This window comes from Bubalus kerabau, chromosome 1 (assembly GCF_029407905.1).
Source record: "Bubalus kerabau isolate K-KA32 ecotype Philippines breed swamp buffalo chromosome 1, PCC_UOA_SB_1v2, whole genome shotgun sequence".
Classification (NCBI taxonomy): Eukaryota; Metazoa; Chordata; class Mammalia; order Artiodactyla; family Bovidae; genus Bubalus; species Bubalus kerabau.
Genome location: NC_073624.1, coordinates 46,552,800 through 46,624,171, shown reverse-complemented (window position 1 = coordinate 46,624,171; position 71,372 = coordinate 46,552,800). Strand labels below are relative to the sequence as shown.

Here is a 71,372-nt window from a genome sequence, read left to right as displayed (position 1 = left end):
ACCCACTCCAGTACTCTTGCCTGGAAAATTCCATGGACAGAGCAACCTGGAGGGCTACAGTCCACGGGGTTGCAAAAAGTTGACACAACTAAGCGACTTACACACAACAAACACTGCAGCCTGTCACTCAAGAGAAACCAGAGAAAGTTTGCTTTATTTGGTCCCTCATTAACTAGCCCTTGGCCTACTTCCCTGGGCCCAGTGCCATTTGCCATCCCCCACCCTGGGGTGTTGATCCCAAGCAAGGGCTCTTGTGTCCAAGATGCAAAAAACCAAACACTCTCAGTGGATATTTGCAGCAAAGGAAGGGTTTATTTCAGGCCTCCAAGCAAGGGAGTAGGAGACAAATCTCAGATCCACTCCAACTTGGTTTATGAGTTGGGGTGTTTTTAAAGGAGAAGAACAAAAAACTGGGATGAATCATCTTCTTGTGACATTTCTTAATCGTAGCTTTGGGCGTCAGCGTGTCTTCAGGTTACGATTCTCTGGCCAGGTGGTCCATGGCTTGGGGACCTGTTAGCCCATCTTGCCTGGACAAACAACCTGAGTTTGTATGTTAATAATGAAACCAATAAACATCAGTTTTATACCTCAAAGACAACTTCATCAACAACAGCAATTTTATTCATTGACCATCTTCATAATTCAACAGCAGTTTGAATTATCTGACTCTAATTGATTGATTTTCAGTTAGCATAAGATTGAGGTCGGAGGGAATAAGAAAGGGTTTGGAGAGAAAGAGTAAACATGAACTTGAAAAAGGAACTTGGCTTTAGAGGGGACAGTTCCAGGTGATGGGGGTGCTGATAATGGTGAGATAATTCATGTATTAACTCAACCACCCCATGAGACACTATTCTGAGCCCCATTCTATAGATAACAAAACTGAGTCACAATGAGGTTACTTAACTTTCTAAAGTCACTCAGCTGAAAGGTAGCATACTAGGATTTGAACCCAATCCATCTGGTTCCATAACCCCTTCTAAGGATGTCACCCTACAGGGGCCCCACCTCACTAGCATACTGCCATTGATAGAAAATTCTTTATATTGACCTGGCATTTCCTTCTAACCCTATACCTGGAATTTCCTTTTAAAGACACACCAGAATGAATCTATATTTCTTCAAAGCTGGCATGAGTCTCTTTCTGAGTTTTCTCCCCTTCTTATACTGCTGGAGTTGATACTGCCTCTTAGCAGTATGACCTTGAATCAGTTACCCACTCTTTGCCGCAGTTTCCTCATCTGTAAAATGGGAACATTGGAATAGCTATCTTATTGGGTACTTTACACATAGAGCCCCTGGAGCAGTGCTGAACACAGAGTAAGCCCTTGATGTAGATAGACTGTTTTTATTGTTCTGTAGCCTCAACTTTCCCACTTCAAATGGGGATGGTATTTAATCTTGCTCCATACAGTGTGGCTATGTGGAGTCAGCCAGGGATCTTGTGATCCTGACTTCTATCTGTCCCTCTCTTCAGACCCTCCCTTGGATGCACAGTCAGCCTCCTACCTGATCTTCCAGCTTTGGTCTTGTCCTGTTCCCACCCATCTTCCCCTTGGCTTTCTTGATGCTCGAGGTAAAACATAAATCCCATTCAGTCCCACCCCTGCTCAGATCCCTCCCCAGCTCTTCCTGGGCTTCCAGATACAGTGCAGTCTCCTTCTTTTGACTTTTAAAGCCCTCCTTGGTCTGTCCCCTGCTGACCTCTCCATCTCGCCTCTCCTCTCTCTGCCCTCTTGTTCCATTTTCAGCCAAATGACCCAGCTCCCAGGTCTCTGAGCCTCACCTGACTTTGAGCTGCTTCTGCATCCTGCCTGATCCCCCAGGGCCCAGTGCAGGGCCTGGTGCACAGCAGAGGCTCTCAGTCTACAGAGGCGCCCATGGGCTAACACAGAGCGAATGCTCTAAGCCAGTGTGACATTCGTGTCAGTTAATGTCATTATTTTGGGGGGAATCCCATTCAAGATCTGTCACCACAATTGTCTGGTCCACAGCAGTGTCCTGGAGGCTGCCTGATGATCCAGGCATTAACCCTTTAGTCGCTGGATTATGAAGAGGCTCTGGAGGTCCATGGGGAGAGTTGGGGGTGGGGTGGTAGTACACAGGCACCAAACTGGGATAGAAGTGCCAAAGAATGGATGCTTTTGAACTGTGGTGCAGGACAAGACTCTGGAGAGTCTCTTAGACAGCAAGGAGATCCAACCGGTCCATCCTAAAGGAAATCAGTCCTGAATATTCATTGGAAGGACTGATGCTGAAGCTGAAGCTCCAATACTTTGACCACCTGATGCGAAGAACCAAGTCATTGGAAAAGACCCTGATGCTGGGCAAGGTCGAGGGCAGGAGAAGGAGATGACAGAGGATGAGATGGTTGGATGACATCAGTCACTGTCCATGACCCAATGGACATGAGTTTGCGCCAACTCCAGAAGACAGTGAAGGTCAGGGAAGCCTGGTGTGCCATGGGGTCGCAAGGAGTCGGGCACGGCTGAGTGACTGAACAATAAAAGAAGCATGTCAATATTTTGATGATGGCACAGCTGTGCCTGCTTCTCTGGAAAGCTCCTCCCCCGCCCCTCAGGCACCTGCTCCCTCCCCTCTCCCCAGCTCCCCAGCCCTGTTGCTCTGTGGACACCTCCAGCCCCTTACCGTCTGGAGACTTTTATTTTGAAGACTGTATGGCACTAGGGTGACCCATTTTTTTTCTTCCCCAGAGTTTGGCCACAGGGTTTGGAAATCCTTCCTCACCACATGGCACTGTGGACACCCATCTGGCCTGGTTTCTTTAGACTACAAGTCCCTCAGCCCTGAGGTCACACACCCAGGATGGGGGCCAGGGAGCTCCTAGACTGCTCCCTTCCCTCTTCCCCAGCACACACTACACAGACAGCAGGGGGGCATGCAAGCTCGTGATTCACCACCTGAGACCTCCATCCAAATAGGTCTGCAAGCTGGATTAGCCTTTGAGACACAGTTTAGCCACCTCATTTAGGAATGCAGGATGTGAATTGAGATGTCCTTGACTGATGGGAGCCTGTGACCTTGGACCAGGTACTTGGCCTCTCCAGGCCTCTGGGTCCCCTTGGGCCAGGGCAGATGAGTCTCCCAAAGGAAAATCCCCTCCCCTGTATTTGTTGCTTCATGGTCTCCATGGTACTGGGTGCTTATTGGCTGCTCAAATTGGGTCCATTGGAAAACCATCTTTAAATTTGTAAGAGTTAGAAATGTCTGCAGGAGAATCATCAAGAGATGGTTGAGGTCAGCCATTTGTGGACGGGGCATTACCCCTTGAGAACGTGGAGTATGTCACTCTGGTGGTGGTAGTGGTTTCGTTGCTCAGTTGTGTCTGACTCTTGTGACCCCATGGACTGTAGCCCGCCAGGCTCCTCTGTCCATGGGATTTTCCAGGCAAGAATACTGGAGTGGGTTGCCATTTCCTTCTTCAGGGGATGTTCCTGACCCAGGGATCGAACCCATGTCTCCCAGATTCTTCACCACTGAGCCACCAGGGAAGCTGACATGTCAATCTGGGGAGTCTTAGTTGCCTTGTATAAAATGTGGGCTGTTGCAGCCTGCAGTGCCGAGGGAGCCAGGTAAAGCACCAGGCCAATTCATGGCCCCTGCATCTGTGTTCTTCATCAGAGGGAGCTCTGAGCCCCAGGCTGGGTGATGAAGCCACAGGCACTCTGAAACGAGAAGGATGGAACTCCAGTCCCAGCTCAGCTCTGTGACTGGGGGCAGTTCATCCCCCTTTCCAAGCTGGAGTTTCCTCATCCATGAAATGAAAGGTGTACAGCAAAGGAAAGACAAAAAATGTATCGCAAATTTTTATAAAGTGGCTGTTATGCTATGCTTCATTCCTGGAGGAGTTGGGAGCAGGTGACCTCTTAGTTCAGGGGAATACTTTGATTAATTTTTGTGAGTTATTAGAAAGAAGTCCCCTGGGCATAGTCTGTGTAAAAGATGCTTATACACACAAAAAGCAATAAACCACTTTGTACGAAAAAAGGTAGCAGCATTGGATTCTCCTCCCTCCTGAGCACGAGCTGTCATTATACAGAAAAAATATAAACAGTATAATCCCACAAGGACAAAGGGACTAGAAAGGGAGCATCAAGAGTCGAGAGATTGCAACACACTTTAGAAGAGGGATTTGTTTGGAATGATGGTAACGTATTTAGAAGGCAGCAGAAACCAGAGTACACAGAAGGGGTCTCCAGTGAGAGAACCCCAGTAAAGTCCAGGACTTAAGGGGTGCAGGTGGAGGGGATGATGGGGTAAGTTAAAAGCCAGCAGGCAAGGGCTTACCCTTGAGCCTCATGAAAGATGTTTATTCTCTGGAGACCATTAAGGGGAGATTCTTGGGGCACCAAGGCCACCAGCATGACGCAGGACAGGGACAAGACCTGGGATGAAAATGGTATTAATTGGAAATTTGCTTTCCAAATGGTCAGAACATCCTCCTGATCCTACCACCCCCAATCCACCCTTGCCCACTCCTGCATTCCAAGCACAGAAGTTCAGCTGCAAGGCAAGTTACTGGAAAATTTACTAGAGAAGATGACTTATGCATGCTATCTTTGTGAGTATTCTCAACAAGATAGTTGCCTCCTGGCCCAACACCCACATAGACACCTGTCAGTCCACAAGCCATTGCCCACCCTTGCAGAGCTGATCAGAGCCTGATCAGCCTTATCAGCATGTTTGTCTTAAATGCTAGTGAACAACCAAAGAACATCAGACAACTGAAGAAAGCCACCCATGTGAAACAGAGACATCAAACTAAAATGATAAAAGAAATTGAAAGAAACATTGTCCCACTAGATTGCATTCCAGAATGAATCACTGGGGAATCCCTGGCATTTCAATGGTTAGGACTCTGTGCTTTCACAGCCAAGGACCCGTATTTGATCTTTGATTGGAGAATTAAGATCCCACAAGCTGCATGGTGCTGTCAAAAAAAAAAAAAAGAATCATTGTATCAGAATGACTCCAGTCAAGCCACAGGGCAGGAGCAAAATAAATTGCTGAACTTCACCAGTGGTCTAGTGGCTAATTCTCCATGTTTTCAAAGCAGGGGACCAGGGTTCAATCCCTGGTCAGGAAACTAAATCCCATGTGCCACAGTGAAGATCCCATGTACCACGAGTAAGACTGGAAGCAGTCAAATAAATACATAGCTTATTGTTGTGTGCCACTGTGATTTTTGTGGCTGTTACACAGCAAAAGCTGACAGATACAATTCATAAAACCAGAATAGGAAGCTGTGACTACTGAACAATCAGAGCACAGGAGAGAAAACTTGAAATTAAACCAAAGGTAGCCAAAATAAGAATTTCAGTAGTAGTTTTGGAAAATAAGTCACAGAAATATCTCTAGGGTATAATAGGAAGAATTGGAGATGGAACATATGAAAGGGAAAAACAGACTTAGAAAAACAATTCAGGAGGTCTAACATTTGACTTAGAGGAATTAAAGAATGAGAGAGCAGAGACAATTATCAAAGAAATAATTAAAGAAACTTTCCACAAACCAAAGATCGTGAGTCTCCAGATTGAGTTGGTTTATGTGGAACTAGTAAAGTGAACAAGAAATAATCCACATCACAAACATCATCATAAGACCAGTGACAAAGAGAAGGTCCCCAAATCTTCCAAACTTAAAAATAGTTTTAATACATTGAAAGTCGCTTACTCCGTGGAAGGAAAGTTATGACCAACCTAGACAGCATATTCAAAAGCAGAGACATTACTTTGTCAACAAAGGTCCGTCTAGTCAAGGCTATGGTTTTTTCAGTTGTCATGTATGGATGTGAGAGTTGGACTATAAAGAAAGCCGAGTGCCGAAGAATTGATGCTTTTGAACTGTGGTGTTGGAGAAGACTCTTGAGAGTCCCTTGGACTGCAAGGAGATCCAACCAGTCCAACCTAAAGGAGATCAGTCCTGGGTGTTTATTGGAAGGACTGATGTTGGAAGCTGAAACTCCAATACTTTGGCCACCTGATGCGAAGAGCTGACTCAATTGAAAAGATCCTGATGCTGGAAAAGATCGAGGGCAGGAGGAGAAGGGGATGACAGAGGATGAGATGGCTGGATGGCATCACTGACTAGATTGACATGGGTTTGGGTGGATTCTGGGAGTTGGTGATGGACAGGGAGGGCTGGCATGCTGTGGTTCATAGGGTTTCAAAGAGTCAGACATGACTGAGCGACTGACTGAACTGAAGTCGTTGCTGACTATCTATTTTATATATAGTAGTATGTTGATCCAAACCTCCTAATTTATCCCTCCCCTCTGCCTTTCCTTTTGGTAACCATAAGTTTGTTTTCTAAGTCTGGGGTCTGTTTTTGTTTTACAAATAAGTTCATTTGTATCACTTTTTTAGATTCCACATATAAGTGATATCATATGATATTTGTCTTTCTCTGACTTTCTTCAGTTAGTATAATAATCTCTAGGTCCATCAAAAATATAAATATAAGCTTTTTATTTAGAAATATAGAGACACTTAAAGGAAATAATGAAAAGGGTTTAAGTAGTTCATTTGGGGATGAGAAAGACAGGGCAAGGGCTTCGTAATTTTCTTTTTTGTTGTGAAATAAATGTCTACATCTTTTGTTCACATGATGACAGAGGGATGAGAAGTAACAGGTGCAGTCAGAGTCACTGGGTAGGGAGGAGAGTTGGAAAAGAGGGCTCACATATGGGAGAAGATTCCTGCAGGGGGCCATGCGTCCGGCCCAGGACAGAGAGTTGTCGAGGAGCCCCCTACCCCCTCTAGTCAAGCCCATGCCTTCCAACCTTCCCTGGAAGACTGCCACTGTGGTCTGAGGGGAATGAGGGGCAGAACTTGCCCCATATGGGACACAGCATGGCCCAGCGGGGCTGGGGTAGGGATGGAAAGGTGTAGCTGCAGAAGAGTAGAGGAGACGTTTCTCATCCTTGCAGCACCTTTCCTCAGGTGGTACTTAGAGTCAGTAGAAATAGGAGTTGGTCAAGCAGAGAAGCTGTGGACACAACTGGGGACCGACCTACAACATGAACTGGAGTTAGGTGAGGAGGGGAATGAGGCCTGACTTGGGCTGGATGGAGCCTGGCTTGAATGGAAGTGATCCGGGCTCCGTGTCCTGAGAGCCAGAAGGATTGGAAGGCTGAGAGTCAGATATATTTAGGGAAGGCCTCTCTGGAGCCAGTGTGGATGATAAACTGCAGGGCTGAGATGGAGGAAGACCAGTTAGGCAGCTGTTGAAATAACTCAGGCCAGACAGGAGGGAAGTCTGAATTAAGACCAGACTGGGGACTCCCCTGATGGTCCAGTGGTTAAGAATCTGTCTGCCAATGCAGGAGGCACAGGTTCAATCCCTGGTCCAGGAAGATTCCACTGCCGTGGGGCAACGAAGCAGGTGTGCCACAGCTACAGGGCCCGTGCTCTAGAGTCCGGGAGCTGCAAGTACTGAAGCCTGAATGCCCCAGAGTTTGTGCTTCAACAAGAGAAGCTCCACGCACCACAGCTAGAGAGTAGCCTCTGCTCTCTGCAACCAGAGAAAGCCTGCATGCAGCAGTGAAGACCCAGCACTGTCAAACATAATTAAAATTTTAAAACCATAATAAAGTCCAGGCTGTAGGGATGAAGAGGTGGGGGAAGTTGGAGGGAACTTGGGCAGTGAAATACATTCTCAACCAGTAAGATATAGCAGCTAGAGGGGGATGAGAAGGCCACAGTGACTCCCAGGTTTCTGGCTTTGGTGAATTCGGAGATGGAATGTGTGAGGAGGGTCCACTGTGAAGAGAGAGGGAGGTCACCTTTGCGGAGCTGGGGGCACCTAGATGGAATGTCCAGGAGGCATTGGGACACACAGGCCTGAAACTCCGGGGAGAGTTGGGGGAACCACTAGTGTGTACACGGTCCTGGAGGCAGGGAGTAGACGAAACCCACAGCCAGAGAGAGCATGAAGGGTGAGTAGGGGGCTGAAGAAGCAGATGGCAAGGAGCCTGGGATGGAGCCCCCAGACTCATAGGAGGAGATGTCAGAGAGGTGGTGCCAGGGAACAAAGGCAACTTCGTGGGCATCAGAAGAGGCCAAGGCTGGAGAACGGGCGCCACATAAGGCCTGGAGTGGATGCACCAAACTGGTCACCCTGGCAGGAGGTCCCGTCAGGGATGGGCATAGATCACCAAAGAGTAAGAGGATGGAAGGGCGGTTATGGAATTTCTCAAACCTCATGTTGAAAGCTGTCCCGTTCCTGGGTTGCGTTTCTGGGTGGTGGGGTGCTCTGGGAAGCTCTGGCACATTGTGGGCTCGGAGAGAGGAAGTGCTTCCTTTAGCACAGAAGGTGGAGCCTTGAGGTGGAGGAAACACATACCTCAGTCACCAGGGTCCCAGCCTGGCCCAGGGAGAGGGGAATTCTTGGGATGGGAAGCCCAGTCCCAGTGGTCTCCTTGGCCTGCATCTGATTGCCCCCTTCTTCACATCCTCCTTCCCACCAGCTCCTGTTGGTCCTGCTTTGGACATTGGACTTTGGAGACTCATAGATGAGTATGACACAGTCCTTGATCTAAATGTGTTCATGGTACATAATCCTCAGCAGGAAGAGATGGAAGGCTAGAAGGCGCTCTCACAGAGACCCGCAACTCCCAGGAGCTGGGAGAGAGGCTGCCCAGTCTTCAGAGAATGTCTTTGACCAGCTTAGGTGATGCAAAGAGTTACATGAATGAGGAAAAGCCATAGAATCACAGTGGTGGGAGGGAAATGGGGAGAAGGCATGGAGAGATGCCAGGTTGATCTGCAGAAACATAAGGGAAACGTGCTGTGGGCGCTCAGGCTGGAGGGAGAGCCTGGGTGAGGGAGGCTCCCCTTTTGGTGCCCTTAAGAAAGTCAAGTTCGAGGGGAGAGGGAGGGGCGAGATAGAGGTAGGGTATGAAGAGTACAAAATACTGTAAAGAATCTGCTGCCAGTGCTAGAGACTTGAATTCGATCTCTGGGTCAGGACGATCCCCTGGAGAAGGAAATGGCAACCCACTCCAATATTCTTGCCTGGAAAATCCCATGGACAGACGAGCCTGGCAGACAGTCCATGGGGTCGCAAAGGATCGGACATGAATTAGTGACTAAATAACAACAACAATATATTGTACAACACAGGGAATATAGCCCATAACTTATAATAACTATAAATGGAGGATAGCTTTTAAAAATCGTGAATCACTATATGGTACACCTGAAACTTATATAATGTCATAAATCAATTCTACCTCAATAAAAAAAAAACGTGAAAAGAAATGGAATCATTAAAAAGAAGTGTCAATTTCCAACGTGCCAGGCCGTACAAACTACCATCAGAGGAGCCTTTCCTTCCTGGGGCAGAGTTCCATTAGAGGCAGTGACACCATGGTGGCACCAAGAAACAGCCGTAGACCCCCCAGGGAGGAGGGGGCCCTGGGTCAGGGAGGGCACGCACTTGGGCAGCTGCTCAGCCTCATCTCCACCTGAGCTCACCTCAGCTCTCACTCTGTGCACTGTTACCAGGGAGACTCTTGGCTCCTAAGTCTGGTGCAGGGATCTGCAAAGTACGGGCCGAGGGCCACGTCTATGACCTATTTTTGTAAATAAAGTTGTATTGGAAGTCAGCCACACCCATTCAATTATTTATTGTTTATGACTGCTTTCATGCTGTGACAGCAGAATCCAGCAGTTGTGACCTCCCGAGACCGGCGCCCTGCAAAGCTTAAAATATTTACTATCTGGCCCTTCACAAAACACATTTGCCAACACTGCTCTAATGGATATAGTAGGACACAGGCTTTGTGGCAGCAACGAAGGTCAAAATCTCAGTGGCTTGAACACAACAGAGGTTTATTTCTTTCCCATGAACAATCTGAATGTAAGCTGTGCATTCTGGTCTGAGACCCAAATTCCCTCAGCCATTCATTCTCCACTGCAGGCCTCTCCAGCTAGCAGGAAGGGGAGGAGGAAGGTGGAGGACATGTCTTCTTCCTTTGAGGGTACAGCCTGAAAGTTGTGCCCATAGCTTCCCTTCCCATCCCACTGATGAGCTGTTGGTCACATGGTCACATGTAGCTGCAAGATAGATTGGGAAATGGTACCTTTTCCAGAGGGCCATGAGTCCAGTCCAACTTCTTATGGACTTCATTACCAAAGGAAGAAGAGGAAAATGGATTCTAGAGCATTCTCTAGTCAAGAACAGAGTGAGGAGGGAGAGGAATTTGCATTCCCTGGAGGGTCTTGGAGTAAAATTTGTAACATGCCCAACTTGAGCAGGTGTTTGTAATATAAAATGACTCCTTCCCCCATTTTCTTCCTCAAATATTTATTGAACCCTTGATTAGATCAGGCTCCAGCTGGGTGTTTTTTGTTTGTTTGTTTGTTTGTTTTTACAGATAAGGAAGCTGATGTTCAGAGTGGTTAGGTGAGTTGTCTGAGGGCCTGTCCTTCTGCTCCAGGCATGAGACTCCTCCTGCCTGACCATCCTGCTTCCCTGGAGACATTCTAGCTGGGAGCTAGACTTGTGGCCTGTGAGGCTGCCTGAGTATTGGGGGACAAGCAGACAAATTATTTTAACAGTGAGAATTTAATATAGGGGATTGGTTGAATGGATCTCAGAAGACTGAAAAGACAAAAGGAGACACTGAGGTAACCAGATAGTAACTGCTTCCTATAGCCGTGGGAATAGGAGGAAGAGGGTGGGGTTGTCATGACTTAGAAGTCTGGAAGAGGGAGCTGGTGGAGGGAGTGTTGGAGCCCAGCTGGGGCTGGTGTCTTAGAAGCTTGGTGAAGGGTCCTCAGGGAGCTTGGACTCAGAACTTCAGACCTCTGAGGAGGGAGTGGGGAACCTCATCCTGGGAATGTGGAAAGAACTAGAAACTAGAGTCAGTGGTTACTGGGACCAACTATGGCTTCCAGGGCAGCAAGACTGTTGGGTACAGTGAAAACAAATGAAGGAGTACCTTCCTCCTCTCCCTCTAGTAGCCGCTACTGGCAGAAGCTATTGGGAATCAGCTGGCAAAGCAGAAAAGTGGTTTGGAGACCCAACCCCAGCTCCAGAAAGCTGAGCATAGAAGGGTAGATTTGTTTGTTTTGTTTTTTGGCTGTGCCCCATGCAGGATCTTGGTTTCCTGACCAGGGGTCAAACCTGTGCCCCCTGCAGTGGAAGTGTGGAGTCTTAACCTCTGGACCACCAGGGAAGTCCTCAGAAGGGTAAGTTTGGAGCTGAGAAGAGATAATAACTAACCCAGAGGCTATAGCTGCACTTAGACCCCTGGTCTTTACAGATGGAACCCCCATCTCTGAGCCAGCATGGACCTGGAACCTCGAACATCTGCCTCTTAATACACTGGCTGCCAGGAATGCAAAATGGTGCAACCACTTTAAAGTTAAATATGCAGGTATTAAACCACCCAGCATCCCCCTCTTAAATATTTACCAAAGAGAAATGAAAACTCATGTCCACACAAACACTTGTGCTTGAATGTTTGTAGCAACTTTGTTTTAATAACCCCAGACTTGGAAACAGCCCCAGTGTCCATCAACTTGTGAATAGATGCCAAATTATGGTATGTTCCTACTATAGACTACTACTTAGTGATAAGAAGAATAATTACGGATATACACTTCAACACTGATGAATTATACCCCGTGAAAGGAGCCAGGCACAGAAGACCGCATGCTCTGTAATTAAGTCCATTCATATGAAATTTGAGAAATGGCAAAGAGGAATGATAGCACACAGAGCAGCGGTTGCAGGGCCTGGGGTGGGGCGTGATCCTTTGGGGGTTTTTCAGGGATAATGGAAATCTCTTGTATTGTGATGCAGTGGCTACATAATTGTCAAAACTCATTGAATTATACACTCGAACTTGGGGAGTGTTTTGTTTGTTTGTTTGGTTGTGCTGGGTCTTCGCTGCAGCTTGAGGGCTCTCTAGTTGAAACACATAGGTCTAGTTGCTGCTCGGCATGTGTGATCTTAGTTCCCCGACCAGGGATCAAACCTGAGTCCCCTGCATTATAAGGCAGATTCTTAACTACTGGACCACCAGGAAAGTCCCTAAGTTGGTGATTTTTATTATATGTAAATTATACCTCAATAAAGCCAGTTCTTAAAATGCTGTTAGAATGGGGCACATAGTCTATTTACTTCTAATACCACCTCCTGGGAGCCTCTGTTTGAGCAGCAGACAAAGGGATCTTTTTAAAACATTAATCAGATTACATCATTCTTTATTTAAACACTCTCATGGATTCTCTTTCCTGTCTGAATGAAATCCAGAGGCTTACCGGGGTCTACAAGTCCCTCTGCGTTGCTTACTGACACCAACACTAGGGGGGCTGGAGCAGCAGGACAAATGGAAGCCCGGGTATGTGTGTTTAAATTCTTAGGACTGCTAATAAGACAGTTCTGTTCTGCCTTGAAATTCTTTTGACTGCAGAGCGAGCCAACAAACTGCTAATAAGACAGTTCTGTTCTTCTGCCTTGACCTTCATGGGGCTGGAAGGCCAGGTTCACAGAATTCTTAGAGTCCTTGCAGTTCTGTGCCAGAGGTGATGGCATGGAAGGCAGACCCTAAGCCACAGTTTGCCCCACCCCCTTGAGCTTTCCATCCAGGCTCCAGCCGACACTGAAGATACCTGCCAAGCCCCTGGAGACATCTATGTTTGTAATCCCCTAGAGGCTGAAGACAGCATTGGGTATAGAATCAGGGAAACTGGATTCTTAACATATATCTCCTGATTTCTCCCCAACCTGTGCTTTGCTCTGAATCCCTGAGTGTATATGTGGGCATGCATGCATGTGTGGGCATGTCTCCATGTGTGCATGGGTGCACCTATCTGTGTATGTTCACTTGTGTGCAGGTGCATATGGGTGCATGTGTGTGCTTGTGTGTATGCACACATGTATACATGTGTACTTCAGCAGTGGTATGAGTTCCATGAAGGCAACTACTGTGCCAGATTCATCTCCATATCCTTTCCACCTGTATAGAAGAGATGCTAAATGCTTGAGAAGTGAATATATGAATGAATTAGCCAGTCCAGCACATTTATTGACAGTGTGGGTTTGAAATCAGCCAGATTTAAGGTCAAAATCTTACTTCATCTCTCATCCAGTAAGTAACTTTGGTTCAGTCTCCTAATCCCATAGAGCCTTGGTTTCCTTATCTCGAGAGCAGGGGGAAAATAATGACATATTATAGGGGTTGGAATGAGGATTAAGTAACAGTAATCAGAGCCAACATGTATTGAGCTGGACTTTGAGCCAAACACTGTAGTTAGGGCATTGAAAGTGCTAACTCACATACTCTTGCAATTTTGTGGTGGAGGGTTGGTTAAACAGTAAACTCTGAGTATCTTAGCTATTATCATATTTGTGATCAAAGGAGAGGAGATTCCGGATCCTTAAGCCTCATGCGGCTTCTTCTCACGAATCCTGCTCAGATTCTGGATGATGAGGCCGTCTGGAGATTTGGCTGTGGAGTTCAGCAAGCAGCGCTTTGCCAAGCTGCTGCTGCTGCTGCTACTAAGTTGCTTCAGTCGTGTCCGACTCTGTGAGACCCCATAGACGGCAGCCCACCAGGCTCCCCTGTCCCTGGGATTCTCCAGGCAAGAACACTGGAGTGGGTTGCCATTTCCTTCTCCAATGCATGAAAGTGAAAAGTGAAAGTAAAGTCGCTCAGTCGTATCCGACTCTTAGCGACCCCACGGACTGCTGCCCACCAGGCTCCTCCGTCTCACTATTTGACCCTCTTGTTGGACCAGTCCTTTCTCTTGTGACTTATGACGTTTCCTCCTCCAGGTGGCGCTGCAGAGTGGGAACTGGGCTTCTAGGTCGCAGCGTCCCCTGGTGGTCAATTTCCATCAATGAGTTTGATTAGGCACAGAGCGGTTTTCACAAGTCAAGTGCAGTGACAGTGGATGACATATATGGGGGAAAAATAGAATTTGATGTAATAAGTTTTAAGTCAGAGGAGAGTGAACTGTGCAGGGGAGATAGACCAAGAAGGGACCAAGCCATATCATGGAAATCAATGATGTCCATCAATTACTGGCCATCTTCCATGTGCCAGGCTTTATACTGAGTTGGCATTCACCAACTTATTTAACCCATCTACAGAAGGTTTCATGAGAACAATGGCTTTCATTGAAGCTTGGCACAGAGTAGGTGTCTGGGACATAGTAAGTGCTCACTACATTTTGAGAAATGAATAAGGCAATAATCCTATGAAACAGGTATAATCATCTCCATTTAGAAAAATGAACAAGGAAACTGATCGTCAGAGAGGTTACATAACTCAGGCGTGTCAGAGCCAGGGCACCTAAGTTCCAGACCCAGCTCTGCTGCATGCTGAGACATCACAGAGGAGGGCAGGGCCCTTCTGCCTTCAGGGAGCTTGCTGTCTAGTTGGCTTCATCCACACCCTCCTTGTCTTCAAATGCTGCTTCCTGGGGCCTGCCAGGTGGCTATTTATGGCTTAGGGAGGAGGTCAGTGAGGTTCCCCTCATAAATTACAAAGAGAGACACATGTGGGTCAGTTGGGGAATTCAGTACGTGAGGGATCCCCAGGAACCTTGCTCAGTCTAATCTGGGATTTTCCTTCTCTTCCTTAGGAGAGTCATTATTCCAGGCGGTGGACACTTGCTGACTTCCTGTAAGATGAGCTCCAGGGCCATCTCCCAGTCTTGCCCCAGCCCCTGACCATCATCATGCTCCTGTTTCTGCCACTGGAGCTCTTAGCCCTGATAAACAGCTACTCAGAGGTGGGTTTCTTCATTTTATCTTGCAGACCTGCAGCACTTGAATGAGAAAGGTTTGAAAACTGCTATGCATTTTGTGACATTAAGATCTAGTCCTAAAAAAAAAAAAAAAAAAAATCTAGCCCTCATTCAGGACTGGCAGCCCTCAGATATGTTCTGAGAGTATTGAACCTTTCCTTGGAGATGTGGTTATGAATGGGTATTAGTGCATGCATGCATGCATGCTAAGTCGCATCAGTCCTGTCCGACTCTTTGCAACCCTAGGGACTGTAGCCTGCAGGCTCCTTTGTCCATGGAATTCTTCAGGCAAGAATACTGGAGTGGATTTCCATTTCCTCCTCCAGGGGATCTTCCTGACCCTAAGATGGAACCTTCCGAATTGCAAGCAGATTCTTTACTGCTGAGCCTCTGGAGAAGCCTATTGAATGGATATTAGTAAACCTTCATAATGCAGCAATGCCCCTTCTCTGGGTGGCCCCTGGTTTATTTTTTTTTAATATACAGCTTCAGTGTCTTCCATTTTCTTTCTTATTTATTTATTTATGACTGTGCTGGGTCTTCATTGCTGTGCGAGGGCTTTGTCTAGTTGCAGCGAGGAGGGGCTGCTCTTCTTGTGGTGTTTGGGCTTCTCGTTGTGGAGGCTTCTTGTTGCAGAGCACGGGCTCTAGTGGGTGGGGCTTTAGTAGCTGCGGCTCTAGAACTCAGGCTTCGTAGTTGCCGCACCCAGGCTTAGTTGCCTCACACCATGTGGGATCTTCCCGGACCAGGGATTGAACCCGTGTCCCCTGCATTGGCAGTTGGATTCCTAACCACTGGACCACCAGAAAAGACCCTAGCATTTGTTTTTGAGTCCTTGAGCCTCTATTTTTCAGCATTCTCTTTGGCACCTTACTGTCAGAATGTCACTTTATTGTCATTGCTTCCTACTGACACTCGCAGTTTTCTTCCTCCTGACCTCTTGGCTTCAAACCTCTGAGCTGTTAGGTTTGGGTGTACATTCAAAGTAACCTGGTGGGAAGGGAGGGCCTGCAAACTTGTTTCTGTGAATAAAACATGTGAGCGTTACTGCCTGGACCGGAAGCTACCAATTTGAACAGTTGAATAGCTTGTGTGTGAGTTTTTCCCACAGGCTGTGGAGAGGGGAGGTTATCACAAGTCAATTCTCAAGATGCAAGAAGTCACTTAAGGCATTTCTTTGTACCTACTCAGAAAGACTCAATACAACTGTGCTGCTTGGAATGTGTGAAGGGTTTGGCTTCTCTTCCTGGCAATTCCTCTGCCTCATTCTCTCACCACAGCAGCAGCGGCGGCGGCGGCGGCGGCAGCAGCAGCAGCAGCGGGAGACCAGTGGCGGGGGTGAGGGACACAGGAATCACAGCAGGACCGGGGCCACTGCTGACAGAGTGTCTGGCCTCAAATTACACTGTATCAGAGCTTGGGCATAAAATTAGCAGCAGTGTTCTGTGTATGAGGAGCCAGAGAAAATAGCCAGATTCAGCAGAATTATGGGCAGAAGAAAGGGAGAGAAGGAGTTGGGGAGGGGAAAAGCTGGCCCACGGCAGGCCTTCAGCCCTTCCCTGGACAATCCTGGACCGCTGCCCCGAGGCAGAGGCAGCTGCCCAGTGGCTGAGTCAGGTCCCCAGGAGGCTTTTTGGAGTGGAGGGAGCTGGGGATGGGAAAGGAAGATCTTGAGAAACCCAGAAAGGTGAAACTGAGGGTTTATCCTACCCTACACACACACACACACACACACACACACACATACACAAAACAGAACACACAACACACACACATACACACTGAAAACTTGGCACAAGATGTAGATATTCCCATATTTAGGCACTTTTCATGCATTTTTTCTCATTAAGTTTTACTACAACCCTATTTGGTAAGCCTGTTTCACAGATAAAAGGATGCCCAAGTTCATGTGCTATGGATATATTCATGTTTATGCTCAGTTCATGCCCACTCAGATTCCAGCATTTCAATATAGCCTCTCTGCAGCTGCTGTGGAGAAGAGGATGGAGGTTCCTTAAATGACTAAAAATGGAGTTACCATGTGATCCAGCAACCCCACTCCTGGGCGTATATCTGGAAAAGATGAAAACTCTAACTCGAAAAAATACAATCATCCCAATATTCATAGCAACAGTATTTACAATAGCCAGACATGAAAGCAACCTAAATGTCCACTGACAAATGAATGGATAAAGATGTGAGAGAGAGATATATATATATATATATATATATATATATATATATATATATCTCCGCCCCCGCCCCCACACACACATACACAATGGAATATTGCATGCGTGCTCAGTTGCTCAGTTGTGTGTGACTCTTTGCAACACTATGGACTGTAGTCCCCCAGGCTCCTCTGTCCATGAGATTCTCCAAGCAAGAATATTTCCTCCTCCAGAGGATCTTCCTGACCCAGAGATCAAACCTATGCCTTCTGCATCTCCTTCATTGGCAGGCGGATTCTTTACCACTGAGCCACCTCGGGGAACACAATGGAATATTATTGCTCAGTGATAAAAATAATGAAATAATGCCATTTTCAGCAACATGGATGGACCTAGAGATTATTATACTAAGTGAAGTAAGTTAGAGAAAGACAAGTATCATGTGATATGGCTTATGTTTGGAATCTAAAATAATGATACAATGACCTTATTTACAAAACAGAAATAGACTCACAGACACAGAAAACAAATTTATGGTTACCAAAGGGGGAAAGGGGTGTAAATTAGAAGAGTGGGATTAACAGATACAAGCGCATGTGTGCCAAGTCACTTCAGTCATGTCTGACTCTTTGAGACCCTGTGGACTGTATTCTGCCAGGCTCCTCTGTCTGTGGGATTCTCCAGGCAAGAATACTAGAGTGGGTTTCCTTGCCCTCCTCCAGGGGATCTTCTTGACTCAGGGATCAAACCCAAGTGTCTTATGTCTCCTGTATTGGCAGGTGGATTCTTTACCACTAGTACCACCTGGGAAGCCCAGCAGATATACTCTACTGTATATAAATCAGATCAAGAACAAGGACCTACTGTATAACACAGGAAACTGTATTCAGTACCTTGTAATAATCTATAGTGGAAAAAGCCTGAAAAAGAATACATATATATGGATATTTACATATATATATATATAAAATATATCTGGATCACTTTCTATACCAGAAACAAGCACAATATTGTAAATAAATTATGCTTCAGTAATAAATAAATATATCCTCTCAAACTTACAATGTCACTACTGTACACATTGCATATTCTTAATATATATAATATAAATACCCTCACACTTGTCTACACAGACTCATATATGTTTATAAACATGTTTGTATATATGTTTTCAACTAAGTGCATATGGTGATACAATCGCATGCCAGTGCTAGGTCATACTTCCTTGCTAAAATCGTTGTCACTTCTGTTTTTCCTGATCAGCTGCAAGCCAGCGTCCTCCCGGTCCCCAGCCACAGCTAGGTGCTTGCACCTCTTGGAACTCACAGGCACCTGCCACACGTAACCCTGTCCTGTTTCTGCTCGTTTAGTTTCATCCTCCGGATGGGGAACCCTGAGTCACCATGACTGGGACAGAGTCATTGCCTGTATTATTTCTAGTTCTTTGGGTGTGAATTCTTTGGTATGCTGAGTCCATAAGCTATTTTTCATAGTGGAGAGGTTCTTTCCACAATTTGCATTTTTGGTCTATAAGTCTACAGGGAAGTTTTGTTATTGCCTTGCAAGCTCATGGCATCCAAAGTATTTTGATGTTAATACTTCAGCTTGGGATGTCTATACTGCGTGGGTAGCTTAGACCTGGGTCTGACACCAGTGCATATTTTAGGTTTGAGGCTCTGATCTTGTATATGTATCTCTCATTTTGCCCATGTCCTGGGAGAGCATCTCAACTCCTGCAGTGATCCCAGGCTGATAGCGGAGATGTTCTATTCTTTTAATCAGTTCTGACACCCAGCTTCAAACTGGGAGTGCAGATTTGATTTCCTGCCAGCAGAGCAGGACTTAGAGCCTGAACCTAGTCTGAGACTGGTGGTTAGTCCCTGATGGCTCAGACAGTAAAGAATCTGCCTGCAATGCAGAAGAACTGGGTTTGATGCCTGGGTCAGGAAAAACTCCTGGAGAAGTGAATGGCAACCCACTCCAGTATTTTTGCTTAGAGAATTTCATGGCCAGAGGAGCCTGGCAGGCTACAGTCCATGGGGTCACAAAGAGTCGGACACGACTGAGTGACTAACACTTTTCACACTTTCAGTCCCCGATTAGGCATTAAGATCTTAGCCCTATGAGCCCATTTCTACCCCTGGTTTTCCCACTGGGTGTGGGGTGCCTCTCACTGGTATAGGTTCCCTTCTCTTAGAATCTGAAAATTACATTTTCTTGCTTTTGAGCTGGACTTGATATGTTAAAATACTTAAAAATATACTATCTCGCAGCTTTTATATGCCTGGAGTAGGATGGGAAATTTTGACTTGTGTTCACCCTGTCATGTTTATCTCTGTATTCCAAATGCCCTGTTTGATAAATAGTTGGTTGGGTACATCCCTCCATTTTTCTCCTTTCTTGTCTTCTGTTCTGTCCTCCAATGTTGTTCCTGCTTCCCAAGGAGTCCATAAAGAATTTTGGTTTCTGAAGAGCCCTTGACCCTGGCCAGGCTGCAGGAAGGGAGACAGATCCTCATTGGGTCAGGGCTGTAGTGCTGGGCCCAGAGCATATTGCCTCCTGGGGATTTGGGCTCTGCCCTGAACTCTATGTGGGGCAGAAGGTCCCTTGAGTTGGCTGGATGGAGTGGGGACGAGGTTCACAGGAAGGGCTTGAGGCTGCCAGCTGCCCTTCATTTGTGAGCCAGACAGCCCTTGGGATCCTAAGAATGACTCTTATCCCCAGTCTCTGTGTCTGGGAAACAACAAAAGAACTACACTGGGAGAGCCTGATTCCAGGCTCCACTGGGCTGGCTCTGTCCCTACAGAGCCTCGTCCCAGCCCTGCGGGTCCTAATTCAGCTTGGGTTTGGGACAGAGGGCCAGAAGGGCCCATTCTGTGATGCCAGAAGGCATGTCTTCCCCATCATCCATACCCTCTTCCTGCTGCTTTCTACTTTGCATCTGTGATGCATGAGTGAGTGTGAATGTGTGTGTGTGTGTGTGTGTGTGTGTGTGTGTGTGACAAGTGGGTGTGGCTCTCTTGGGAGAGCTCCCTTCAGAATTCTATAGCCATACAGGTTAGAGGGGCCACAAAATCATGTTCATTCCCTGAATATTGGGTGAGCACTTGCAACGTGCTAGGAAGACAGTTGTCAGACATATAAAAATACAAACAAATATGGACTTACAATAGTTCTCAATGCTCTAAAGCAAATGTACAGGGATCTGGGAGAGAATAACAGAGAGAGGGTGACATATTTAGAGTTCAGGTTCCTGGAAGATCTCCCGGAAGAGGTGACTTCCAAGATGAGCCCTAAAGGAGACAGGGAAGAGCATTCCAGCAGAAACAGCCTGAATGAAGGCTAAGAGGGGAAGACATCTTGGAACATTCTAGAAATGGACTAGAGGCCAGTGTGGGAAGGAAACAGCCCGGGAGAGGGGGCTGGGGAAGCCAGTAGGGTGTTCAGAACTTTGGAGGCAGACAGGACTAGAAGTTTGGACTTTCTCCTAGTGCAGGGTGAAGCAGTTAAAGTTTAAGCAGGGAAGAGTATGCTCAGATTTGTAATGTGATGCTCACTCTGGTTGGCAGCCCTGTAGGGAGAAATGGCTGTGCCAGGCCCAAGTAGGCTTGGGGATCTAAGCGTGAGAGAAGTGCAGCCCAGAATTCCAGGAAAGGGGGAATAGAGAAGGATAAACCAACCCTCACATTCTAATATGACACAAGTGCCTGTGAGCACTAACTTTGTTGGGGGTACCAGGAAGGCTTCCTGGAGGAGGTGGCATCTGAGAGAGGACTTTGAGAAGGAAGGTGAGGTGGAGGCCTGCACTCCCAGCCTAGGGAATAGGTTGGGTAAAGTCTCGACAGTGAGGGGGTGCAGACTGGGTGTGATGAGTCAGTGGATGTGAAGTGACTCCCCAAGGATGTAAGCCCACTCTGGTGGCTGAGTCAGCACTGAGGCCCAGTCTCTGATGGAGAGCAGGTCTCTGATACCCAGTCAAGATCTGGCACCAAGAACTGACATTGAGGAAGTCCCCAAATGCCCCTGCCAAATCAGTGTACCCCAAATACCCAGAGTCAGAGAGTGTGTACTTCCCCAGCTGTGGTACATTTGCATGGTGGGGAAGAGGAAGTATGGGCCACAGCCAGCCCCAGAGGGCCTGGAGGAGGAGCCTCTTCTAGAGCCGAGAGAAGCTTAGCTGGGGGCCTCCCCAGAGGCAGCTCCTGGGGACTTCTGGGACCACAGCCAAGACGAGGCTAGGTGGAGGGAAGTGAGAGGTGACCTTGGTCTGGGCCCAGTCGTGAAAACCTCCGCCACCCCTGCCCTGGACTGACAGCCATGGCCAGGGCACAGCAGCTTCGGGCTGAGAGGTGAGTGCATGGACGCTGCCCGCCCGGGGCTTCCTCACTGTTCCCGGCAGGCCTTGCAGGGCAGAGGCCCACCCTCCTGCAGCCGCTTATCAATGTCAAAAGTTGAGAGGTTGGAGTTGAGTCAGACCCCAAATACTCAGAAATACAGACTCTGAGAACTTTTTAAAGGAAACTCCTAGTAGTGGCTCACTTCCCTCAGGCACGGGTGAAGACACTGAGGCTCAGAGAGGGGAGTGACTTTCCCAGGGTCACGGAGGAGTGGGTGGTGGAGTCTGGACGGGAACTCAGGTGTCTGGGGCCCAGGGGATCTCACTACTCCACAGTGTTGAGTAATGGCTTTTCATCTTCTGTTCAGATGGAAGCACAGAATCTGGCTGTTTTCCAGGGCTTGGCTCAAATGTCAACTCCTTCAAGAAACCTTCCTTAACAGCCCCCTCCAAACACTTGCCCTGTTTCCTTCTTCTGTGTAGTCCTTACTTCTCTGGCATAATAGTCTGTACGCACTCATCTGTTTTCTTTGTCACTGGCTCCGCAATTAGAAGGAAGTCCCATAGGGTATTTATCTCTTTTGATCATTGCTATATCCCAGGTCCATCTAGTCAAAGCTATGGTCTTTTCAGTAGTCATGTGCAGATGTAAGACATGGACCGTAAAAAGTGCTGAGTGCCAAAGAATTGATGCTTTTTCATTGTGGTGCTGAGAAGACTCTTGGGGGTCCCTTGGACAGCAAGGAGATCAAAACAGTCAATCCTAGAGGAAATCAACCCTGAATATTCACTGGAAGGACTGATGCTGAAGCTGAATCCACTACCTTGGCCATCTGATGTGAAGGGCCGACTGATTGGAAAAGCCCCTGATGCTGGGAAAGATTAAGGGCAGGAGAAGAAAGGAGTGGCAGAGGATGAGATGGTTCGATAGCATCACCGACTCAATGGACATGAACTTGAGCAAACTCTGGGAGATAACGGAGGACAGGGAAGTCTGGTGTGCTGCAGTCCATGGGGTCGCAAAGAGTCGACATGACTTAGCAAGTGAACAGCAAATGTCCCAGGATTTGAACAATGCCAGTACTAAGTACTTAGCAAATGCGGCTGAGTGAGTGAGTAAATGAACGAATAACAGATGGATGGATGAATCTTTGAGCTGGAAAATGTCTTTAGATCATTCGGGACCAACACTGTCATTGTATGGATGAGAAAACTGAGCCCCAAGGAGAATAAAATATTCACTCAGGGTCACATGGAGTGAGTGGCAAGGCTGGGGCTCCGAGCATAGCCTTGCCAGGGCCTCACCTCGTTTCTCAGGAGACATTCTCTGAGTTTCCTCGGTAGGTCAGCCTGTGCTCTGAGCTGTGGGGGGACCTGAGCACATAGGGCTTGGTTCCTGCCTTTCTGGATCAGAGCCGCAGATGACATCAGAAAGAGTGTGGTAAAAGCATGGAAGTGGCTCAGAGGGTCACCGGGGATGGGTCAGGCTGGTCTGGCTGAAGTGGGCAGCAGAGGGCCCCTGGGGGACTCTGCGGCTAGAAGTGGGAGCCGGGATGGAATTCCTGAATGTCAAATGTCAGAAGGAAGGTGTGTGTGTGTATGTGTTGCAGGAGGGATATCAAATGCAAATGCTTGGAGGGTGATTCAGGAATGCCCTTCCAGGGATTTTCCTAGCAGTTCAGTGGTTAAGACTCTGCACTTCCACTGCAGGAGGTATGGGTTAGATCTCTGCTCAGAGATCTAAGATCCCACATGCCGCGCAGTGCGGCCAAAAAAAGAAAAAGAATGGTCTTCAAGAGCCACAGAGGGTGGTGCTGGGGGCTGGGGTGAGGTTCAGGAAGGCAGGAGCCAAGCCCTATGTCCTCAGGTCCCCCCACAGATTCCAGCTCCTCCAGCCCCCAAGTCCTCAGTGGAGGCTGGGCCTGGCATGTAAACCTGAACCTTCCGGAAATAGCTGCTGTTTGAGGTTGGCGCACCTCCTGTTTCTCAGGGCACATGGGTCAGAGAGATGATGCCCAGAGCCGACTCCTCCCTCCTAGTCCTGGTCCCCTGGAAGCCGTGCTTGCCCCTCTATGGAGGAAAGGTGCCCTTCCCCCCTCTTTCATGGGGCTGTGGAGCCGCGCCTGGGGTCTCTGTCTCCCTGTACCTGGATGCCTATTTAAAAGTGAGGTCTGGATGCCTGAGGCCGAAGTGGAGGATGTAATGGGAGGGCAGCAGATTTCCGGTAGCAGGACTTTCTAAGGCGTGAGGCATCTGAAGGTGGAAAGGGCTGCTGTGGGGGCATTGAGTGCACTTTCCACAAGCGTGTTTTGAGCGCCTACTGTGTGTAGGAGGCAGGAACCCTGAACTAGCTGCTGCCCCAGGGTCTTTCCACCTGTCACCCAGCTCCTCCTGTTCAGGCCTCCCAAATGGACTTTTCATGAACAATATCAATCTATGGGCTCTGAGTGGACTTCAGTTCAGAGAGGTTCTGGCTGAGGTCACCAGGGGGCAACTCTTCTAGGGGGACTTGCTGCCCATTTTTTTGCACCCCTGCTTTTGCCTGGTGCAACAACTCCTTGGTTCAGCTCCCCGGCCCCGCCTCGCAGGCAGCCAGGCTGTTCCCACGTGGCCCACAGTGGCTGCTTTTGTTGTTGTTTAGTTGCTAAGTCGTGTCCGACTCTTTGCAACCCCAAGGACTATAGTCCATCAGGCTCCTCTGTCCATGGGATGTCAAGCAAGAATGCTGGAGTAGGTTGCCATTTCCTCCTCCAGGGGATCTTCCCAACCCAGGGATCTAACCCACGTCTCCCTTGTCTCCTTCAAGTCTTCTACACTGCAGGTGAATTCTTTACTGTTGAGCCACAGTGTCAGCCCACAGTGGACTTGCTGTAAAACAGACACAGAGAGTGGGCTTGCACCTCCCTGAGCACCTACTATGTGCCAGTGCTGTTCTGGGCACTGGGGATACAGCAGTGAGCAGGGTCCCCGCTCCTGTGGGGCTTCTCCAGCTACGCTTGTTACAGATGTGACCTCCAAACCCTCCCGGGATATGAATACCTCCTTGGGCCCCATCTTGGAGTGGTGGAGGGGTCAGAGGTCAGAGCGGGAATTCAGGTCTTCATCTTTCACCTGTGCCCTCCCCTCTGTGACACACAGGTCTCCCAACATAACCCTTCTTTGCCCCACCACCCCAAGGCGGGGCACAAGCACCCTTCATGAGTAGGCTCTGCTGCTCTCCCTGGCCTCATCCCTTGTAACTTACCCCTTCTTGCATAGTTGAGGCCTCTGCACCCACTCTTTCTCTTGCCTGTTGTCCTGGGTCGACTCCTCTTTACCTGGTGCCATTTCTTCTGGAAGGCCCTCCCTGATCATCCTCAGTCTGAGCACACCTTGCCCTCCCTGCAGGTACAGCATCCTCGCTTCTCCCTCTGATAACTTCACCCCCATCTGAGAAGTGCCGGCTTGGCGAGCTTTCTTGCCTGCTGCACTACTGATTCTTCGAGGGACTAATGGCTGGGCTCCTGCTGTAGCTTGAAACGTTGTGGACTTTTCCTTCACAGCTTCTATGATTACTGAAATTATATAATTATTTATCCAACTCCTCCAATCAACCATGAAACCCAGGAAGGCAGAGGCCACATCCTAGAGTTCTTAGGACAATATCTGAGTTACAGTAGCTGCTAACAATATTATTACTGTTGTTATTATTTTAGATGGGAGAGTGATGCTGCGAGGGCCTGGGATTTATCTGAGTTTAACACAGCCAGCTGTTGGGAGCTTCAAACCAGGGCCAGTGTAGCAGTGACTGGGAAAAAATTCTGGAGCCAAATCCCAGTTTTTTTACTTATTGGGACAAGTTTGTTAACCTCTGTGCCTCAGTCTGGAAAAAGGTGACACTGTCTTAGAAGGGCCCCTGGTGCTCCGTGCACTTAGGACATCGTCAGCTGTAGTTACCATTGCCTGTTTCCCTGCAAAGGGCCGTTGCTGCCTCTCCCGTTCCTTCCTGCCCCACCGGCCTCCTACTGAAGGTGAAATAGTCAGGAAATTCACCGTCTCAGGGGAGAAAGTGGAGGAGGAAGTTTCTCCCAAGGATGTTTGCTACCACAGGACCCTGTGTGGAAAGTGAGTGGGGAGGCTGCTAGCTTGGGAGTGGTAGGGATTTCCTGTGCCTGCCCACCGCCAGCCTGAGTCACCTCCTGGGCCAGCCTCCAGAGTCCTGAGTTAGATCCCTGCAGTCCAGGTCACTTGGGGCCCAGCGGGGTTCCAGCTGGCTCTGAGGTTCAGGCAGCCCTGCCCCCCTCTCCCACTCTGTTTCCCAACTGCTGCAACAGGAACACGATTGCTGATGGCTTCTAATTTCTTCATCTGTCTACAAGCAGCTGGACTGGGTGACCCTAGCTGCTCCTCCTCCCCCGCCTTGGTGTTCCGTTTTCTCTTCCTCCATCCGTCCCTCTCAATCCCCTCCTCTGCTCACAGATTGCTCTTCCCTGGGGGTTTTAACCACTAGTCACAGGGCAGAAGGTTCTTACCACTCCCAATCCAGCTGGGACCCCCTTCAACTCCACTCCCTGCAGGACTCCAGAGCCACACACCAACTTTTGCAGGACCATGACCTGGGTGCCCCAGGGGCCTCTCAGATTAGCACATCCCAAAATGTGTCCATCAACCCTGCTCCCCTTCCACCCATCCTGGTCACAATACGGGTAATATGTGGGCGTCACTCTTGACACTGCCCTTTCTTTCACCTCTATATCCAAACAGTCCCCAAACCCTGCTGGTTGTAACTCTGGAATGACTCATAAATTAGCAGTGTATCTGTTGAAAATGCAGAAGGCTGCAGAGAACAGAGGAACTGATAGTGGCTGAAACAAACAGAGGTTTATGCTTTCACATAATGAGAAGTTCAGAGGTAGGCCACAACTGGTTCTGCCGCTCAGTGACTTCAGGACCAGAGTCCCAGAGATTCCTGTGATCATTCCCATGTTTTTGCCTCGTGAATGCAATGTGGCTGCTGCAAGTCCAGATGTCACATCTGCTTTCCAGGCAGGCAGTTGGGGAAAGAGGAGGAGACCCTGCTAGCTTTGTCCATCTCTCTGGATCTTGAAGCAAACCCTCTCCCAGAGGCTCCTACAGCAGATTTCCTCTTAGGTCTCTTTGGTCACATAGGTCACATGGCTGCTCCTAGCTGCAAGTGGGTCTGGGAAACAGCAATGGGATTTTTATGTTTGGCTCAGGCCAAGTGATCTATCACCTTGGGGCTAGGCTTTGTCATCGTGAAAAGAACTGGAGCTTGATTAGTTAGGAAGAAGCAGAGGGCACAAAAATGGCACAGTGTCTGTTATCAGGTATCCCTCCTGTCTGTCTTCTCTTCTTATCCCCACTGTCTGGCTCAGGCCCACCTCATCTCTCAGCTGGACTATTTCAGGGCCTCCCAGTGGCGCTCTGTCCCCCAGTCTCTGCCCTCCTTTTTCTCTCCACACAACTGCCCGAGTTGGCCTCCTAAAGCCAGAGCCCTGTTGTGTTTTCGCTCTCTTCTGAAGCTGTCCATGGCTCCCCCTTGCTTATAAAATTCCTTAGCTCAGCTCTGGAGACCCTCCTCAGCCTGGCCTCATCTGCCTATTCAGACTCTGATCACACCGGACTCCAACCACAATAGACTTGGTCCTCAGAGCCTTAGCACCTGCATTCACTCTGCCAGGAAGGAGGGCAGGCATTCCCCTGCTCTGGTCCTACCCGGTGGACTCCTATTCATCCTTCTAGACCTGGCTCAAATGTCAGCTCCTCTGTGAGGATTTTCCCTGGGTGTAATCAGCCATACTCTCAGGGAAGCAGGTGACCCAGGGCCTAGAACAGGGTGTAATAGGCAGGGGTGCTTGATGCTCTGCTCCTGAATGAATAATGCAGCCCCACAGAGATTTGCTAGATTCTAGTATGGTTGTTGACATGTGGCTCCGACTCCAGACGCCTGGTCTGTGTCACAGCCTGGCATGTGAAGGGTGTTGAACAGAGAGTGCTGGGTACATGGGTTCACTTGGCTCAGGGCCTTGCACCTTGCAGCCCCTCAACACTTCAGGATGATAACCAGCATTTCTTCTCCTCCCACCACCCTCAGCGACTTCGACCAGCTTCCTGACGACATTGCCATCTCAGCCAACATCGCTGACATTGAGGAGAAGAGAGGCTTCACCAGCCACTTTGTAAGAGAGACCCCTGCACCCTCACCCTCTGACCTCTGAGCCTCCAATGCTTTCCTCTCCTAAGTTCTATCCTGGTGGGTCTCACCAGGGCAATTCTACCCTCCAGGGGACACTTGGCAGTAAATATCTGGAGACAGTTTTAGTGACCACAACCTGGGGTGGGGCATCCACTGCATGGCATCCAGGGATTCTGGTTCATGTCATGTGGTGCCCATGACAGGGAAATACCTCACCCCCAAAGTGATACTGAGGTCGAGAAATTATTATCTAACCCTAGGGCCTCTGGACCTCCACCATCCTCTACCTCTGGCCTGTGAGGCCACCCCTCCCCCCGCCCCCGGTCTGCAAAGCCCCAATCCCTGGCTTGCTAGCTCAGCCTGTGGTTTTTGTCCTTAGGTTTTTGTCATCGAGGTAAAGACGAAAGGGGGGTCCAAGTACCTCATCTACCGCCGCTACCGCCAGTTCTACGCCTTACAGAGCAAGCTGGAGGAGCGCTTCGGGCGGGAGAGCAAGACCAGCCCCTTAACCTGTATCCTCCCCACGCTCCCAGGTAGGCAGCGACTGGCTGCCCCAGGTCGGAGCCCACCAGCTCATCTCTCCTCCCAGCTCTCTGGGTGCTGTTCGGTGCTTCTGTTTTAGCATAAACCGTTCTATTTTAGTGAAAACTGTTTATTTAATCCATGCCTCCCTCCTGCCAGTCACAGGCTGCCGCCTCTGGCTCTCTGGCCTCGGAACCCTTAACCTCTGAGCCCTTGACCTCCTGTGCTCTATGACCTGCACAGCTGCCCCGCTTTAGCCATCCACCACCAGGTTTGAGCGCATCAGCCCCGGCCTCTCCTCCTGGACACAGGGATCCCTGTGTTCCCCATGTTAAACACAGACTCATCTTCCAGCCCCTCAAGGGGAACTGCCCTGTAACTCCTCAGTCCCCCGTGGGTGCTCCTCCTTCCCTGCTCTGCTGGGACACCGTGGGGGCACACCCACTGCTGCTTTTGGATGGCCTCTACCCCCTGCCTCCTGGCCTTCCACCCCTACCCGATCCTAGCACGCACCTTGGAACAGTGCAAACTTCTCGGCTTCTCAAGGCCAGCCTTCGTGAGCCCAGCAGGAGAGAACCCTGCCGGAGTGGGGTGTAGGGTTCATGGGGTGGTCTTGGCTGTGCCTGCCCCACCCCACAGGCTGCAAAATACTCCCTGACCTTCCCTTCTTCAAGCTTCAAACCCCATCTCCAGCTGGGCTTCTTCTCTGCCTCAGCCAGTGCCTGAGGTTCCCAGCCAGCAGCCAGCCCCAGGGAGGAAACTCACCGGTTCCCTCACCCACCCTTTCCCCATCTCTGGGTGGCAGGGAGGAGGGGCCCCTCCTGCTCTCAGCTGATCTCTCCTCCCTGACAGCTTGTCCCTTGCGACCCCTGTAGATTCACCTTCTCCTTCATCTACTGACTGTCTGCCAAGCTTCACCACGGGTGGGCTTGGTCCTCTTTCATCTTTAAGCAAAAATGTATCCTAAGTGAGCATTCTAGCCAGAAGCCTCTGTTAGCCCCAAGGGCCCTCAAAGATCTCTCCTTCCTTCCACAATAAATCTTGACTTGCTGTCTGACCTTCTCATCTTCCATCCTCTGCTCAACTCACCAGCCGGGTTTCAGCTCTTCCTGCTCTATGAGTTCCTCTGGGGACAGTGGCCCATGACCTGATCCATGGGTACAACTCAGGCCTCATCTTCCTCATCCCACTTCTTCCTCTGGGATGCTCTCTCCAAATTTCTGTGATGCCAGCCTCTCCCAATTCCCTTCCTGTCTCCCGTGGCTCCTCCATCTCCTTACAGAGTCACCTCCTCTGGTGCTCCTGGGAAGGTGGGCACCCATCGTCCTCACTTTTGTCTTCTCACTCCCCTCCCTTCCTCCTCTCTGCCGCCCCACACAGGTAATTTGACCTGCATGCCTATGACTTTAGTTGCCCTTTCAGTTCAGTTCAGTTCAGTTGCTCAGTCATGTCCGACTCTTTATGACCCCATGAATTGTGGCACGCCAGGCCTCCCTGTCCATCACCAACTCCCAGGGTTCACTTAAACTCATGTCCATTGAGTCGGTAATGCCATCCAGCCATCTCATCCTCTGTCGTCCCCTTCTCCTCCTGCCCCCAATCCCTCCCAGCATCAGAGTCTTTTCCAATGAGTCAACTCTTCACATGAGGTGGCCAAAGTACTGGAGTTTCAGCTTTAGCATCATTCCTTCCAAAGAAATCCCAGGGCTGATCTCCTTCAGAATGGACTGGTTGGATCTCCTTGCAGTCCAAGGGACTCTCAAGAGTCTTCTCCAACACCACAGTTCAAAAGCATCAATTCTTCGGCATTCAGCCTTCTGCACAGTCCAACTCTCACATCCATATATGACCACTGAAAAAACCATAGCCTTGACTAGATAGACCTTTGTTGGCAAAGTAATGTCTCTGCTTTTGAACATGCTGTCTAGGTTGGTCATAACTTTCCTTCCAAGGAGTAAGCGTCTTTTAATTTAGTTGCCCTTTACTTGCTACTAATCCCCCAGTTTCTCACTACCCCAGGCCTCAGATGCTGCCCTCCTGCCACTCCCAGACACCAGTGTGCCTCAGGGGCAGTGGCCAGCAGGAGCCAGACCTATCTCACATTTGCCTTCTGGGGGGCTCTCTGAGTGGGTGATTCAGAGCCCCCTGAAGTTCCCAGAGAGGACATTTGTCTTTGATCAGCATCATCAGTTTCCCTTTCCCCACAAACACTCTGTCTTGCTTTCGAGGAAGGATTCACCGATCCACTCCTCAAATATTTACTAGTTTGGCCCTTGTTCTACACCATGGCTCTTTAACCTGGGTGGCATATTGGAAGTACCTTGAGGTTAAAAGATTGTTGATGCCCATGTTCCACCCCCAGAGATTCTGATTTAAATTCTTCTGGGGTGAGTCCTGAGCAATGAGATTTTACACACTCCTTGGGCAACATGAATGCACAGCCAGACTTGAGGACCACAGTTCTAGGTGATGAGACTGTAGCTGTGAGCAATGCAAAGATCCTGTTTTCTTGGAGCTAAGAATCGTGTGTGTGTGTGTGTGTGTGTGTCTGTGTGCGTGCGTAGGAAAAGGCAATAGATAAACAGTTAAAACAAGAAAAGTATCAGCTGATGATCGTATAACAGAGAATGCACATTGGATGGCGGCCCCCAGAGCACTGTGGGCCAATGAGCGGGAGGAGCGCTGAGCTAGTGGGAAGGGTTCCTGCCTCCAGTGGGCAGCTCCTGGCCCAGAGACAATGCTCTTGGGCCAGATTCCCAGGACAGCTCTTTGCGTTTTCTCAGCCAAAGTCTACATGGGTGTGAAACAGGAGATCGCCGAGATGCGAATACCTGCCCTCAACGCCTACATGAAGGTAAGGCGGGGCTAGGCCACGTGGCTCCTGGGAGGGGACAGCGTGCTGAGCACAGGGAGGGGCCCAGGTGGAACCCTGAGAGTGGCTTTGGGAACTGGGGCTGGCTCTCCTGCTCTGATGGCCCTCATCTTCAATCCTTAAAGACCAGGTCTGGGGAGAGAAACAGGACATATTCTCAGGGTTCCAGGGGATGGGGCAGGAGCAGTGGAGAAGATTCAGGAAGACACACCTTGAACTGACTAATGGCTGTTCTGAGCCTCCTGGTAGAGAGGAGAATAGGATCCAATGCCTGCCCCGAGGTCCCCACTGTCTCATGGGAATACAGACAGATGAAGAACGGCCTGTATAACAGGGACATGGCAAACCAGGCCCCCAGCTTTCTCATATAACACTTACATATGAACAGGACACAGGCTGGATTTAAGTGGTATCCATGGGCCTTGGACAGATGCCCGTATGTATTCCCCAACCTGTATACTGTCTGCGTCCTCAGGAGATGGGAGCACAGAGGAAGGAGCATCTTACAGACAGACACAAGGCTGGTTAGGAAAGCCTTACACCAATTAAAGCCGTGCAAGAAATGGATAGCGTTCCTAGGGTAGTGGGCACCCCATCACTAGAGGTATACAAGACATGGCTTGATGGCAACCTTAGGAAACTGGAGAAGGCAACCCTCTTCAGAGCCAAGAGGCATCCTCAGAGACAGTGAGACCACCCTTTCCTCTCTACTCTTACTGGAAAAGAGCGCCGAGCTAGGAGTCTCTTTGGTCTGGGCTCTGTCATTCTCTGTGTGATTTAGGGTTAATTGCTCATCCTATCTAGGTCTCAGTTTTCTTGCCTATGAAATGAGAATGTGCCCCCAACTTTCTGATTTCACAGGAGGGGACTGATGTTGAGAAAAGGACAGAAAAGTGCTTTGTAAACTGTGAACCTGCCTCCAGAATGTGAGACAGCATGACTCCTAATGGAGTGAGGGGGCAGGAGGAGTGCGGAGGGGGAAGCAGAAGGGAGCAGGAGGCTGGCTTGCCCTCCCCAGCGGCTGCAGGACTCCTGGGCTCTGGGTGGAGAACAGGTAGGGTAGGAAGGCACCTGGGCTCCAGCACTGGTGGCGTCTCCCCTCCAGGGGGCGCTGTGACAGCTGCTCCTTTAGGGTGGCTGGCTCCTCTAGTCTCCTCCAGCAGGGCTGGAAGGAGCCAGAGCAAGGAGGCGTGTGGAGCTGGAGCTCTTTGTTCTTCACCTGGTCTTGGCAACCAGCAGCCTGGAGAATCTCATCTCTACCTGTCTGTCCGAGTGGGTTTCTTGAAACCAAAAGGTCAATCAGTGTATTGGTAACCCCACCCTGGGCTTGGAACATTCAGAGATGGGGAGCTCATTACCACTCTGCCTGACCCAGGCTGCTCATCCATTGTTGGACAGCTGTTAGAAAAGCCCGGCTTCCTGTGACTTCTACTCACTGGTTTCACCTCTGTCCTCATTAAGAATAGGGTTCATGTGATAACGACAATTGCCTGGAACCAGGTGGTGTACAACTAGGAGGCTCTTGATATATCCATGCATTTGTTGGAAAAATGGCTTATTTAATTCTCTCAATAACCTGTGAGTTCAGTACTCTTATCCCTATTTTAAAGTGAGGAAATGCAGGCACAGAAAGGTAGAGTCGCTCCCTTGGTGTCACAGAACATTTAGTAAGTAGGATGGGGTTTGAACACACATCTCTGTGACTCCAGGATTTTGCTCTATCCACTGTACTGTGTTGGAATAAAAGTAATAGCAACAATGATAACATTCAGCTTGGATGGGGTCCTTGCTAGATGCCTGTTCTAAGTGTTTTGCACAAATTCACTTATCTAGTCCTTCCACAATCCTACAAGGGAGGTACCCTCACCCTCATTGTATTAATGAATACACAGAGGCATCCTTGCCAAGGTCACCTAGATGAGTGGCAGATTCTGTCCCAGGCACAGCCTGGCTCTATCTGTGCCCTTGAGCTCATCTCTGGGCTGCTGTCTCCCATCCTCCCCATAGAGCAACTGTGCCTTTTCTGGGCTCTGAGTTTGCAGTCCCTCTGGTGTGGAGTTCCCGGCCTCCCTCCATCCTGCCGTCCCCATGGGGTTTTCTGGGGGGGCTCTGGGTGCCTCTGGAGCTGTAGCACCCAAAGCCAACTACAGTGCTCCTGGGGACCTGTGCAGTGGGCAGCTTGGAGGGATGACCCTGCCAGGTTCTGGGTGCTCTGCATCTTCGCAGCTTGAGGGTCATTGCATCATGGGTGTTGCAACCAGCATCAGATAATCAATCTCAACCCTACCACTTCCTAGCTCTGCCCACTGACCTGGGCACTTTCCCACTCTGATCATATAATATGACATACAGTATCAGGAAGCGTCATTTAGGTGGTAATGTCACCAAGTGTTGTTAATGTGGTTTATCTGGGAGGTGCTTCCCCCACCATTGTCTCATTCTGACCTAAGGGATGAGCTTTGGTGGCAGATGGCTCTGGGTGACCAGCTCTGTCGCTCACTAGGCTGTGCGGCCCTGGGCAGGCCCCTTCACCTCTCTGACCCTCACTCCCAGGTTATTGTGAGAGGGAGCGAGGTCACACGGTGTGTTGCTCAGTGCAGCGCCTGAATAGTCACCACCATATCATGTCATGTGCTGTGTCTGGAGGGCTGTGGGTCTTTTCCAAACGAGCTCTTCTCAAGTTAGGTGGTCCCTCCTGACCTTGAACCCGGGGGGTAGATCTTGTGACATGTTTCATTTACCCTGTTGAAATTTCAAAATATATCTTGTTTCTTTATCAGGCAAAGAATGCATTAATGGCCGGGGAATAGTGTGTGTGGGGGGAATGGGGATGGAGCTACGGGGCTGGGATGCCAAGACTGCTGACCCCCGACCTGTCCTGCCTTCTCGGCAAACGCAGCACCTCCTCAGCCTGCCCATCTGGGTGCTGATGGACGAGGACGTTCGCATCTTCTTCTACCAGTCGTCCTACGACGCCGAGCAGGTGCCTCAGGCGCTCCGGCGGCTCCGCCCGCGCACCCGGCGAGTGTAAGTGATGGGGCCCCGTGCTCACAACGGCCCTGGGCTACTTGCTGCTGACCGGGTAGGCTGTCCTGGAGGCCCCTGCCGCGAAGGCACTCTTTCCCCTGAAAGAAGGCAAGGTATATAAACTGGTTCTCTTGTCTGAGTCCTCCAGGGTGGTTTGGGTTGTTAGGTAAGCTTGGAAAATCAAGCGTAGGGCCTGGACGGACAGAAAGTGGGTGTGTTTTGATGTATGACACGACTGGCCAGAGGACAGGGGCTGTGACGAGAAAAGCTTGTTGCCATGGCAACCATTGGCGATGGCCCGAGGGCTTTGGGTGCTTGGGGCTGGGAGAGTGGGGAAGGGAGGAGGAATGATTCTGTCTGCAAACATTCTTCCCATCATCGCCTGGGACGCCTTGTTCCTGATTAGTTTTAGTTCCATGGGGCCGGCTGTGGCTCCTGGTGTATCACACTGGCCACCAGGGGGCGCTGCTGCTCACTCCCTTATTCTAAAGGGCCCACAGCTCCCTCTGGCCCCTTCTAAGCAGGGGGTAAAAAAATCGCTGAAAATTCAAGCCGATGAAATAGAGCTGCTGCTGCTGCTAAGAATCGCAGGACAAGGCTCCTGAGCCCCGCCTGCCCATCCAGCTCCTCCCTCCATTCCGGCCAGTGTCTCCTAGTGTCCTCTCCAAGTCGTGCATGGCCATTTCCCACAGGCACCCAGGCAGGTGTGGCCTGAATTCCAGCTGTGCCCCACAGCAACCCTGGGTCCTGGAGTGGAGCTCAGCACTTTCTGAAGCCCATTTCCTCAGCCGGAAGATTAGGGGTTGAGTGTGGGGAGTAACGGGAAAGAGTTGGCAAGCTATGGCCCTAAGCAAATGTTTATCTGAGCCTCTGCTTTCTGGTCCACAGAGGTGGGGGGGGGGAGGGGTGCAGTCCCTCCTCCAGGGCGATAAGGGCTGTGGGCAGCGTGCTGGCACAGAGGAGCAATTGTAGCTGCATCTTTAACTTCTCTGCTGAGGCCCTCCTCTGGGCACAGAAGCAGAAGGGATGACAAGCCCCTCTTCTCTCTCCACAGAAAAAGCGAGTCCCCACAAGCTGCTGGCATTGACCGCATGGCAGCTCCACGAGCAGAGGTACCCTCCCACCTCACCACTGGGCAGCAGCCTGGCTCCACCTCCAGCCCCTGAGCCCATCCTGCTGGTGCCCACTGTGTGCCTAGGGCGGGGGTTGGGTACAGGGCCGGGGAGGGGAGGGGAGTGGAGGGGAGGGGAGTGGAGGGGAGGGCCCACAGCCTCAGCCTCAGACATGTCAGAACCCCGAGCCAGACCAGGGGAGGACCTGTGATGAGCACACAGAGGCAGAGGGTACCAGCCAGCCAGCATTCATTCAGCAAGCTCAGCCCCGCCTTGGGTACCAAAGCTTCAGAGGTGACTTAGACCAGGCCCTGTCCTCAAGGGGTTCACAGCTCCCCAGGGACACACTCTTAAACATGGGCATTTCAAAACCAATGTGGTCAATGCTCTGGGGACTATGGGGGCACAGGAGTCCCCAGTGAGGCCTGGGGGATGGGGAAGTTACCAAGTCCGGGGAGTTTGAACCCTTCCCTGTTGCTCATGCCCCCAGGCTTGGAAAGAGCAGCTGCTCTGGAGTCAGGGAGACCTAGGTTCTAAACCTGGCTTCTCCCTAACAAATAGAGTGGAGCATCAGAAAGTCACTCATCCTCCCTGAGCCTCAGGTTTCTCATCTGTTAAATGCGACACTGGAGTATGTAAAGCACTGTAGTAGGAACTTGGTGAATGTTTCTTCCCTCCTTCCTTACCATTTCCTTCTCCCAGGCCCTGTTTGATTTCACTGGGAACAGCAAACATGAGCTGAATTTCAAAGTTGGAGATGTGATCTTCCTTCTCAGTCGGATCAATAAAGACTGGCTGGAGGTAAGTTTGGAGGTGAGCATGGAGGTGAGACTGAAAATGAGGAGGAAGTGAGGTTGCAGGTAAGTTGGAGGTGAAGTCGTTTTGATTCTATGAGGGATCAGAGAAAGAGGAGGGATCTGAGAAGGCCCCAGGGAAAAAGTGCTGTCCAAAGGTGTAGATCGGGGAAGCCTGAGGAAATGTTGTGTATGTGACTAGAGCAGAAGATTCTGGCACCTACACTTGCCTCTGACCCCATCAGTGGTCACATTAGAAAGTCAGTTAACCCTCTGAGTTTCATTCCTTGTTCTGTAACAGGGTCTCTCAGCCTGTTCACTCTGACATGTGGGAGCAGGCAGTTTTCTGTTGGGGGATGCCCTGTGCACTGTGGGGTGTTTAATGGTGACCTTGGCGTCCATCTGCTAGATGCCAGTAGCACCCCTCCAGCTGCAGCAATCAAGAGCGTCCCCAGACCTCTGGCCCCAGAAGGCAGAATCACGCCCAGTGGAGACATGCTGTCTATAATCGGGTAAAGTTACTCACCACTCAGGGAGTGAGTGAAAGTGAGGAGGGAGACTGACTTGAACTCCAGCGTCTGACGTCACATCCTAGCTGTTTTTAGCTAGCTTTGTGACTTTGGGAAACTTACTCAACCCCGTGGTTTCCTCTCCCGTAAATGGAGATAACCCTGGCTGTTTCTTCATAGGTTTCTGGGAAGGGTTGAATGAGACGCAGCTGTTCAGGGCTCGGCCCATATAGGGCCTGGGTATGTGGCATCTTGGCCATGCTTTGTCCCTGCCAGCAGCAAGCATGGCCCTTACACAGGCTCAGAGCACAACTGGAGATGGAGGGGGTATCACTGAGTGGGAAGTCCTGGCCTCGTGCAGCCTTTTGGATTAAGTCCTCTTGTTATGAAAGATACCCTTTTCTTGGGGCTCCTGAAGCGGTGTGTGAAGGAGCTTATGGAACAGGTCCCAAGGCAGGGCCAGCCGCCAGGGGTCCGGAAACCATTGAGGGAAGGGGAGGGTCCCTGGCACCCAGGGGCTGGAGAGGAGTATGGGCCAACTGTTCATCTCACAACTTGGTTTGATTTTTACCCCAGTCCCTCAGCTCTGTCTCGGGTACTCACGAGCTCTGACAGCTGAAGGGTATTGCTGGGTCATTCTCCAGAACAGGAAATGTTTGTTGACTTCTTGTTTTCTACAAGGTTTTGTGGGTCAGTATGCTAAATGACTTCTGGCTTCAGATGGACGGGAGGGTTAGGGAAAGAGCAAGAGTACTACCTCAGCCTCAGTTTATATGTCTGTAAAAGAGGCTGGAACAGTATGTCTTCCATGGGGTTATGAAGATTAAGAGAACAGGTGACAAAGCACAGCAATGGCTAGGTCTTGGCTGGAGTTAATAAAGAGGCCTGGCTGGAGGGAGAGTTCTGGTTGTTTGGTCTAGAGCAGGCGGTGTCCATGGTTGGATGAATGAATGAATGGGCTGCGCCTCTAACCCTCTCCCTCCCCTATCCCGTTTTCCTCCTGGACACCTACCATCATATGACTGCCTGTAAAGTTCACCTGTTTACCTGTGCCTTGTCTGGAGCACAGTGGAAGCTCCAGGGGGGAGAGCAGGGATTTCCATCCCTTCTGAGTGCCCAGAGCCTACCCCTTAGCTGGCACTCAAGAATTAGTCAAATGAATGACTGAGTGAGTGAATAAATGAATGAGATGAAAGCAGGTTTCCAGATAAATTCAGGTCTTGACTTGTTCAAAAATGGATGTCTTGGGGTGAACAGCTTGGTGACCTTGTCCACTTTTTCTCTTTCTTCTGCATAAGGGGGCCCAGACCTTGTCAGCCTTTCCCCATCATTATAAAGGGGCAGGACCCCGAGACATGGCCCTGCTGCCTCTCCCAGCACCCACAGGGCAGTGTCTTCTTTCTTCCCTCAGGGCACTGTCCGGGGAACCACAGGCATCTTCCCAGTGTCCTTTGTGAAAATCCTCAAGGACTTCCCAGAGGAGGAAGACCCCACCAACTGGCTACGCTGCTACTACTATGAGGACACCATCAGCACCATCAAGTTGGTGGCCCGCTGGGAGGGAGGGATCTGTCCAGCCTCCCTGGCCCTCCCCAACCCCACCCCACCTCTGGGCTCCAAGACTAAAACCTGATCACATGTCCCCCGACCAAACACACATACCTGAAAGCCTGCAGTGGCTCCCACCATCCTCCAGATAAGTCATACCCCGTCACAAGACTTCAAGGTCCAGTGTGACCTGGCCAGCTTCATTTCCTTGTCCCCTTCCTGGCTGGCTGCCTCCTTACTCCTGCCCACTCTCTCCTTAGGGACATTGCAGTGGAGGAGGACCTCAGCAGCACCCCACTGTTCAAGGACTTGCTGGAGCTCATGAGGTGAGGGGCTAGGGTGGGAGTTTCGAGGTCTGTCAGACACCCTGCAGGAGAGAACAGAGGGAGGAACACAGCACATTCAAGGGCTGGGTGTTTTGTATCTATTTCATCTTTTTGTTTTGCTCACCACATTAGAGATGGGGGGAGGGTGGCTGCAGAGAGGTAAAGGGGCTTGAGGTTTGTGGGCCTGGATTTGCTGAAGTTTTTCTAAGTCAAAACCTTGGACTTGAACCCTTCTCCATCAGGGAACCACCACCTCCCAAGACCCAGTTATGAACAGTTGCTTTACAGAATGGAAATGGCATTGTTATAATCCTGACTTTTGAATTACTTTTACAAGTAATATCTATTCATTATTTTTTAAAAAGAATGTCAGAAGTCATGGAAAAGTATAAAGAACTGAAATCACCTCATATTTTACTCCTCTCATTATCTGATGTGCATTCATATTTCTTCAGCTCACACCCCACCCACACCCCACTCCCCATAATTTTATTATTTAGTTGGCTACAGAGCATTGTTCTGTGGCTGCACCATAACTAAAGCAGCCATCCCCTTTTGTTGGCATTTAAGTTATCTTCCACTTTTTTACTATAATACTGTGAATAGTGCTGCGATTCGCCTATTTGATGTCTTGCCTGATTATTTCCTTAGGATGATTTTCTAGAAGTGAGGTTTGGGGATCAAGGTGTTTGCAAGTCAGATAGAGCTTCTGACCCATTCTGTCAGATTTACCTGTGGAAAGTTTGAATGGCTATTCACCCGTCTACCTGTACCCAGATCAGACACTTCCAGTCCTTCATGAGTTCTTTGTGGCCACACACAGGGCTGTCTCAGGGGCTTTATCCTCCTCTACTCTGTGCTCAATAAAACCCACTTCTCTTCCCCATGACAGTTCTTAAGTCTTCAGCACATTATAAGACATTTCAAGCTGTTCCACAAATTTATTGTGAAAGTCCCATTTTCCCCTGGAGGTCTCAGTTTCCCCATCTGTACAATGGGAGATTAGACCACTCAGATGATAGAACCAGTGTCCAGCTCTGACCTCTTCCAATTCTTAGATCCCGGCCCTAAATCTCCCTCCATCCCCTCTCCCTGCTCCCACACCTAGGCCTAAAGGCTGCTGGACCTTTCCCGAATTCTGATCTCTCCCACCCAGGCGGGAGTTCCAGAGAGAGGACATTGCCCTCAACTACCAGGATGCTGAGGGGGACCTGGTTCGGCTGCTGTCAGATGAGGACGTGAGGCTCATGGTGAAGCGGGCCCGAGGTCTCCCCTCCCAGAAGCGTCTCTTCCCCTGGAAGCTGCACGTCACACAGGAGGACAACTACAAGGTCTACAACACGGTCCCCTGAGTCAGTGGTGTCCCTGGGGCAGTGAGGGGACTCCTGGCAAAGAGCCCTCTGAGGGCATTAGGACCAAGAAGGGCTGGGTGTGTGGGACAGACTTCCTGGTTCTGAGTTGGACAGACCTGCTGACCTTGGCTTGTACATTTGGTCTCTAAATTAAATAAACCATTTCATCTCAAAGGGGCAGGCTGAGGAAGAGAATGTCTTTGGAGGAAAGAGAGGAGAGGAAGTAAAAACCCATTCATGAGTATCACTGAGGGATCATTTATATACAGAAGAGGGCCCTGGCTTTGTGCCTCTAATTCAGCCACCTGTTTCCTCGCCTTGTTCCCTTGTGTGGGGAAACCCAGTGACACTCCTGTCCCTTCTGGTCACTCCCTTTTAACCCCTTTCCAAGGAGTAACCACTTGCCTCATGGAAGTCATCTTTGCCTGGGTACCGTCTGGGTCAGGCCAACACCAAGTCCTCTGTGTGACCAAGGTCAAGGGCTTCCTCTGCCCTCTTATTCCTGCTGCTCTGCAGAAGGGCAGAGACCTGAGTTGTGGTGTTGGTGGTCTTCATTGTAAGTAAGCGGTGAAGGGAGGGCGGACTCTGGCCCCTCTGGGGAGGAAGAGGAAGCAGAATGGAAGGATCTCCCTCTGTGAGCTGAAGCCTTTTCTCTCCTAAGCAGCCAAAATATCAATAGGTATCACCTTCAGTAAGACTGCAGGAGGAGCTTGGCAGACCCCTCTTCTCAGTAAAACAAACATTTAACTGATCAAAAAGTACTAAAAACCAACCATTGAAAGTTGAGAGGCCCTACTGCTGCAGCACAATGAGACCCTAGATAGCACACTTTTTGAAGAATCATGAGCCTAATAAGAAGCAGTGGGTTCTCCAATGACCCTCCCATACTACTACCCACCCCTGCTGAAAAAAAAAAAAATCCCATGATAAGACCTGGGGTCAGAACCCACAGCCTCTGGGAGGTTGTTCTGGAATGCAGAAGCAGTGCTACTGTTAGAAAGCTTAGGCCCAGGGAGGCCGTGGCATAAAGAGCTTGGACCAGGGTCTCTTGTGCTAGATCAAGGCCTAAGGGGAAAAGGATGAGGTGATTCCGAGAGAGTGGTATCCCTGCCTCTAAGCAGAAGAAAGTCCCCTCTGGAGTGAAGTGTTCCCAGTTAGGCTGACTGGAGCCACTTGAATTAAAATGCAATAAAATCTCCTAGTCAAAGATCACTGAATCTCTGTGAGTGACAATAGGCAGTGAGAATAAATGGTAGCTTTAGACCCCCAGGGTCTGCAGATTATTGAAGTGCATGGCTAAAGTGTTCAAAGAAATAAAGGATGAAATCATAAAAATGAATGACCTAAAGTGAATGACCAGGCAGATTTGCAAAAGAAAAATGGTGTATGCATAGGTGTATGTGTATGTACATCTGTTGAGGCAGAAAAGACAGTGGATGAGTTAAATAGTATCAAAACATTACACACAGGTGATGAGAAAATTAGTGAATTGCAAGATAAAACCAGAAATTACCCAGAATATAACACAGAGACAAGTAGTTGGAGAGTATAAAGATGGAATTAAGAGATGTAACCAGTAGAATGAGATTTTTTAAAAAATTAGAATCTCAGTATGAGAAAATACAGAGAATGGCAAAGAGGTGATGTTTAAATAGATGGCAGATATAGTATTTCAAAACTGATGAAAAACTTAAATCTATGGATACAAGAAACATGTATGGATAAGCAGGATGAATAAAAAATGGTCATAACTGGCTGCTGCTGCTGCTGCTGCTAAGGCTACAATAGATCAAAACTACAGAACATGGAAGCCAAAGAGAATATGTTAAAAGCAGTTAGAGAAAGTGGCAATTACTATCAAATGACAATTAGAATGAGAAGCAGCCTTTTCAATTGCACCAATGGAAGACAAAACCATTATAATTGTATCTTCAGATTTTTAGAGAAAATAACTTTCAATCTAGAACTTTATGGTCAGTAAAGTCATCTTTCAGTAATGAAGGTGAGAGGACTTCCCTGGTCGTCCAGTGGTTAAGAATCAGCCGGCAAATGCAGGAGACATGGGTTCAATCCTGGTCTGGGAACTAAGATCCTACATGAAACAGGGATAACTAAGCCTGTGAGCCACAACTACTGAAGTCCAGGTGCTCTGGAGACTATACTTCACAACAAGAAAAGCCACCACTTGCCACAATGAGAGAAAAGTCCACACAGCAATGAAGTGCTCATGTGCTGAAACAAAGACCCACTGCAGCCAAAAATAAATAAAAATAATGAAAGTGTGTGTGTTAGTTGCTCAGTCGTGTCTGACTCTTTGTGACCCTATGAACTATAGCCTGCCAAGCTTCTCTGTCCATGGAATTCTCCAGGCAAGAATACTGGAGTGGATTGCCATTCTCTCCTCCAGGGGATCTTTCTGACCTAGGAATCGAACCCAGATCTCCTGCATGGCAGGCAGGTTTTTTACTGTCTGAGTCACCAGGGAGGCAATGAATGTGAAATGAAATCAAGTATGGATACAAGTGGAAAATCTGTCATCAAGATACCTGAACTATGCTGTATATTAGAAATTAGCCCAACATTGTAAATCAATTTACTTCAACAAAGAAAAAAGATACCTGAACTAAAAGTATCTTTAAAATATACACTTCAAGAATAAGTAAAATGGCCCTTGAGGGATAGTCTGAGATGCAAGATCAAATGATAAACAAAAAGGTGAACATAATTTTTGGACTTGTATTGACTTAGCTAAACTGCAACTGTATTTCCTAGAATTTTCTTCACTGTGTGAATCCAGGTTAGCATGAGCCAAAAGAGACATTTTGCAAGAGACATTTAGAAAGCGATTGTGAAGCAGCAGCCAACCTCTTTTTAGTTTAGATAAGAAGTGTCCACTATTGTGCAAACCAGACAGCATGAGTAACGAGAGGAATATCATCTGACTGATTAGCAACCACTTTGCGCCCATGGTGCATACTCAGCGCAGGCATTCTGGACGAGAAAAAAAAACACACACAACAAACCAGACTGGTGAGATGTTATCATCCTTCCTGGAAAACTGTTATGCACACCCGCTTCCTGAATTTCTAATGAAAAGCAGTGTTTCAGTTTTAATTTCTCCCTAGTGGGATTTATGCATTACAATCCACAAACAAAGACTTTTTGAGCAAGGGTAAACACACATTTTTTTTCCTGACTGTGCTTGCTGCAATCACAAAGCCTAAGACTCTGACACTCTTGAAAGAGTTCAGTCTTAAGAATGTCATTTACAGAACTTCCAACGTTTAAGATGATGCTGATAAATCAGCATTGACAAACGCTGATGCAGACTCTGTCTATGTTGATGTCAGTTCTTCCCCCTGATCCACAGGGATCCATGGGTTTAATGCAATTAGAAAATACACTCCAATAATATTTTTGTTGTTTAGAGTTTCACAAACCTATTCTAGAATTGATATGAGAAGAGTAAAGGACTTGGAATAGTCAGTACTCCTGAAGAGAATAAAGTGATGAGGCATGCCCTCTGGATAGCAAAACTTATTTTAAAGCAACGGAAAAGAAAATGGTGTGGTATTTGGGCAGGAATTGACAGTCTGGCAATGGAGCAGAACAGAGAGCTCAGGAACATCATGCATAAATGGTATTTGATATATGATAGAAGTAACTTTGCAGATCTGTGGGCTTCCCAGGTGGCTCAGTGGTAAAGAATCTGCTTGCCAATGCAGGAGATGCAGGTTCAATCCCTGGGTCTGGAAGATCCCCTGGAGAAGGAAATGGTAACCCACTCCAGTATTCTTGCCTGGGAAATCCCATGGACAGAGGAGCCTGGAGGGCTACAGACCATGGGGTTGCAAAGAGTCTGGCATGGCTTAGCGACTAAACAGCAACAAAGTTTTGGGAGATGTGGTCTTCCCCGATAGCTCAGTTGATAAAGAATCCACCTGCAACGCAGGAGACCCCGGTTTGATTCCTGGGTCGGGAAGATCCCCTGGAGAAGGGAAAGGCTACCCACTCTAGTATTCTTGGGCTTCCCTTGTGGCTCACCTGGTAAAGAATCTGCCTGCAATGCAGGAGACCTGGCTTCGATCCCTGGGTTGGGAAGATCCCCTGGAGAAGGGAAAGGCTACCCACTCTAGTATTCAGGCCTAGAGAATTTCATGGACTGTATAGTCCATAGGGTCACAAAGAGTCAGACACAACTGAGCGACTTTCACTTTCACTTTCACATGGGAAAGGAGGAAGAAAATCAAAGAACGGTACCTCGGCAAATTGTTCAACCATATGGAACTCAAAACGAATGAGACTGAATCCCTAAGTCAAACAATTCCCAAAGGCAGTTTTAGATGTATTAGGTTGTAGGAAGGAAAAACAATACTTAGAGAAAATACACCTAATATTCCCTACCTAATCTTGGAGTGGGAAAGAAATTCTTAAACAAGACAAAAATAAATATTAATACATTTGACTACGTTAAACATACAAAGTTCTGTTTACCAAAAGATGTAAGAGAACAAATAAGCCAAAAGCTAAAAGAATATGTTTGCAAGATATATAACTGACAAAAGATTAGAATATATAAAGAATTCCCACATATAGAAAAGAAAAATACAAACAATTCTATTTAAAATGAACAACAAACACAAATATATTTTCCACCAGGGAGGAGCAAATAAATGGCCAATGAATAATGAAAAGATGCTCAGTAATAATAAGAGGGATGTAAATTAATTCACCCTCTTTGGAAAACCATTTTCCATTGTTATGTAAAGTTGAACATTCATGTAGTTTATGATCCAACAGCGAACTCTTGCACAGGACCGGGATACAGCAGCTCTCTTTGCAATAACCCCCAACAATGTTATCCAGCTGAGCTCTCATCCAGAGAACTGTAGATTCATTCATTGATTCGAACACAGTGGTGAAACACACATGGCAACATGAAAGAGTTTCAGAAACATAACCAAATGGAAAAAATTAAGTCTCAGAAGATAGGCTCCTATTTTTATTTTTTTTTATTTATTTTATTTATTTTTTGGAGGTTTATTATTTATTCTTATTTATTTTTTAATAAATTTATTTATTTTAATTGGAGGTTAATTACTTTACAATATTATATTGGTTTTGCCATACATCAACATGAATCTGCCACAGGTATACACGTGTTCCCCATCCTGAACCCTGCTCCCTCCTCCCTCCCTGTACCATCCCTCTGGGTCGTCTCAGTGCACCAGCCCCAGAATGGCATTGAAACATGTATAATATCATATATGAAACGAATTGCCAATCCAGGTTCGATGCATGCTGCAGGATGTGCTTGGGGCTGGTGTGCTGAGGCTTCTATTATTATGAAGCTCAACAACTATGAAGAAAAAAATAGCAAACACAAAATTTTGGATAGGAGTTGCTTCCAGGAGGAAAGGAGGGAATACATAGGGGAGAAAGACAGTTACGTAAAAATGATGGGTAATGTGTTGCAGGACTCAGGTGTAAGTGGTGGGTTCACAACTGTTTGTTATACTTTGTAGCTTATATACATGTTACACATATTCTTTTCTAAATATCACTAAGACATTAAAGGTATCCTAGAGATTAAAATTTTAGGATCAGATCAGATCAGTCACTCAGTCGTGTCCGACTCTTTGTGACTCCATGAATCGCAGCACGCCAGGCCTCCTTGTCCACCACCAACTCCTGGAGTTCACTCAGACTCATGTCCATCGAGTCAGTGATGCTATCCAGCCATCTCATCCTCTGTTGTCCCCTTCTCCTCCTGCCCCCAATCCCTCCCAGCATCAGAGTCTTTCCCAATGAGTCAACTCTTCGCATGAGGTGGCCAAAGTATTGGAGTTTCAGCTTTAGCATCATTCCTTCCAAAGAAATCCCAGGGCTGATCTCCTTCAGAATGGACTGGTTGGATCTCCTTGCAGTCCAAGGGACTCTCAAGAGTCTTCTCCAACACCACAGTTCAAAAGCATCAATTCTTCGGCATTCAGCCTTCTGCACAGTCCAACTCTCACATCCATTATTGACCACAGGAAAAACCATAGCCTTAACTAGACAGACCTTTGTTGGCAAAGTAATGTCTCTGCTTTTGAATATGCTATCTAGGTTGGTCATAACTTTCCTTCCAAGGAGTAGGAGTCTTTTAATTTCATGGCTGCAATCACCATCTGCAGTGATTTTGGAGCCCAGAAAAATAAAGTCTGACACTGTGTCCACTGTTTACCTATCTATTTGCCATGAAGTGATGGGACCGGATGCCATGATCTTCGTTTTCTGAATGTTGAGCTTTAAGCCAACTTTTTCACTCTCCACTTTCACTTTCATCAAGAGGCTTTTGAGTTCCTCTTCACTTTCTGCCATAAGGGTGGTGTCATCTGCATATCGAGGTTATTGATATTTCTCCCAGCAATCTTGATTCCAGCTTGTGTTTCTTCCAGTCCAGCGTTTCTCATGATCTACTCTGCATATAAGTTAAATAGACAGGGTGACAATATACAGCCTTGATGTACTCCTTTTCCTATTTGGAACCAGTCTGTTGTTCCATGTCCAGTTCAAACTGTTGCTTCCTGACCTGCATACAAATTTCTCAAGAGGCAGGTCAGGTGGTCTGGTATTCCCATCTCTTTCAGAATTTTCCACAGTTTATTGTGATCCACACAAAGGCTTTGGAATAGTCAATAAAGCAGAAATAGATGTTTTTCTGGAACTCTCTTGCTTTTTCCATGATCCAGTGGATGTTGGCAATTTGATCTCTGGTTCCTCTGCCTTTTCTAAAACCAGCTCTAACATCAGGAATTTCACGGTTCACATATTGCTGAAGCCTGGCTTGGAGAATTTTGAGCATTACTTTATTAGCATGTGAGATGAGTGCAATTGTGTGGTAGTTTGAGCATTCTTTGGCATTGCCTTTCTTTGGGATTGGAATGAAAACTGACCTTTTCCAGTCCTGTGGCCACTGCTGAGTTTTCCAAATTTGCTGACATATTGAGTGCAGCACTTTCACAGCATCATCTTTTAGGATTTGGAATAGCTCAACTGGAATTCCATCACCTCCACTAGCTTTGTTCATAGTGATGCTTTCTAAGGCCCACTTGACCACATTCCAGGATGGCTGGCTCTAGGTCAGTGATCACACCATCATGAATATCTGGGTCATGAAGATCTTTTTTATACAGTTCTTCTGTGTATTCTTGCCACCTCTTCTTACTATCTTCTGCTTCTGTTAGGTCCATACCATTTCTGTCCTTTATCGAGCCCATCTTTGCATGAAATGTTCCTTTGGTATCTCTGATTTTCTTGAAGAGATCCCTAGTCTTTCCCATTTTGTTGTTTTCCTCTATTTCTTTGCATGGATCGCTGAAGAAGGCTTTCTTATCTCTTCTTGCTATTCTTTGGAACTTTGCATTCAGATGTTTATATCTTTCCTTTTCTCCTTTGCTTTTCACTTCTCTTCTTTTCACAGCTATTTGTAAGGCCTCCCCAGACAGTCATTTTGCTTTTTTGCATTTCTTTTCCATGGGGATGGTCTTGATCCCTGTCTCCTGTACAATGTCACAAACCTCCGACCATAGTTCATCAGGCACTCTATCTATCAGATCTAGGCCCTTAAATCTATTTCTCACTTCCACTGTATAATCATAAGGGATTTGATTTAGGTCATATCTGAATGGTCTAGTGGTTTTCCCTACTTTCTTCAATTTAGGTCTGAATTTGGTAATAAAGAGTTCATGGTCTGAGCCACAGTCAGCTCCTGGCCTTGTTTTTGCTGACTGTATAGAGCTTTTCCATGTTTGGCTGCAAAGAATATAATCCATCTGATTTCAGTGTTGACCATCTGGTGATGTCCATGTATAGAGTCTTCTCTTGTGTTGTTGGAAGAGGGTGTTTGTTATGACCAGTGCATTTTCTTGGCAAAACTCTATTAGTCTTTGCCCTGCTTCATTTGTATTCCAAGGCCAAATTTGCCTGTTACTCCAGGTGTTTCTTGACTTCTTACTTTTGCATTCCAGTCACCTATAATGAAAAGGCCATCTTTTTTGAGTGTTAGTTCTAAAAGGTCTTGTAGGTCTTCATAGAACTGTTCAACTTCAGCTTCTTCAGCATTACTGATTGGGGCATAGACTTGGATTACTGTGATATTGAATGGTTTGCCTTGGAAAAGAACAGAGATCATTCTGTCGTTTTTGACATTGCATCCAAATACTGCATTTCAGACTCTTTTGTTGACCATGATGGCCACTCCATTTCTTCTGAGAGATTCCTGCCCACAGTAGTAGATATAATGGTCATCTGAGTTAAATTCACCCATTCCAGTCCATTTCAGTTCGCTGATTCCTAGAATGTCTACATTCACTCTTGCCATCTCTTGTTTGACCACTTCCAATTTGCCTTGATTCATGGACCTGGCATTCCAGGTTCCTATGCAATATTGCTCTTTACAGCATCGGACCTTGCTTCTATCACTAGTCACATCCACAGCTGGGTATTGTTTTTGCTTTGGCTCCATCCCTTCATTCTTTCTGGAGTTATTTCTCCACTGATCTCCAGTAGCATATTGGGCACCTACAGACCTGGGGAGTTCCTCTTTCAGTATCCTATCATTTTGCCTTTTCATACTGTTCATGGGGTTCTCAAGGCAAGAATACTGAAGTGGTTTGCCATTCCCTTCTCCAGCGGACCACATTCTGTCAGATCTCTCCACCATGACCCGCCCGTCTTGGGTTGCCCCACAGGCATGGCTTAGTTTCATTGAGTTAGACAAGGCTGTGGTTCTAGTGTGATTAGATCGACTAGTTTTCTGTGAGTATGGTTTCAGTGTGTTTGCCCTCTGATGCCCTCTTGCAACACCTACCGTCTTACTCGGGTTTCTCTTACCTTGGGCGTGGGGTATCTCTTCACGGCTGCTCCAGCAAAGTTCGCAGCCATTGCTCCTTACCTTGGACGAGGGGTATCTCCTCACCGCTGCCCTTCCTGACCTTCAACATGGGATAGCTCCTCTAGGCCCTCCTGCGCCTGCGCAGCCACAGCTCCTTGGACGTGGGGTTGGTCCTCCAGGCCACCGCCCCTGGCCTTGGGCGTGGGTTGCTCCTCCCGGCCGCCGCCCTTTGCCGCCCCTGGCCTTGGGCTTAGGGGTGTGGGGTATCTCTTCCCGGTCACCGCCCCTGACCTCGGAGGCTGGGTATCTCCTCTAGGCCGCGCCGCCCCCGCTCCCCCCCCCACCCCCACCCGCAACCCGACCTCAGATGCAGGGTAGCTCCTCTCTGCCGTTCCTGCACCGTCGCAGTCTGGCACTCTTGGCCGCCGCCCCTGACCTCGGACATGGGGTAACGCCTCTTGGCCGTCGCCCTTCGGGCATGGGGTCCTCCCGGCTTCTGCCCCTGACCTCGGACGTGGGGTGGCTCCTCTCGGCCGCCTGTGCTTTAGCGCGCCCGTCGCAGCCGCCGAGATTGGGATTAACGTATACACACTAATATATATAAAATAGATAACCAGAAAGGACCTACTGTATAACATGGGGAACTATACTCAATATTTTGTAATAACATCTAAGGGAAAAGAATTTGAAAAAGAATATATATATATGGACTTTCCTGGTGGCTCAGATGATAAAGAATCCTCCTGCAATGTGGGAGATCTGGGTTTGATCCATCGGTTGGGAAGATCCCCTGGAGAAGGAAATGGCAACCCACTCCAGTATTCTTGCCTGGAGAATCCCATGGACAGAGGAGCCTGGTGGGCTGCAGCCCATGGGGTCACAGAGAGTTAGACATGACTGAGTGACTAAGAACAACACAGCACAGCATAGAAAGCAGAGCCTCAGTAGATACCTCACTCAAAAGCGTTTCTCACCAATTCCCCAAATTAGACATCTTTACACATTTTGAAGTTCTTCAAAAGTTTAAGATCTATACAATACCAGGTGTCATATTCTTCTGTGTGAATATGAGTTCTTCTAAGTCAAGAAGCTGGCCTGACTTTTTAAAACATTATGATGCTTTTACTAACGTTCATTGTAATTTTTCCTGATTATAGAGATGATATTTAGTCCCTCTGGACTTTCCTGGTATCTGAGTTGTAAAGAATCCATCTGCCAATGCAGGAGACACAAGTTCGATCCCTGGGTCAGGAAGATCCCCTAGTGAAGCAAATGGCAACCCACTCCAGTATTCTTACCTGGGAAATCCCATGGACAGAGGAGCCTGGTTGGCTATGGTCCATGGGGTCACGAAAGAGTCAGACACGACTTAGTGACTAAACAACAACAACAATATATTCCTCTTAGAAAATACAGAAAAACATGACAGGGACACTAAAAATCACCTGTAACCTCACACTCTACATGTCTTCGTTCCTGTCATTTGAAAATATTTCCTCCTAGTCCTTTGACCTTTGACAGATGATTACTTTAAGATCTAGTAAGATTTTCCCCCACCTTACCTATATGACAGAATCACTTTGCTGTACAACTGAAACTCACACAACATTTTAAATCAGCTTCAATTTATAAAAAGTTTAAGAGTTAGTTTCCATGGGAGGTTCATGCTCTCCAGTTTTCACAACTTCAGGTTCATTTTGTGTGAACTAATTATTCTATGATGTTATGAGAGCATTGGCTCCCTCCCTTGGGTCACTTTGGACATGCATGGACATGAAGTGACACTGATCAAGTCTTTCTGTCCTGGCTCCAGAAGGGGCATGGCAGGATTGAGAGCTGACATTTCCCATCTCTCTGATAAATGGAGGATGCCGCTTTTCTGGGAGGGAGTGACTTCTATTCTTTGCAGTGCTCAAGGCTGAGATCCGTGAACGTGACCTGAATATGTTTCCTTGACTCTTCTGGCTGATGGATGTGATAGAAGAGGGGTTTTCCTGAAAGATAGGGCCAGATGAGGTTGTGGATTGACGAGCCTGGCTTTGGCAAAGAGAGGCCAGGGCAGGGATCCAGGTAAACACTGTTGTGGTGAGACTTGGAGCCCTCTTCCCAGGCTGTGAACTTTGGGACTTTCCTCCTTTGAAATTCTGGCTCATGGTCCATTTCCCCAGAAGCTGGTGCAGTAAACCCTCACAATAGCCTTGGTTTGGAGACTTATTTTTAGGGGCACTGAGGGATGGACGAAAGGAAGGAAGAGTGGAGCCAACTTTTGGAAGGCGTGGGGAGGAAAGGGAAAAGCAGTTGCCAGCTGGAGGGAGGCTGGAATAGCATGAAAACAGGCTAGGCATCAGGCTGCATGGGTGAAAACATGGGTCCTGTCTTCATCACTTCTTAGTTGGGTAACTTGGGTTAGAGATTCAGTTTCCGCATGTGTAAAATGGGTTTGTGATAGTAGCACCTTCCTTTGTCACAGAGTTTGTGAAAATAAGGATGTCTAACTTGTAAATTCCTTGGCATATAACACTCACCTCCAAAACACTGACTTAACAAAGAGAAGACCACCTGGAAAGAAGTCTAAGCTTTAACAGAAACTCTGAGCATTTGAGCTGGGGCCCCTGGTCCCACGGGGAACTGGGGCGCAGTGCAGGCTGGCTGGAGTCTGGAGGGAATTGTAGACACTTTGGTCATACTTTCCTACCCTACCCCACCCACCCCCATCTGGTCCTGTAAATACAAAACCGTCCAGGGACTGTGCTGGTGACGTGGTTATTATTGTTAAGTGGACTTTAATAAGCCACGTCCTTTTCTTCTCATGCCTGTCGAGAATTCATCAGGAGATTTCCTATAAGGCTGATTTGATTTTTTCATCCTTTTGATATAAACAGCATTTGGACCCATTGGGATGTTTGGTGATTTTGGACCGGGGCTTGCATCCTTCCTGTTCAGAAACTGGGACCTTTGAGAAGCAGTTCTTGTGGATGCTAAAGTCTTATAACGTCAGAAACCTGAGCAACTGGAATCCTGGAACCCCCAATGTCTGAGTCACAGAATCTCTGAAGATCAGGGTGTGTGTTTGGGAGAGTGAGCAGGGCAGAGACCTCCCAAAAAACAAACTAACGTGGGACAGATGAGACCAAAGTTGTACGAAAAGGACAAAGTGTTTCTGCCACCTGAAGTCGAAAGACTCCTGGTGATGGCCCAACAGTGGTGCTATCTGTCCCCTTGTCCCAGGGAAAGAAAGTGAAAATGTTACTCACTCAATCTTGTCTGACTCTTTGTGACCTTATGGACGGTAGCCCACTAGGCTCCTCTGTCCATGAAATTCTCCAGGCAAGAATACTAGAGTGGGTTGCCATTCTCTTTTCCAGGGGATCTTCCCTATCCAGTGATCAAACACAGGTCTCTTGCATTGATGGCAGTTTCTTTACCACCTGAGCCACTAGGGAAGCCCTGGTCCCAGGGAAAGTGGAGGTCATCTGGTAGGAGCCATTGCTGCCAGCCTTCTGCAAAGGGGTGGCTGGAGCAGGAAGCCAGATGCCTGCCCGCCCCAGCCCTCCCCACGCCCCCCCCCCCCGACCCTTCCTCTGAATATCTTGTCAAGGCTGTTGGCACCCAATAAGTGGCTCAGACCTGCATTGGCAGGCAGGTCCTTTACCACTATTCCTACCTGGGAAGCCCCAGATACATACTTTCGTTGTTGTTGTTCAGTTGCTAAGTTGTGTCTGACTCTGACTGCATGGACTGCAGCATGCCAAGCTTCCCTGTCCTTCACTATCTCCCAGAGTTTGCTCAAACTCATATCCATTGAGTTGGTGATGCTATCCAACCATCTCATCCTCTGTCGTCCCCTTCTCCTCTTGCCTTTAATAGTTCCAAGCATCAGGGTCTTTTCTAATGAGTCGGCTCTTTGCATCAGGTGGCCAAAGTATTAGAGCTTCAGCTTCAGTATCAGTCCTACTAATGAATATTTAAGATTGATATCCTTTAGGCTTGACTGGTTTGATCTCCTTGCAGTCCAAGGGACTCTCAAGAATCTTCTCCAACACCACAATTTGAAAGCATCAATTCTTCGGTGCTCAGACTTTTTTATAGTCCAACTCTCACATCCATCCATGATTACTGGAAAAACCATAGCTTTGACTAGACAGAACTTTGTTGGCAAAGTAATGTTTCTGCTTTTTAATACTCTGTCTAGATTTGTCATAGCTTGTCTTCCAAGGAGCAAGCATCTTTTCATTTCATGGCTGAAGTCACCATCTGCAGTAATTTTGGAAAGTGAAGTCGCTCAGTCGTGTCCGACTCTTTGCAACCCCATGGACAGGAGACTACCAGACTCCTTCGTCCATGGGATTTTCCAGGCAAGAATACTGGAGTGGGTTGAGCCCTCCAAAATAAAGTCTGTCACTGTTTCCATTGTTTCCCCATCTATTTCCCATGAAGTGATGAGACCGGATCCCATGATCTTAGTTTTGTGAATGCTGAGTTTTAAGCCAACTTTTTCACTCGCCTCTTTCACGTTCATCAAGAGGCTCTTTAGTTCCTCTTCACACTACTATACATAAAATAGATAAATAATAAAGTCCTACTGTATGGCCCAGGGGACTATATTCAATACCCTGTATTAAACCACAATGGAGACCTTGCAGAGGCTGCCACCCTGGAGCCTCTGGTGCTGTCAGCCATGGCCAGCCGCACTGTATTCTTCCACATCACCGTTGACTGAGCCCTTGGGCTGCATCTCCTTTGAGATAAGGGACATGGAAACCAAGAAGCAACAGCTCATCTGGTAAAGCTGTTAACAGATTGGAGCTGTTTGCAGACAAAGTTCCAAAGACGGCAGAAAACTTCTGTGCTCTGAGCACTGGGGAGAATAATTCCAGGATTTGCATGCCAGGGTAGTGACTTCACATGCCATAAAGGCACTGGTGGCAAGTCCATGTATGGTGTGAAGTCTGATGATGAGAATTTCATCCTGAAGCATGAGTCCTGACATCTTGTCCGTGGCAAATGCTGGTCCCAACACAAATGGTTCTCAGTTTTTTATCTGCAGTGCCAAGACTGAGTAGTTGGAAGGCAAGCATGTGATCTTTGGCAAGGTGAAAGAGGCCACGAGTATTGTGGAAGCCATGACATGCTCTGGGTGCAGGAATGGCATGACCAGCAAGAAGGTCACCATAGCTGACTGTGGACAGATTTAATAAATAAATTTGATTTTTGTTTGTTTATTTATTTATTTTTAGCTGCGCTGGGTCTTTATTGCTGCCAGGGCTTTTCTCTAGTTGTAGTGTGCCAGCTTCTCACTGTGGTGGCTTTTCTTGTTGTGGAGCACAGGCTCTAGGTGAGCGGGCTTCAGTAGCTGTGGCATGTGGGCTCAGTAGTTGCGGTTCCTGGGCTCTAGAGCACAGACTCAGTAGTTGCGGCCCATGGGCTCAGTTGCTCCACGGCACGTGGGATCTTCCCGGTCCAGGGATCAGACCTGTGTCTCTTGCATTGGCAGGCAGATTCTTTACCACTGAGCCACCAGAGAAGCCTTTGATTTGTGTTTTATCTTAACCACCAGTCTGTTCTTTTGTAGCTCAGGAGACCACTCCTACACTCCCATCTGCTCAAAATACCCTATAATCTTTGTGCTCTCACTGCAGTTCTTTGGGTTCCACATTTTCCTAATCTCCCTCCAAGTGTAGCTGGATGGCAAAGTTAAGTTTATGGTTATGAAATAAAAACTAAACAAAAACCCATAAAGGAACAGAATATGAATAAATATGTAAGTATATGCATGCTTGCACAGTTGTGTCCATCTCTTTGTGACCCCATGGACTGTAGCCCACTAGGCTCCTCTACCCATGGGATTTCCTAGGCAAGAATACTGGAGTGGGTTGCCATATCCTACTCCAGGGGATCTTCTTGACCCAGGGATCGAATTGGTGTCTCTTGCATCTCCTGCATTGGCAGGAGGATTCTTTACCACTGCGTCACCTGAGAAGCCCATGTGTGTGTACACACATTTATATATACAACTGATTCGTTTTGCTGTACACCAGAAACTAACACGACCTTGTAAATCAACTATACTTAATTTTAAAAATGATGTACTAAGATATGCATTCAAAACAGCATAGACAAATCACAATTAATTAGGGAAAATTCTAGAATGTGACCTATAGAAAGGAAGGGAAAAAAAGAGAAGCAAAAAATAAGATAAAACAAAAACATACAGGATAATGAAGCAGAAGCGTATACTGAACACATACTTTGCCGGGGCAGGCTCTAAGCTCATTCCATGGATCATCCCACTGAACCTTCATAGCATCCCCAGTTTGGAAGTGGGGAAACAGAGGTGTGGAGAGACTGAGTAACTTGTCTGAAGTCCTGCTGACAGTAGGATTTGAACCTAGGCAGTTCTGTCTCCGCCTTTTCAATACTTCTTATCTTACCATGAGATAAGAAGTATTTGCCTTTATTTTTGAAATCCAATTATTTGAATGCTTCAGTTCCTTCCAACATTTTTCCTTAATTTTTGAGATGACATATTTTCTCCTGTGGAACTCAAGGACTGCACCATTCCTGGGTTTCTCGACATCGAGATGTGTTAGACAGAGGTTTGCTCTAATTCTTCTATTCTTGAATTGCGGATGTTTGCCATGTTTGGAACAAGTTTGACAATTTATTTTTACTTCTGGTCTAGTGTCAGAATCTCCTTGGTTAAGCAGATGAGGCTACTGGCTTCCAATCCACACCAACCATCACCCTTGTCCATGTGCCCTTCCAAGGGCTCCTCATGTCCTTCCTGATGGTATAGCTGTCTTTAAGTATTCTAGCAGTTTCAGTGACCAGCAAGCTTTTACTTCTCTTTTCTTGCCCTGTTCATAAACAATACATGTTGAAAAATTAGAAATTACAGCTAAGCAAAGAAGTAACCAAAAATCGCCCATAGTCCTAGCCAGAGAAAAAAATTTTGACATTTTTTAGCATAGGCTCTTCCAGTCTTTTCCTTTTACATTTTTATATTTAAATTTCCTTTTATAGTTGCATAAATATAATTTGGGGACAAAAATTAGATCAAATATTATTTTTCAACCAGCATTTTTACTTAACAATACATTGAGAACATCTTTTCATGGTTGTGTATGTTCCATAACTTATGTAACTGACATTCTCATTTAATGTTTAGATGGTTTCCTTTTCTCTTTTATTTTCTTTCTCTTTTTTGCTATAAAAAGCACTTCAAAGAACTTCCTGGGATTTCTCTAGTGATTTGGTGGTTAAAACTCCATGCTTTTCATGCAGAGGGCTCAAGTTTGATCCCTGATTGGGGAACTAAGATCTCATATGCCACATGGCATGGACAAAAATAAAAACAAAAAAACTTCCTGGTACAAGCCCATGGACTTTTCTTTAAGTATCTCTTTCAAATAAATTCCCAGAAGTGAAATATCTGGGTGAAAGGATATACATAGCTTTACTTAAAGCTACTGATACTTAACAAGTAGCCCCACTGAAAGTTTGCAATACTCTCACCAATAGCGTGCAAGAATTTGAGTTCCTCTTCTTTTACTAACTTTTGACAACACTGAATACTAGTATTTTTTTTCAGTCTATTATTCTTACTGAGAAAATGGTATGACATTGTATTTTCTTGGTTAAACTTTTTTTTCACATTTATGGGGCATTTACATTTCTTCCTTTATGAATCGTTACTTGGTATGTTCATGTTTTTCTAAAGTATTTGTAATACTGCTCTCTCTATAGAGATCAGCTCTGTGTCTGGCATGTTTAGAACAATTTTTCCCTCAGCCTGCCACTTTCTTGATGTCTTAGAAGGTCGCTTACCACATCTTAGTCCTGTGCAATTACAGTTTAGCTCTGGGAGGTGTGATCTGCTTTTTAAATTCTGGAAGAATGTCACTCAGTGGCTCTCAGAAAAAAAACAAAGGCATAGATAACTAACAAAGACCTACTGTATTGTACAGGGAACTCTGCTCAGCAATCTGTAATAACCTAAATGGGAAAAGAATTTGAAAAAGAATAAATACACGTATGTGTATAACTGAATCACTTTGCTGTACACTTGAAACTAACACAATATTGCTAATGAACTCTGTTGTTGTTGTTTAGTCACTCAGTATTGTAGACCTCTTTTGCAACCCAATGGACTGTAGCCCACCAGGCTTCTCTGTTCATGGGATTCTCCAGGCAAGAACACTGGAGTGGGTTGCCATTTCCTTTGCCAGGGGATTTTCCTGACCCAGAGATCAAGATACCCATGTCTCCTGCATTGGCAGGTGGATTTTTTTTTTTTTTTTTTTTAACCCCTGAGCCACCTGGGAAGCCTACTCCAATATGAAATAAATATTTAAAAAATAAATAAAGCAAAACAAGGGATTCCCTGATCAGCTTAGTCATAGGAATCCAGCGGGGTATTTTTTCTGGGTGTTGGGGGGTGGTTATGGAAGATTGTTCTAAATTGTATCTCCTTCAAATGCATAATAAATATATAGGACAAAAATTGCCATTATAAGTACACATGTATTGGTGTGAATTATGAAGTTTATCATTTTATTGGATAACCCAGCCCCTTCCAAACCAACCACCCCATTTCCTTATTTTTATCCCATATCTATAATTCACCTGTACTGATTATTAAGCTATTGTCTCTTAGGTCCTTCTGTTCTCCGCTTTGTTGCCATGTGAGTCCTGAGACTTCCCAGCCACATTTCTGCTCTTTCAGTTGGTTCCCTCTTAGTGTCTGTTGGTGGGAACGCAAGAGAGATGCTGTGAGGCTGGAGGGGGCAGAAAGGACTTGCTCCTTCCTGCCTCCTCGCTATTCTAATGAGCCTCGCTTTGGGAACTCCACCTCACCCCACCAGTGGCAATTCTTTCCTATCTATTTGCCATTTTTTCCAGCCCTGGCAATACCAGTTTCTCTGGGCAATTCTGCCCCCCACCTCCCTAGACACTAGCACGTGCTGAACAATGTTGTCTCTTCGAAGGTCTGAACTTGGCCTTAATGGGGTCCCTTCTCCCAATTTCTAAGTTTTTATTATGCCAGACTCTCCCCTTTGTTCTCCCAGACCTCAGGCTGGTAACTACATCCTACAGTTGCTACCTCCATGACATCTTAAATTCTCTGTCTCTCTTTTTAAACTTTCAGTTACCAACTTCATATTAAACAATTATTTATGTCAAATTCTCTGTTAAATAAATCATGTAATTAAAAAAAATTCTTTTATTGAAGTAGAGTTGATTTGCAACATTGTGTTAATTTCTGCTGTATATATAGCAAAGTCAAATCATGTAATTTCTGTCTCTGGATTGGACCTTGACTTATACACTGAGTTAATTCTGTTTATTGCATTGTCACTGTTTGAGACTTAGAAAGTCTGTATTACATACTTGTTTCTACCATCAATATATAAAGTAACCGGTATATAAAGAATATAGTATATAATCAAGTAAACAATTTCTTGGCTTGTTCCTCTCATTCTGCTATCATCCTCTTGGGTTACAAAGTTCTACCTGCTAGACTGCTTTTATTTCCAGGATATACTAATATTAATACTAATACTAATACTAGCAATTTTAGGGGGCCGCATGATACAGCATGTGATACCACTAAGATCCCATGGTATAAGGATCTTAGTTCCCTGACCAGGGATTGAACCCATGCCCCTTGCATTGGAAGCATAGAGTCTTAACCACGAGACTACCAGTGAAGCCCCAATATTAGCATTTATTATGAGTTTATTATGTGGCATATAGTTTATTTGTCTTTTCTCATTTAGTCTTCAAAACAACTTCATAAAGTAGATGCTAGTCTTATTCTCACTTTATAAGCAAAGACACTGATACACAGAGAGGTTAGATGTGCCTGAGGACTCAGCTCTAGGTGGCAGTGACAGAAATCAACCCCAGGTAGATTAACTCCAGAATCCGGATGCTTCACCTGTTGGCTGTGGGATTGTAGAAGGAAACAAAGACTCTGAACCACAGCCCTGCCACTCAAGGGGCCGAGGTGCTGGATGGATCGATCTTGGAAATGATGTGAAGGGAAGAAGACAGCAAGCCAGGTCCTCGAGCCATCAGTGATTGACAGGGGCTGCCAGGAGCCAGCACGGGAGTCCCCACCCATGACAAGGTCATGTGGGAGGGTTCTGGTGGGCAAGGCAAGCCAGAACTCGAGGGGGTGCCCCTCTGGGCCTGCCTGAGCATCTACCCCCAAACCAGAATCTGTTTTACTATTTCATGACTTTCACCAACTCTTCTGACATTAATGGGGAGCTATCCCCGACCACCTTTCTCTGTAAGAAAATCAACTTAAAACTCTAGTTAATAAGTCTCCTGGGCATAATAGGAATGTTTCAGTTCAAACCCCTCTGATGACTTTCTAGCTTGCCTGACAGGTTTGTTCATATTCACAGCCTCCCAACCACAAGAGGCATGAGAATCTTAAGATATTCTAACAATGCAGAGCTTCTCAGAGAATAGAACTAGTAGAGGATTTCTTTGTTGAGCTAATGCTTGCTGCCAAGTTTCCATATCCCTTACCTACTGTGTCCCTGGGAGTGTGTTGATTAATATAGTTGGTGTATAGAAATGTAAGTAGTAGCTTTAATGTTTGTAACCTTGGACCCTTGAGTTAATTCTTTTCTTGTTATAGTCCACCACACTTTTGCCCTATAGGAATGCAACTTTATCTCATGCTTTCAGAAGGTGGCGCCTGACTTTAGAATAATCACCTTTAGAGAAAAATAAGTTTTCTGAAGAAAGGGTCATAAAATGTTAACAGGCCTCCTGGCCAGAAGATGATGTAAATCACCTAAAATGTTTGCATATGATAAGTTTGCAGAAAGAAAGCCTGGCTTCGATAAGGATCAAGGACTGCTGACCTTGCAGGACTCTACCCCTTCCCCCATTATCCTCTATGCACAACTTAAGGTATAAAAACTACTTTGGAAAATAAAGTGCGGGCCTTGCTCACCAAAGCTTGGTCTCCCCATGTCGTTCTTTCTCTTTCCTTTTCCTTTTCAGGCTGATTTCCCTGGAGCGCAGGGGCTCTCTGCGTTCACTTTCCTGCCTGGGCTTCTAAGACCCACTCGAGAAGGTGCCTAAGGTGGGGCACCTTCCGCAATTTGAGAAGGCACCTGCGGCCTACGTGAACAGAGCAAGTCCCGTGCTGGGGCTTTATTGGCTTTCTGCATAAACCAAGGAATATCAGCCTCTTTTCTCTCCTCTATTTTCTTAACTGCAAAATTCTTTCCCTATCTCTTTATCTATTCTTTCGCCGACGCCATCCTCCCGAGGGAATCCCTGGATTCAGCCGGGGCTGGACCCCGGCAAGGGGTCAATTGGAATGTTGGCAGATGCCAGGGAACACAGAAGGGAGTCAGGTAGAATCTGATGCTGTGAACTTCAGATGAGTAGGGGATGGATTGGGAGAAAAAATTCCTCCACCAGAGAGAGCTGCAGAGGAAGCAGGTGTCCTCCAGGGAGGGCAAGTTTGAGTCAGAGCTAGACGGGAATCACAGTTTTCTGGGGCCACCTTAACACCGTAGCATAGACTGCGTAGCTCAACCAACTAAAATCTTTCTTAACTCTGGAGGCCAAAGGCTAAAGCCAAGGTGTTGGCAGGGCTGTTTCCTTCAAGGGCCAAGAAGGAAGGGTCTGTTCCTGGCCTCTCTCCTTGGCTTGTAGATGGTGTTTATATTCACAGAGTGTTCTCTTTGTATGTTTGTCTATCTCCAAGTTTCCTCTTTTTATAAGGATGTGCCTGCTTCCAAATTTCCTCTTTTCATAAGGATACCAGTTATATTGCATTAGGGGTTGATTTTGACCTCATTTGACCCATAGTGACCTCATTTTAAATTGATTACCTCTAAAAAGCCTCTGTCTTCAAATAAGGACACATTCTGATGTCCTGGGGGTTAGGACTCCAGCATATGGATTGAGGGTAGGTCGCAATGGCACCCCACTCCAGTACTCTTGCCTGGAAAATCCCATGGTTGGAGGAGCCTGGTAGGCTGCAGTCCATGGGGTCGCTAAGAGTCAAACACGACTGAGCGACTTCACTTTCACTTTTCACTTTCATGCATTGGAGAAGGAAATGGCAACCCACTCCAGTGTTCTTGCTTGGGGAATCCCAGGGACGGGGGAGACTGATGGGCTGCTGTCTATGGGGTAGCACAGAATCGGACACGACTGAAGCGACTTAGCAGCAGCAGCAGCAGTTCAGTTCACCATGGACTGGAGCATGGTCTTTGCGACCCCATGGACTGCAGCACACTAGGCCTCCCTGTCCATCACCAACTCCTGGAGTTTATTCAAACTCATGTCCATTGAGTTGGTGATGCCATCCAATCATCTCATCCTCTGTTATCCCCTTCCCTTCCTGCTTTCAATCTTTCCCAGCATCAGGATCTTTTCAAATGAATCAGTTCTTTGCATCAGGTTGCCAAAGTATTGGAGTTTCAGCTTCAGTATCAGTTGTTCCAATGAATATTCAGGACTGATTTCCTTTAGAATGAACTGGTTGGATCTCTTTGCTGTCCAAGGGACTCTCAAATCTTCTCCAGCCCGACAGTTCAAAAGTATCAAATTCTTCGGTGCTCAGCTTTCTTTATAGTCCAACTCTCACATCCACACAGGACTATTGGAAAAACCATAGACAGACCTTTGACTAGACAGACCTTTGTTGGAAAAGCAATGTTTTTTTGCTTTTTAATATGCTGTCTAGGTTGGTCATAACTTTTCTTCCAAGGAGCAAGTGTCTTTTAATTTCATGGGTGTAGTCACCATCTGCAGTGATTTGGAGCCCCCCAAAATTAAGTCTGTCACTGTATCCAGTGTTTCCCCATCTATTTGCCACGAAGTGATGAGACCAGATGCCATGATCTTAGTTTTCTGAATATTGAGTTCTAAGCCAACTTTTTCACTCTTCTCTTTCACTTGTATCAAGAGGCTCTTTAGTTCTTCTTTGCTTTCTGCCATAAGGGTGATGTTATCTGCATATCTGAGATTATTGATATTTCTCCTGGCAATCTTGATTCCAGCTTGTGTTTCATCCAGTCCAGCATTTCTCATGATGTACTCTGCATGTAAGTTAAATAAGCAAGGTGACAATATACAGCCTTTACATACTCCTTTTCCAATTTGGGACCAGTGTGTTGTTGCATGTCCAGTTCTAATTGTTGCTTCTTGGCCTGCATACAGATTTCTCAGGAGGCAGGTCAGGTGGTCTGGGATTCCCACCTCTCGCAGAATTTTCCACAGTTGATTGTGATCCACATAGTCAAAGGCTTTGGTGGAGTCAATTAAACAGAATTAGATATTTTTCTGGAACTCTCTTGCTTCTTCAATGGTCCAGTGGATGTTGGCAACTTGATCTCTGGTTCCTCTGCCTTTTCTAAATCCAGCTTGAACATCTGCAAGTTCATGGTTCATGTACTGTTGAAGCCTCACTTGGAGAATTTTGAGCATTACTTTGCTGGCGTGTGAGATGAGTGCAGTTGTGCAGTAGCTTGAGCATTCTTTGGCATTGATTTTCTTTGGGATTGGAATGAAAACTGATCTTTTCCAATCCTGTGGCCACTGTTGAGTTTTCCAAATTTGCTGACATACTGAGTGCAGCACTTTCAGAGCATCATCTTTTGGGACTTGAAATAGCTCAACTGGAATTCCATCACCTCCATTTGCTTTGCTCTTAGTGATGCTTCCTAAGGCCCACTTGACTTCACATTCCAGGATGTCTGGCTCTAGGTGAAGGATCACACCACCGTGATTATCTGGATCAGGAAGATCTTTTTTTGTATAGTTCTTCTGTGTATTCTTGCCACCTCTTCTTAATATCCTCTGCTTCTGTTAGGTCCACACCACTTCTGTCCTTTATTGTACCCATCTTTGCATGAAAATTTCCCTTGGTATCTCTAATTTTCTTGAAGAGATCTCTATTCTTTCCCATTCTGTTGTTTTCCTCTATTTCTTTACATAGATCGCTGAGGAAGGCTTTCTTATCTCTCCTTACTATTCTTTGGAACTCTTTACTCAAATAGTTATATCTTTCCTTTTCTCCTTTGCCTTTCACTTCTCTTCTTTTCATAGCTGTTTGTAAGGCCTCCTCAGACAACCATTTCACCTTTTGCATTTCGTTTTCTTGGGGATGATCTTGATCCCTGTCTCCTGTACAATGTCACAAACCTCTGTCCACAGTTCTACAGGCACTCTGTCTATCAGACCTAATCCCTTGAATATATTTCTCATTTCCACTGTATAATCATAAGGGATTTGATTTAGGTCATACCTAAATGGTCTAGTGGTTTTCCCTACTTTCTTCAATTTAAGTCTGAATTTGGCAATAAGGAGTTCATGATCTGAGCCACAGTCAGCTCCCGGTCTTGTTTTTGCTGACTGTATAGAGCTTTTCCATCTTTGGCTACAAAGAATATAATCAATCTGATTTCAGTATTGACCATCTGGTGATGTCGATGTGTAGAGTCTTCTTTTGTGTTGTTGCAAGAGGGTGTTTGCTATGACCAGTGTGTTCTCTTGGCAAAACTCTATTAGCCTTTGCCCTGCTTCATTCTGTACTCCAAGGCCAAATTTGCCTGTTACTCCAAGTATTTCTTGACTTCCTAGTTCTGCATTCTGGTCCCTTATAATGAAAAGGACATCTTTTTTGGGTGTTAGTTCTTGAAGAATTTGTAGGTCTTCATAGAACCATTCAACTTCAGCTTCTTCAGTGTTACTGGTTGAGGCATAGACTTGGATTACTGTGATATTGGATGGTTTGCCTTGGAAACGAACAGAGCTCATTCTGTCGTTTTTGAGATTGCATCCAAGTACTGCATTTCAGACTCTTGTTGACCATGATGGCTACTCCATTTCTTCTAAGGGATTCTTGCCCACAGTAGTAGATATAATGGTCATCTGAATTAAATTCACCCATTCCAGTCCATTTTAGTTCACTGACTCCTAAAATGTTGATGTTTACTCTTGCCATCTCTTATTTGACCACTTCCAATTTACCTTGGTTCGTGGACCTAACATTCCAGGTTCCTATGCAGTATTGCTCTTTCCAGCATCGGACTTTACTTCCATCACGAGTCACATCCACAGATGGGTATTGTTTTTGCTTTGGCTCAGTCTCAGTCTCTTCATTCTTTCTGGAGTTAGTTCGCCACTGATCTCCAATAGCATATTGGGCACCTACCCACCTGGTGAGTTCATCTTTCAGTGTCCTATCTTTACCTTTTCATACTGAGGGTAGGTAGGTGTGTGCCTAGTCGTCCAGTTGTGTCTGACTTTTTGCAATATCATGAACTTCAGCCCATCAGTCTTCTCTTCTTGGGATTTTCCAGGCAAGAACACTGGAGTGGGTTGTCATTTCCTCCTCCAGGGAATCTTTAGGACCCAGGGATCAAACCCAAGTTTCCTGTGTCTCTTGCATTGGCAGGCAGATTCTTTACCACTGAGCCATCTGAGAAGTCCATGAACTGTGTTGAGGGGAGATGCAACTCACCCCTTAATAGGAATGATGGGAAGAGTCAGAAAAGGAAACATGAGCTGTTGTTAGACCAGGAATGGTTTGGAAAGGTGCAAGGAAGGGTTTGGAAAGGCTGAAGGATGAGAGTGAGTGAGTGAAGTCTCTCAGTCGTGTCCAACTCTTTGCGACCCCGTGGACTATAGCCCACCAGGCTCCTCTGTCCATGGGATTTTCCAGGCAAGAATACTGGAGTGGGTTGCCAGATCGGACAAGGGTCCAATACAGAGAATTCAGGAATGAAGTTCTAGGTCAAGGGGGAAGCCCTGGACGTCTGGAATTCTGGCAGTGGCTGGGGTGAATAAGGAAGAAGTCAATGTGCTGGCCTTGGCCTGATGGCCCTTTGGGGAAGATGATAACCAGTTCCAGCTGGCCTGGGGCCACTGGATAGCTGACCCCTCTTCCATTCTTGATAATTCAGGGCCAAGGCATGAATGAATGCTTCCTCTCCCTCAGGCATAATTGAGGATGAGTGTGGTTCCTCCTTCTAGAAAAAAAAGCACAGGTGATCTTCCCCAAGGTGATTGAAGCCGAGATAACATCACTGAGCACCATTGACCCGTTCTGTGCAGAGGAAGGTCCATGGAAGTTCCCGAACCTTTGTTGTTGTTCAGTTGCTCAGTCATATCTGACTCTTTGTGAGCCCATGGGCTGCTGCATACCAGGCCTCCCTGTCCCTCACTATCTCCTGGAGCTTGCCCAAGTTCATGTCCATTGCATTGGTGATGCCATCCAGCCATCTTATGCTCTGACACCCTCTTCTTCTGTCCTCAATCTTTCCCAGCATAGGGGACTTTTCCAATGAGTTGGCTGTTTGTGTCAGTTGCCCCAAATCAGCTTCAGCTTCAGCATCAGCCCTTCCAATGAATATTCAGGGTTGATTTCCTTTAACATTGACTGGTTTGATCTCCTTGCTGTCCAAGGGACTCTCAGGAGTCTTTTCCAGCACCACAGTTCAAAGGCATCAATTCTTTGGCATTCTGCCTTCTTTATGGTCCAGCTCTTACAACAGTATGTGACCACTGGGAAGACCTTAGCTGTGACTATATGGACCTTTGTTGGCAGAGTGATGTCTCTGATTTTCAATACACTGCCTAGGTTTGTCATAGCTTTCCTGCCAAGAAGCAATCGTCTTCTGATTTGATGGCTGCAGTGATTTGTGAAGGGGAGAACCTTTGTGACTTCCCTCAATTAGCCAGATTTATTACCTCTGTCAAGTTTTATCTTGTAATTATCAGGGAAACAAAGTCCCAAGAATGTGGAATGCCCTATGGCACTTTTGAGGCCTCTTGCCTTAGTGGGTATTGAGGCTACAGAGGGAGTGGTCCCTTGAAGAGAGATAGTGATACAGAGAATTTCTGAAGCCCACAGGAGAACTAGCTGCATGAAAAGCCACCCCATCAACCAGGCTGGAAGGAGAGAGCAATGCTGGGGCTCAGGTCCTGGGGCAGCACTCAGATGGGAGAGGCCCAGATGGCCTTGGACCCTAGCCAGGGCTGATGACCCCATGCATCTGAATCTACTTCGCTCTCCTCATCTGCCTTCCCACCAAATTCTAACCCCCACCTGGCCTCATTGCCTGACCATCTCATGTGAGAAACCCCATCTGTCCAGTCAGTTTCCCTACTCCCACGCTAATCACCCTAAGACACATGCTTAACACTTCCTCTATTGTACTCAAGAAATTATCTATTCAAAAGAATCAAATTATGTAACAGAGAGTTCAGTCTAGATATAGCACCAAAACCACAGTTTAGAGAGAAGCAGGATCTTATGCAGTACCTCTGAGAAAATGCAGCTAAACTTAGGAACAGAGGATGAGCACTCCCTGAGTCTTGGGCAGGTCCCTGCCAATGGTGGGGTGAGATGGTGATCCTCTGGATGGGAAAGGGGGCCATGAGGGGCTTAAGTTCCCTCCCATCTCTCTGTCAGCTCCCCCAACCAGAGCTAGTAATTCTGGTTCCCTAAGACTGTGCAGGATCCCAGACTAGGCTGCTCTTTCTGAGCCTATCGCTTCACACCCCCTTCTTCTGACTACGTCAGACATCTGCCTTCAGATTCATTTGATCAGAGTCACATTCACAGGATCTCTTTGTCCAGGCCTCTCCCCAAGATGCCTTCCAGGGGTCTCTGAATTCTTGCCTGGAGCACAGTCTTCAGTCTCACAGGAGAGCATTCTCAGTGATGTTCCTAGGTCTCGTTTCCTCATGGCTAGCCACTGTCTCCTCACTCCTCATTCCCCAGCTGGAGGCTCAGATCCATCCTGACCCAGAACAGGAAGAATAAACAGAGTTGTAGATGTTTCCCAGACCTCCTTAAGACTCTGTTCTTGCCTCTGGGTCCAACCTTGTTTCTGAGAGCCAGAGGTACTTATGCCTAACAACTGAACCCTGCATTCCTTTCCATGACAAACTCTTTATTCTAAAAACTCAAGATGATCCTCAAATTCATAAAGAATATCTACCAAAAGACCTACCACTAACTTCATATTAATGGTGAGAAACTTGAAACTTTCCCCCTAAGATCGGGAACAAAATAAGGATATCCCCTCCCAGTACTCCTTTCCAACATTATACTGAAAGGTCTAACTTATGCAATAAGACAAAAAAAGGAAAAAAAAGGTGCACAGATTGGGAAGAAAGAAATAAAACAGTCTTTGTTAGTAGCTGACATGATGATCTGTGTAGAAAATCAAAAGAATTGGCCCAAAATATTGTCCTGAAAATAATAAGCAATTACAGCATTTGTAAGATATAAGATTAATATTCAAAAGTAAATCACTTTCCTGTGTACTAGCAATGACTAAGTGGAATTTGAGATTAAAATGAAATATCATTTATGTTAGCACCCCCAAATGAAATACTTAGGTATAAAGCTAACAAAATATGTACAAGATCTACATGGGGAAAACTCTGATGAACAAAATAAAAAAAAAAACTAAATATATGGAGAGATATTCCATATTCATGGGCAGACATACTCAATCTTGTAAAGATGTCAGTTCTTCCAAAATTGATCTATAGAGTCAATCCCATCCCAATCAAAATCCCTGGAAGTTATTTTGTGGATATCACCAAAATGATTCTGAAGTTAATACGGAGAAGCAAAAGACCCAGAATAGTCAACACTATATTGAAGAAAAAAAGTTGGAGGACCAACACCACCTAATTTTGACTCACTGTAAAAACTACAATAATCAAGACAGTACAGTATTGGTGAAAGAACAGACAAATAGATCAATGGACTAGAATACAGAGCTTAATAGACCCACAGAGATATAGTCAATTGATCTTTGACAAAGGAGCAAATGCAATACAATGGAGCAAAGATAGTTTTTTCACAAATGGTGCTGCACAAATTGAATCTAGACAAAGACTTTATATCCTTCACAAAAATGACTCAAAGTGGATTGTCCTGTAGATCTTGGTATAAAATGCAAAACTATCAAATTCCTGGAAGGTAACAAGAGAAAGTCTAGATGACTTAGGTGTGGTGATGCCTTTTTAGGTGCATGCCACCAAAGATACAATCCATGGAAGAAAAAACTGATAGGTTGGATTCCATTAAAATTAAAAAAATATCTGCTCTGTGAAAGACAATGTTAAGAGAATGAAAGGACAAGCCACAGAGTTGGAGAAAGTATTTGCAAAAGACGCATTTGATAAAAGACTATTGTACAAAATACTCAAAGAAACTCTTCAAACTCAACACTAAGAAAATTAACAACATAATTAAAAAATCAAAGACTTTAACAGATGCCTCACCAAAGAAGATAATGTCATCAGGGAAATGCAAATTAAAACAACAATTTTACACACCTATTAGAATGGCCAAAACATCATTACACACCTATTACAATGGCCAAAATCCAGAACATTGACAACACCAAGTGCTGGTGAAGATGTGGAGCAGTAGGAAAGTTTATTCACTGCTGATGGGACTGCAAAATGGTACAGCCACTTAGGAAGACAGTTTGGCGGTTTCTTCCAAAGGAGGTGAAAACTTACGTTCATACAAAAACCTGCATATAGATGTTTATAGAAGCTTCATTTAGAGTTGCCCAAACTTGGAAGTGATCAAGATGCTCTTCAGTACAGTGAATGTGAAAGTAAAAGTCACTCAGTTGTGTTCAACTCTTTGTGACCCCATGGATTATAGAGTCCATGGAATTCTCCAGGCCAGAATATTGGGGTGGGTAGCCTTCCCCTTCTCCAGAGGATCTTCCCAACCCAGGGATAGAACCCAGGTCTCCTGCATTTCAGACAGATTCTTTACCAGCTGAGCCACCAAGGAAGCCCACTCTTTAGCAAGTGAATGGATAAATAAGCTGGGATACATTCATTCAGTGGAGTATCACTCAGTACTAAAAAAAAAAAAAAAAAAAAAAAAAGATTAGTTATCAAGACGTGAAAAGACACAGAAGAAACTTAAATGCACATTACTAATGAAAGAAGCCCATCTGAAAAGGCTACATACTGTGTGATTCCAACCATATGACATTCTGGAAAAGGAAAAACCATGGAGACAGTAAAAAGATCAGTGATGGCCAAAGGTTAGGAGAGAAATGAATACGTGGAGCACAGAGGATTTTTGCAGCTGCTGTGATACTGTAATGGTGGATAAATATCATTAGACATTTGTCCAAACCCAGAATGTACAACACTAAGTGTGAACACTAATTTAAGCTATGGACTTTGGGAGACAGTGCAAGAAGCACAAGCTGGAGTCAAGATTGCCAGGAGAAATATCAATAACCTCAGATATGCAGATGACACCACCCTTATGACAGAAAGTGAAGAGGAACTAAAAAGTCTCTTGATGAAAGTGAAAGAGGAGAGTGAAAAAGTTGGCTTAAATCTCAGCATTCAGAAAACGAAGATCATGGCATCTGGTCCCATCACTTCATGGGAAATAGATGGGGAAACAGTGGAAACAGTGTCAGACTTTATTTTGGGGGGTTCCAAAATCATGGCAGATGGTGACTGCAGCCATGAAATTAAAAGACGCTTACTCTTTGGAAGGAAAGTTATGACCAACCTAGATAGCATATGCAAAAGCAGAGACATTACTTTGCCAACAAAGGTTCGTCTAGTCAAGGCTATGGTTTTTCCAGTGGTCATGTATGGATGTGAGAGTTGGACTATAAAGAAAGCTGAGTGCAGAATTGATGCTTTGGAATTGTGCTGTTGGAGAAGACTCTTGAGAATCCCTTGGACTGCAAGGAGATCCAACCTGTCCATTCTAAAGGAGATCAGTCCTGGGTGTTCATTGGAAGGACTGATGCTGAGGCTGAAACTCCAGTACTTTGGCCACCTCAGGCGAAGAGCTGACTCATTGGAAAAGACTCTGATGCTGGGAGGGATTGGGGGCAGGAGGAGAAGGGGACGACAGAGGATGAGATGGCTGGATGGCATCACTGACTCGATGGATGTGAGTTTGCGTGAACTCTGGGAGTTGGTGATGGACAGGGAGGCCTGGTGTGCTGCGATTCATGGGGTCACAAAGAGTCGGACATGACTGAGCCACTGAACTGAATTGAACCTCTAAGTCTCCTTTCCAGTGCTGGAGCTGTGGCTGCACGTGCTGGAGTGACTTGAGGAGATACCCCATGTCCAAGGGCAAAGGAGAAGCCCCAGCAAGATGGTAGAAGGGTCAAAACCATGTTTAGAATCAAACCCCATATCTGCCAGAGACACTCAGAGGGCTCAAACCTTGTGCATACCAGGACCAAGAGACCCCACAGAGACTGAGACAGAACTGTGTTTGAGTGTCTTCTGAGGAGATACAGGTCAGAAGTGGACTGCTGAAATGACAGGGGCTCTGGGTGCAGCAGACCTGGGTATGGCAAAACTCTCTTGGAGGAGGTTGCCATTAACTCCACCACTGAGCCACCAGAACTTACACGGGACTGGGGAAACAGACTCTTGGAGGGCACAAACAGAAACTTGCGCACACCAGGACTTAGGAGAAAGGAGTAGTGACCCCACAAGAGACTGACCCAGACTTGCCCATGAGTGTCCAGGAGTCTCTGGCAGAGGTGTGGGTCAGCGGTGGCCTGCTGCAGGGTTGGGGGCACTGAGTGTAGCAGTATGTGCATGGGACCTTTTGAAGGAGGTCACCATTACCTTCATTACCTCAACCATAGTTTGGCCTCAGGTCAAATAACAGGGAGGGAACACAGTCCTACCGTTCAACAGAAAATTGGATTAAAGATTTACTGAGCATGGCTCTGAGCCATGCCATGTGGGGCCACCCAACATGGATGGGTCATGGTGGAGAGGTCTGACAGAATGTGGTCCACTGGAGAAGGGAATGGCAAACCACTTCAGTATTCTTGCCTTGAGAACACCATGAACAGTATGAAAAGGCAAAATGATAGGACACTGAAAGAGGAACTCCCCAGGTCGGTAGGTGCCCAATATGCTACAGGCGATCACTGGAGAAATAACTCCAGAAAGAATGAAGGGATGGAACCAAAGCAAAAACAATACCCAGTTGTGGATGTGACTGGTGATAGAAGCAAGGTCCGATGCTATAAACAGCAATATTGCATAGGAACCTGGAATGTTAGGTCCACGAGTCAAGGCAAATTGGAAGTGGTCAAACAGGAGATGGCAAGAGTGAACATTGACATTCTAGGAATCAGCGAACTAAAATGGACTGGAATGGGTGAATTTAACTCAGATGACCATTATATCTACTACTGTGGGCAGGAATCTCTTAGAAGAAATGGAGTAGCCATCATGGTCAACAAAAGAGTCCGAAATGCAGTACTTGGATGCAATGTCAAAAATGACAGAATGATCTCTGTTCGTTTCCAAGGCAAACCATTCAATATCACGGTAACCCAAGTCTATGCCCCAACCAGTAACGCTGAAGAAGCTGAAGTTGGACGGTTCTATGAAGACCTACAAGACCTTTTAGAACTAACACCCCTAAAAGATGTCCTTTTCATTATAGGGGACTGGAATGCAAAAGTAGGAAGTCAAGAAACACCTGGAGTAACAAGCAAATTTGGCCTTGGAAGACAGAATGAAGCAGGGCAAAGGCTAATAGAGTTTTGCCAAGAGAATGCACTGGTTATAGCAAACACCCTGTTCCAACAACACAAGAGAAGACTCTACACATGGACATCACCAGATGGTCAACACCAAAATCAGATTGATTATATTCTTTGCAGCCAAACATGGAGAAGCTCTATACAGTTAGCAAAAACAAGACCGGGAGCTGACTGTGGCTCAGATCATGAACTCGTTATTGCCAAAATCAGACTTAAATTGAAGAAAGTAGGGAAAACCACTAGACCATTCAGGTATGACCTAAATCAAATCCCTTATGATTCTATAGTGGAAGTGAGAAATAGATTTAAGGGACTAGATCTGATAGAGTACCTGATAAACTATGGACAGAG

The 71,372-nt window shown here is 46.8% G+C and overlaps 1 protein-coding gene, 1 long non-coding RNA gene and 1 pseudogene across 2 annotated transcripts; all 3 read left to right on the top strand.

Moving 5' to 3' along the window:
- Nucleotides 1-10,523: 10,523 nt before the first annotated feature.
- On the top strand, nucleotides 10,524-15,143 carry LOC129641466 (uncharacterized). The gene is made up of 4 exons (XR_008709346.1): nucleotides 10,524-10,655; nucleotides 11,126-11,219; nucleotides 14,625-14,774; nucleotides 15,036-15,143. It is a non-coding gene; the product is annotated as an uncharacterized LOC129641466 (long non-coding RNA).
- Nucleotides 15,144-21,140: 5,997 nt separating this feature from the next.
- Nucleotides 21,141-39,718, top strand: NCF4 (neutrophil cytosolic factor 4). Its single transcript, XM_055566184.1, has 10 exons — nucleotides 21,141-21,309; nucleotides 27,391-27,475; nucleotides 27,872-28,025; nucleotides 30,798-30,868; nucleotides 33,786-33,913; nucleotides 34,968-35,025; nucleotides 35,728-35,826; nucleotides 37,740-37,870; nucleotides 38,137-38,202; nucleotides 39,359-39,718. The coding sequence occupies exons 1-10, from the start codon at nucleotides 21,278-21,280 to the stop codon at nucleotides 39,552-39,554; spliced, it is 1,020 nt and encodes a 339-aa protein (XP_055422159.1). The 5' UTR covers nucleotides 21,141-21,277; the 3' UTR covers nucleotides 39,555-39,718.
- A 13,383-nt stretch (nucleotides 39,719-53,101) lies between these two features.
- Nucleotides 53,102-53,627, top strand: LOC129641463 (peptidyl-prolyl cis-trans isomerase A-like; annotated as a pseudogene).
- Nucleotides 53,628-71,372: the final 17,745 nt, after the last annotated feature.

Coding starts and splice junctions, on each gene's coding strand:
- NCF4 (XM_055566184.1), top strand. CDS start 21,278: ATGGCCAGGGCACAGCAGCTTCGGGCTGAGAG. Junction 30,869..33,785: donor CCCTCAACGCCTACATGAAG/GTAAGGCGGGGC, acceptor CGGCAAACGCAG/CACCTCCTCAGCCTGCCCAT. Junction 33,914..34,967: donor CGCCCGCGCACCCGGCGAGT/GTAAGTGATGGG, acceptor CTCTCTCCACAG/AAAAAGCGAGTCCCCACAAG.